This window comes from Pinus tabuliformis, chromosome X (genome assembly GCF_031772625.1).
Source record: "Pinus tabuliformis cultivar Carrire ecotype Pingquan chromosome X, CPIR1, whole genome shotgun sequence".
NCBI lineage: Eukaryota > Viridiplantae > Streptophyta > Pinopsida > Pinales > Pinaceae > Pinus > Pinus tabuliformis.
In genome coordinates, this window is record NC_142308.1 from 1,348,872,185 (window position 1) to 1,348,944,273 (window position 72,089).

A 72,089-nucleotide genomic window follows, 5' to 3' on the forward strand; every position below is an offset into this window, starting at 1 on the left:
AAATCCAGTATCTATTGATAAATGTTCAGAGTAAGGTAAGAATCGTGGAGTGGACGTATTGGCATGAGATTTTTATGATGATGTCAATGAATGATTATTGCAATTGATTATGCCACGGCTTTTAAATATAGTTGTGCCTCCCCCAAACTGAAAAATGATCGTCTACAGTCACCTCAAGTCATGTCAAAATAATTATTAATAAAATCCGAAAAGTATGTTTAGGGACATACCTGGCACTTACCTGGCAGAGTGACAATGTAGATGAGTAATCACATTGATGATGTAATAGTATTCGGGGAGTAACAACATCAGGTATTTAGAAACATTTCACCACAAAGTAGCAGCACTAGAGGAGTAACAACATCGGAGGAGTAACAACACCGAAGGAGTAACAACACGAGGTACTTAGACAAAATTTCACCATGGAGTAGGAGCACCGAAGGAGTAACATCATCGAAGGAGTAACAACATCGAAGGAGTAACACCACCAGTTACTTAGAAAAAATTTCACCACAGACTAGCAGCACCAGAGGAGTAACAACATTAGAGGAGTAGTAGCACCGGAGGAGTAACAACATCAAAGGAGTAGCAGCACCGAAGGAGTAATAGCACTAGGTACTTAGAAAAATTTTCACCACTGAGCAGCGGTTTTGGAGGAGTAACAACATCGAAGGAGTAACAACACCGACGGAGTAACAACACCGGGTACTTAGAAAAAATTTCACCATGGAATAGCAGCACCGGAGGAGTAATATCATTGGAGGAGTAACAATACCAAAGGAGTAACAGCATCGGGTACTTAGAAAAATTATTCTTGCCTCCATAGGATATAAACACTAGTGGTAGTACCTGAAAAAGACAATTGAGTGATATATATATATATATATATATATATATATAGATATATATATATATATATAGATATCTGTGTGTGTGTATTTTTTTTTTTAATCAGAGGATGCAGAGGAATTCTTTGCATTGACGACCTTCAAACGAGATTTATCAGAGAGATGTTTGATGAAGGCATCTTTAGAGGCTGATCGATGATACAGTTTGAGACGATGTCCATTTGCAATGAAAGAAGCATGTGTATCATCAATCGCGACAAGTCTGACAGTTCCATTTTCAAATACCTCATCGATCTCGTAAGGCCCCACCCAACAAGAGAAAAAATTTCCCTTAAAGTCCTTAAAATGCTAATCATACAGTTTTCCCAATCCCATTTATGAAACACCTTATTCTTAATAAATTTATCATGCCATTTTGTCCTTTGCTGCTGAATCACAGTAGTTCTTTGAACAACCATTAAATGAATTTCATCTAGTTCATTTAGTTGTTTTAGTCAGTGTTTAAGGGCTTCCGAAGGGTCCAATCCTACTTTGAGAGCCGTTCTAAGCATATTGATCTCAAATTCCATTGGAAGTGACAGAGATTTACCATAGAAAAGCTCAAACGGTGAAATCCCTATTGTATCCCACGATGATGTTCTGTACGCCCAAAGAACTTCAAGAAGTTTGTCAACCCAATCTCAACGATGCTTTGCCACAGACTTTGTGAGAATGTTTTCTAATACCTTGTTTGTTCTTTTCAACTAGGAATCTTCTCAACGAGAAAATCTGAGCTGCTCCCTCTGCCTTTGGAATCACTTGCTCTAGAAGGATCAAAATTTTCCGCCCCTCTCAGAAAAATCAGTCTTCCTCAAGAAATTTGGCCTCATGGCACAATGATTGTGCCTTCCTTGGGAATTTTAGCTTTGTTTCCACGATCAGAAGCTAAATTGATTCTCTTTTCACCTCTAAGCTCTATGGATGATCAACTACGCTCTAATACCATGTGAAAATTCCAAACCAGAATCCTATTGCAGCAACTGGAAATGATTCTCCTAATTTTTAATTTAATTTAACAATTTATCATTATTTTCTAAACAAATACTCAATAAATCACATTGCAATTTACACAAATAAAAATTAAAAAGAATAAATGCTCGAAGAAGTACTAGCACACAGAAACAAAAACAACATAATTATTTTTGGATAAAAGTCCCTGGACAAAACCAACTTGGGAAAATCAGTGTAGCAGTTGAGATTTTTATTATTAGGAAGTAGTGAAATAACATGAGTACAATCTAGATGCTAAATGATGGCAATCCTGCAAAAAAAAATATTGGCAAAAATCTAGTGAGGAATTTTCGTCACCCCATAGGCAATCTCTTGGCATAACTTGCCTTCAGAATTTCGGCCCTTTGAGCCTCTGCGTCAGCCTCTAAAATGCTCTGCATAACTGGCTGGATGTCTAGCCTTGGAATGGACTTTGATGAAGTCGGTTTGTCTTTTATTGATTGGAAAGATACTTCTCCAACACTATGGGACTCGTTCCCAACCTCTGGAACTGAAAACATCAATCTCTCTCATCTAATCCACTTTGCCTCTAGAGTCTACTGTGCTTCCACAACTTCAACCTCTCTATGGCTCTTCTACCTCTTTGTAAATGCACTCACTAGATCTGGAATCCTTCCTCCGACTTCACTGTCTCTACCCCTCTCTCACTGCTTCGATCTCTAGCTCTTCCTGTGGCAACTGACTGCTGCTACTCTAGAAATCAATCTACTCAAAAATTGAACCTCACAAGTGTATTCTTCATCACCGCATCGATCTCCTCTTATAATCCTCTGTTGGATCGATCTGTGTCAATTTCCATATGATTCTCACCTTGACTTGATACTGATTAATTAGCCATATTCCCTATGTTTTAGACATGAAATATTTAATAACTAGGTAATAATCCAATTAAGTCATTTCTAGGTGGAATTTCTACAAATAATCTATGGGTTTTGGAGATCTCATGTATTCTAGCCTCTCCATAAGATTTTGTGGCTAGAACAAATCTGAGGCTACAAAAAATAGCAGGTTCTCCACTACTTGTGTCTCTTCTCTTTCTATTTACTTATGTTCTTTTCTATGTGAATGCTTGATGTCCTTACTACTGGTAACCATGCATACTTTTCCCTATATTACAACATTGGTTCCATTGTCAGTAGTTTTGGACTTGAGTCATAAAAAATATGCAAACATAAATGTTAACATTGGAAGAGATACAACCATGGTGGGAGATAAAAATCAATAACTACCTGAAGAACTATGTTAGAAGGAACAAATTTTCATTAACAGAAGATAGGGCCATTTTTTCCACAGAAGCGAACGAACAGTCTATTGAGGGCAACCCGACAGAGATAAAAACTTTTCTCAATCATTCTCTTGAAAAAACCTCAAAGTGAATTTGATGCTTGAGTTTTATTAAAGCTATGAAATGACGGTCAAACGAATCTACATGAGTGAGTCGAGTTGATTTTGGATGATTTCTATGAAGAACAAGAAATGGAAGAAAGATCCTATATTGAACATATCAAAGCTATATTCTTCAACGATTTGCATGATAGTTGTTTTTTTTTATTCCCACACTTCAACATAAGTTCCTCCTCGACAAGGAAGCTGGTCATGTCATTGAGTGCCAATCTCTATTGTAAACTCCAATGAACACTGACATATAGCAACAGAAAGCTGATTCAAAAAACTTTCTTGACACCTGCTATAAAGATACAAAATAAGTATGGTATTACATTTTAATTAAATACACATGGTTTTTTTGTACTCCCTTGCCAACAGACACTAAGTCGAGTTAGCAGGGGGAGTAACAAGTTGCGATAAATAAATAAGTAAATTTAGAGAAGTAGATAAAATTGTAAGGTAAAATTTACTCGGGGTTTGAGTGAAGGTTGACCTAGTTAAATAGTAGTGGTTTTGGGCACATGGTATAGTGCACCCATGGTATTATGGTCATGGTATTGAATGTAATGGATCCAACAAAAGGATGGGAATACTTCATTGTAATGTAGAACTGGAGGTGAGCGATGAAGGTTCACTTGGTCGGATTGGCCATGGTTTTGGCTGGATTTAGTCAAGGAACACCAAGTAAAGTTTAAGGGGGGAATTGTTAGGTAAAATTGACTTGGGGTTTGAGTCAAGGTTGACCTAGTTAAATAGTAGTGGTTTTAGGCACATGGTATAGTGTACCCATGGTATTATGGTCCGTGGTATTGCATGTAATGGAGCCTATAAAAGGCTGGGAATACTTCATTGTAATGTAGGCCTGGAGGTGAGCATTGAAGGCTCACTTGGCCGAATTGGCCAGGGTTTTGGCCAATGCTAATGGGATCTCATTGGGTTGGGGTTTTCTCCAGATTTGGGGTTTTCTTAGATATACATGTGTATTTATATTTTTATGGTTGTTTCTGGTTAGTTTTATATTCATTCCTCTCTGTAATTATTTATGTTCTGCAATAAATCCTTAACAAAAATTTATAAATATAGAAGGAGGAAGGTCGAATGCCTAAAAACAACAATAAGAAATTACCTGAGAGAATAATAATTCAAAATACATGTAGTGGACCGACATCTAGAGAATATAAAGGGACACAAGAAAAAAACAATGTGAAAAAATAAGAGAAGAATACCAGAGGATGAAGATGCAAAATTGAGAGTGCATGAGTGAATATACATGAGACTCCTTACATGGGTTGAGAGGCATGACACTACCCACTCTGAAAGAAAATAACAGTCTACAAATAAGTCTGAGAAGGCAAGTAGATGAAATGGAAATCTATGACTCTGGTCTCGTGAAACGATGAATTCCGATTGCATCAATAGCAAGTCCCACCATTAGTGAATTCCCTCAACAAACATCACAAAATTATTTAAACATACCTATTGTTCGACATAAAAAACATGAACAAAGAAATCAACCAAAAGTCACAAATCCTAACAAGAATCAACAAAACAGTGAGAATAAAGAAATTGAACAACCACTTAACCAACTCAAGTATCTCACAATTGTAGCCCCCTGCCATCATTAGTATTTTTTGAAGAAGTCGAAACTAATAATATGATTGGAGAAGAGTCATGAACCGAAGTAAGTCATTTTACTGAATATATAAATAGAGTGTGTCATACCAATGATTCATTCTCAAAAGACAACATCGACAAATGAGGAAGAACCATACCTTTGAGAATTTGACCCACTGTCGATCATACCATTAACGACTAGTCTAGTAATATTGGAAATTTTGTAACGTCAAAACCTCTCTTAAGTTAAATGGGATTGAACCACATACGCCTATATGAGGGTGATGAATATCCTAAAACTAATTGTCTAGTTTGTGAGAAATTCTATTCTACAAATGAAATTACTGATGAGGATTCAAAAAAGGCTAAATTTGCAACAACCTTGAGGAAATGTGCACGAACATGGTTCATGAATATCACTAAGAAGCAACCAAAATCAAAGGATGAAATTAAAAGAATCTTTCTTACTTTCTTCAAGGCCCGATATGTAAAACATATGGTAGCACAAAAGCTAGAGGAAATGAAATAGCGACCAAATGAAACAGTGAGATAACATGACAAAAAAAGCAAAGAGTTATTGATTCAGATTCCATATATCATTGGTGAAATATTATTAGTTCAATGGTATGTGGTTGGTCTCGTCTAAAATATCCACAACCCATTGAGAATGCATGAATTTAAATTTTTTAAAGAGGATCTCAAGTTGGCCGAGTGTATTGAAACAAATAACGAAGGAAATTTGACTATCCCGTCAACTAAAAAAAACTTAAGGAAAAAATTAAGCAACTGAAAAATTCGTTGTCGGAATTGACACTTCAAAATAATAACTTATGGTGCACTAATCATTGGACTGAAGGACACACTAAGGATACTTGTAAATTCGTTTACTAGTTTGATCAAGATGCCTGACAGATACAATCTAACATATATTGCGATATCTATCAAATTACTTCAAACCATATAGTTAAAAATTGTCAGTACAATCTTCATAACTCTAAGCCTAAATGGTGCACCATTTGTGAAGATAACACCCGTTCAATGCATGAATCTTTGCTCAATGGAAATAACAAGGAAAAATATCATCCCATTTATCATACACAAATTGCAGATCAGTTAAATGAGCCACCAACATATAGTAGAAGACGAAATGGTAGAGGATCATATGGTGGCCAATGAGGGGGATACAATGGCATAGGTTTAGGTTGTGGTCGAGGTAAAGGAAGCTTTTATTGCTTCACTTGTTGGTAGGAGGGCCATACAGCCCTGGACCTCCAATTAAAAGATAAGGCTGACTTGCACTTTTATTGGAACTCTTTGAGAACTACTAGGCGGGGGTGAATCAATAATGTGATCTATATACAATTTTTGTAAATTTAAACTTCAATTACTGAATCACAATATATCCACCAACAACACATTGTATTATCCATGCATATAAACATATAATCAGTTAAAACAAGATAACCATGAGAGGAAAAATAATCAACACATCAAAGGAACATCACATCAATCACGCATGAGACACGATATTTCTGGTGGAAACCATTCTGGGAGAAAAACCACCCTTGTTGTTGTTGCTTTGCTCTAAATTTCTATTAGTCAAGAAATTTGTCTTTTACATAGCTTGTTGACTCCCATCAGCATGGAGAGTCGACCTCATATACATAATGGCAACATCCATTGGCTAGGAGACTCGATACTACTGATAAGCTCGAATGAATTTGTTCTCTATGTACTACCATCTGCTAAAGGCCACCAAGATAAATGATCCTCTCCCAACTCCGATTGGAATATCCAACTAAAATTGGATGAGAAATTGTTCCTTTCGCTAAAGTGTCGCTATCACTACACCTCTCTCATGAAGTCACTGCTCCTCTACCACTATGCGGACCTCCTTTCACATATTTTAAAGCTGGATCCCAAGACATTATTCTCAGCAATAAATAATCTACACATACATGCTTTTAGGAACAAGATCTCATCATCAAATAAGATATGAACACCACAAGAAGTTTTCTCTCCAAAATAACAAATATGGTGGCCACAATAAATATGATACCAACAAATATCAAATCCTTAGATCAGAAAGTAATTGATGCATACTGAAATGAGAAAAATACAACATTAAGGTGTTGGTGTCCAAGTGCAAATAAAAATATTCAACCCTTTCCCTTGACCGAGAATTCATTAGCAAATAATAAATGATTGTAAAAAAAAATGTAAATGACATAAATAATCAATCTGTAATAACAATGGAAATAATAGCAATAATTAACTGTAACAATGATACAATTCACAACATTTACATCAAACCATCACAGTAAGGAAAATAAATACATACATGAAAAGGAAACTAGCACACATTATTTCAATAGCAATTGATCAAGAGAGTGGGCCCAACTCCCTAATCAGGGCTGTGATGAACTCACGAACTCAACAAAAGATCAAAAAACTATGAAATTCATTAATATACAAGTCTCTGTTACAACGCTCGATTCTCTTATCTCCAACCCCCCGTTTCAATCTCTATCCTTTCTTATACAAAAACAGTTCCTGAGATCAAGGTAATTGTTGCCTATGATTTACATGAAGGTTTTAATAAGCCTAAAACTAAATACAAAAGATAGAAAGAGGAAGTCTGACTTGGCTCTACCGTTACAGCTATAGTTTGATAATAGCTTTTCCAGCTTGATGTGTAAACTTAGCCATTTGACTTGTAAATCTGCACATAAAACAAAGTTTAGCAAACACTTTGGTCATTATCTCCCAGACTATGCTTCAATGATTCAATAATCCATAAATACATTATTAGAGGTGTACCTTCCTGATTTATGATATGAAATGACTTAGTTAGGAGTGCAAATGTGAAGGAAAATAGGATAAAAAGGTAAGTAAAAACATGCAAGTTTAGCTCCAAACATCTCCCCCCACCTAGTCTTTCTGCATGTCGTCATGCAGCCCATCGCCTTCGCAGGTCTAGGTTAAATCGATTTTGATCAACATGCAAATGTGAGAGATCATATTTTTCGATCATATCTGTCCTTGGGGGTTTGTACCCATATGTCAGTAAAATATATTTCCACTAGTCATTGTTCACATTATAGCTAAGAGTGTATTGATCTTTTGGCAATCAAAGGATGGGAAACTGAAAACTCAAGGCCATCTAATGAACCCCTCAAGTATGGATGCAGGAAATATACCATGGCAATATTTCTAGTTCTTTGGTGTAGTTAGGGGCCCCAAAAGTTTCAAGAATTCTGACAGCTGATGATGACAACATCCATCTCATCTAACAACTATCCAGAGCCTCATCTTGACAAGCAACCGCTTGTGTCGTGCATAACCTTGTGCACCATCTCTGAGTTCACAATATATTTTTTGGATGCCCCTCAATCCTCAAGAAGGTAGCATGCCTATTATAAATAATGCTAGACTGACAATACTCTCTTCGAATAAGAAGAGGCCTAGTAGATTGGTTTTCTTCAAATGTATCACTGGCCTTCTTCGACTTGACTTGATTGATGGTGTAGGACGTGAAAGATCTCAGTTGAATATCCCCTACATAGGGGACTAGGTTAAATTCATAGTCATCTCCCAAGAAATAATCGTGCATATACAGTTCACACATTAAGTGTTGGTTCAAGACATCATGAAGCCATAATATGCAGAGAAACTATATAGGGTCCTCTATTTCATGGCTGATCTTGAGACGAATACTTTCTAGGAAAAAGAGAAGCTATTTCTCATGAAGAAGCAAAGCATAACTATGAGCAGGAGGGTGAAAAACCATTACCTATTGTGTTATGGAAAACACCTCCTCTTTATCAACTTTCAACATTCGCACCTGCTCTTCTAACTATTCAATTTTCTTCTATTGTTTTTCTCGTTTCTGCCTCTCCCAATCCATCTGGTCCACATAATCAGTGATGATTTCTACAACGTGGCTGTGAACTTTGTTTACCTATGCATGATGATCTTTCACAGCAATTTTCCCCTGTTGAAGACGAACAACCACAACTTCCTATTTCTGAATCTTGACAGTCAAAACAATTTCCTAAGCCTCCCATAAATGGCCTATAGGTTTTGTTTGCACAGTAGCAGAAACACTGGGGTTATCTCCTATTTGAGCTTATGAGGGGCTAGCTCCAGTCTCAAGTATAGCATTTTTTCTCATGTACCTTCTTGCCCTATTTTGCAAGAACAATACCCTTTTCCTTAATATCAGATTATCTATTTTTAATTGCATAAGTTCATTAAACTAAGATTGATACCTTTCCTTAAGGGGAGGTCTCCTTCATGCACATTGTTCAATGAATTCTTCCTTGACAGTGACCTCCTCCACTGGTCTCATAGCTGGTGTGGGGTCTGGTCGGTCATCGACATAGGTGTCGACCAACTCCATCTTCACCATCACTTCTTCTATTTGCTTATCACCTTGAGTGGTGTCCCATTTATTTCCTTCTGAAATTACCATGGTTAGGGATTCAACATTCTCCACTTCTTTTTCTCCCACATGTTCTCCCATGCATTCCAGAAATGCCTCTAGCTCTAATGGGCTAGTTTCAGCAGGTGTTGCATCTTTTTGCAATTCTTGAACTATCTCGGCATCCTGCGGAATACCATCCTCATCATTTTCTCCTATTCTTGCTCTTCCACCCAGTCATCCATTGTCTGTACAAAAGTTGACTCAAACCCTTGTGGGGTAGCATTAACATGAATTTCTTCTCTTGGTGATTCCACAGGGTTAGCATCCATCACCACTTCTTCAGTTCAATCCTTGGTTAGTACTAGTTCTTATGTAGCAGCGTTGACTCCCATGTTTTCAATTTGTCTCTTTTTTGCAATGACGAGCGTCGGTACTTGAGTGGCTGCCTCAACCAGTGCATCAATTCTTGTACCAACAAATTTTAAAATTGGGGGAATGAATCTATCCTCTTTCGAGCGCCAAGGAGTCCGAGATTTCCTTGGCCCTCTTGGTAGAGTTGCAGGAAGGGAGGAATGAAGAACATCTTCTCCCATTTCCATCTGGGTTGTACTCCCTAAATCATGCCCCTCAACTTCTGCATTTTTTGTTTGGGACGAGTCTCCCTGTGGTTCTTGAAGAAGCATGTCAGGTGTAGGTTCTTTTTCTTTTATCACTTCTAGAGTTTCTTCTATCAGTGGTGATGGTTCTTATGTAACAACGCCACTTACAGTTTCTACTTCAGACCCCAAGTTTTCTTGGATGGATGGTGTCGGTTCTTGTGTAACAACATCATCTATATTCTCCTCTTCAGACCTCAAATTCACTTCTTCAAGTGGTGGTGGTGGTAGTTCTCCCTGCGACTTATCAACTGATGTTGAGGAAGTATCAACCATGTCCTCAATTTGCATCCTTTCCACTTCAATCGAGACAACAAGAGATGTTGGTTCTTGTGGAGCAGCATCGGTTGTAACATCTTCCATCTCAACTGAGTCAACATGCGATGCTGTTTCTTATGGGACAACTTCGGATGTGGCATCTTGAATCTCAACTGATCCAACAGGTGATGCTAGTTCTTGTGGAACAGCATCAACTGTGGCATTTTCCATTTCAACCAAGCCAACAGGCAATGCTGGCTCTTGTGGAAAAACATCAGCTGTGACGCCTTTCATTTCAGTTGAATCTTCACGATCCTGCTCCTCTTTAGGTATAGTGCCCTCTAGTTCTTCTTCTGGCAATTTAATGAATTGTGGCCAATATACAAGAGTTCGAGCCAGCACTTGAATTATCAATAGCCGGACCAACCCATGATTGGTGAGGACTACTAATACTTGCCGAGAGCAACAGGTGGATTGCACCATCAATTGAAGAATTTTCTAGAGGAAGAAAGGCATATTCAATGAATGAATTTGTGCATGCTAGAACTGAAGGGACGCTAAAATTTTAAAATTATACTTGAACAACACTGTAAAGCGCCCTTTTCAAGTAATGTATCTCAACACGAAGTATGCAACTTCACCCCAGGGATAAGGTAGTGACTTACGATCATACCCCCTTCCTTTCTGAATTATTGTTTCTTCAGATTGTAAAAATATTTTTGGGAACTCTTGTAAGGGATCCTTCCACGAAAACCACCTTTGCCCTTCCTGTGGCAATCCACTGACGGTCGAAATGGCTTCCTCTATGATAGGGATATTGAGACCCCAAACTCTCGAATGATATTCTTCCAAGTTCAATGCAAATTCAGTTGTAACAGTCTCGTCAAACCCCCACAATTTTTCAAAATATCTATCCAACCTGCATTTACAAAGACATGCCAAACATCTGCATTACTACAGACAAAAATTGTGCTCTCTAGTTCATGTCTCACAGTTGCTCCACACATTTTGTTATAGTTCAGTAGCAACACTTCAGAGTAGTAGAAAAACCATTAGGAGAGAGTATTGGTAGGTAATTTTTCTGCAAAAAGACATACGAAATAATGATAATAGGTTGTACGAATGGATATTTATAGAAATATGGGAAAACTCCACAGTGTGTTATGGAAATAATGGCAAGACATTATGGTAATTACTCCACAAACTCTAAAGGACGGGTTCATTAAATCCAGTATCTATTGATAAATGTGTAGAGTAAGGTAAGAATCGTGGAATGGACGTATTGGCATGAGATTGTTATGATGATGTCAATGAATGATTATTGCAATTGATTATGCCACTGCTTTTAAATATAGTTGTGCCTCCCCCAAACTGAAAAATGATCGTCTACAGTCACCTCAAGTCATGTCAAAATAATTATTAATAAAATCCGAAAAGTATGTTTAGGGACATACCTGGCACTTACCTGGCAGAGTGACAATGTAGATGAGTAATCACATTGATGATGTAATAGTATTCGGGGAGTAACAACATCAGGTATTTAGAAACATTTCACCACAAAGTAGCAGCACTAGAGGAGTAACAACATCAGAGGAGTAACAACACCGAAGGAGTAACAACACGAGGTACTTAGACAAAATTTCACCATGGAGTAGGAGCACCGAAGGAGTAACATCATCGAAGGAGTAACAACATCGAAGGAGTAACACCACCAGTTACTTAGAAAAAATTTCACCACAGACTAGCAGCACCAGAGGAGTAACAACATTAGAGGAGTAGTAGCACCGGAGGAGTAACAACATCAAAGGAGTAGCAGCACCGAAGGAGTAATAGCACTAGGTACTTAGAAAAATTTTCACCACCGAGCAGCGGTTTTGGAGGAGTAACAACATCGAAGGAGTAACAACACCGACGGAGTAACAACACCGGGTACTTAGAAAAAATTTCACCATGGAATAGCAGCACCGGAGGAGTAATATCATTGGAGGAGTAACAATACCAAAGGAGTAACAACATCGGGTACTTAGAAAATTTATTCTTGCCTCCATAGGATATAAACACTAGTGGTAGTACCTGAAAAAGACAATTGAGTGATATATATATATATATATATATATATATATATATATATATATATATATGTATATATATAGATATCTGTGTGTGTGTATTTTTTTTTTTAATAAGAGGATGCAGAGGAATTCTTTGCATTGACGACCTTCAAACGAGATTTATCAGAGAGATGTTTGATGAAGGCATCTTTAGAGGCTGATCGATGATACAGTTTGAGACGATGTCCATTTGCAATGAAAGAAGCATGTGTATCATCAATCGCGACAAGTCTGACAGTTCCATTTTCAAATACCTCATCGATCTCGTAAGGCCCCACCCAACAAGAGAAAAAATTTCCCTTAAAGTCCTTAAAATGCTAATCATACAGTTTTCCCAATCCCATTTATGAAACACCTTATTCTTAATAAATTTATCATGCCATTTTGTCCTTTGCTGCTGAATCACAGTAGTTCTTTGAAAAACCATTAAATGAATTTCATCTAGTTCATTTAGTTGTTTTAGTCAGTGTTTAAGGGCTTCCGAAGGGTCCAATCCTACTTTGAGAGCCGTTCTAAGCATATTGATCTCAAATTCCATTGGAAGTGACAGAGATTTACCATAGAAAAGCTCAAACGGTGAAATCCCTATTGTATCCCACGATGATGTTCTGTACGCCCAAAGAACTTCAAGAAGTTTGTCAACCCAATCTCAACGATGCTTTGCCACAGACTTTGTGAGAATGTTTTCTAATACCTTGTTTGTTCTTTTCAACTAGGAATCTTCTCAACGAGAAAATCTGAGCTGATCCCTCTGCCTTTGGAATCACTTGCTCTAGAAGGATCAAAATTTTCCGCCCCTCTCAGAAAAATCAGTCTTCCTCAAGAAATTTGGCCTCATGGCACAATGATTGTGCCTTCCTTGGGAATTTTAGCTTTGTTTCCACGATCAGAAGCTAAATTGATTCTCTTTTCACCTCTAAGCTCTATGGATGATCAACTACGCTCTAATACCATGTGAAAATTCCAAACCAGAATCCTATTGCAGCAACTGGAAATGATTCTCCTAATTTTTAATTTAATTTAACAATTTATCATTATTTTCTAAACAAATACTCAATAAATCACATTGCAATTTACACAAATAAAAATTAAAAAGAATAAATGCTCGAAGAAGTACTAGCACACAGAAACAAAAACAACATAATTATTTTTGGATAAAAGTCCCTGGACAAAACCAACTTGGGAAAATCAGTGTAGCAGTTGAGATTTTTATTATTAGGAAGTAGTGAAATAACATGAGTACAATCTAGATGCTAAATGATGGCAATCCTGCAAAAAAAAATATTGGCAAAAATCTAGTGAGGAATTTTCATCACCCCATAGGCAATCTCTTGGCATAACTTGCCTTCAGAATTTCGGCCCTTTGAGCCTCTGCGTCAGCCTCTAAAATGCTCTGCATAACTGGCTGGATGTCTAGCCTTGGAATGGACTTTGATGAAGTCGGTTTGTCTTTTATTGATTGGAAAGATACTTCTCCAACACTATGGGACTCGTTCCCAACCTCTGGAACTGAAAACATCAATCTCTCTCATCTAATCCACTTTGCCTCTAGAGTCTACTGTGCTTCCACAACTTCAACCTCTCTATGGCTCTTCTACCTCTTTGTAAATGCACTCACTAGATCTGGAATCCTTCCTCCGACTTCACTGTCTCTACCCCTCTCTCACTGCTTCGATCTCTAGCTCTTCCTATGGCAACTGACTGCTGCTACTCTGGAAATCAATCTACTCAAAAATTGAACCTCACAAGTGTATTCTTCATCACCGCATCGATCTCCTCTTATAATCCTCTGTTGGATCGATCTGTGTCAGTTTCCATATGATTCTCACCTTGACTTGATACTGATTAATTAGCCATATTCCCTATGTTTTAGACATGAAATATTTAATAACTAGGTAATAATCCAATTAAGTCATTTCTAGGTGGAATTTCTACAAATAATCTATGGGTTTTGGAGATCTCATGTATTCTAGCCTCTCCATAAGATTTTGTGGCTAGAACAAATCTGAGGCTACAAAAAATAGCAGGTTCTCCACTACTTGTGTCTCTTCTCTTTCTATTTACTTATGTTCTTTTCTATGTGAATGCTTAATGTCCTTACTAATGGTAACCATGCATATTTTTCCCTATATTCCAACATTGGTTCCATAGTCAGTAGTTTTGGACTTGAGTCATAAAAAATATGCAAACATAAATGTTAACATTGGAAGAGATACAACCATGGTGGGAGATAAAAATCAATAACTACCTGCAGAACTATGTTAGAAGGAACAAATTTTCATTAACAGAAGATAGGGCCATTTTTTCCACAGAAGCGAACGAACAGTCTATTGAGGGCAACCCGACAGAGATAAAAACTTTTCTCAATCATTCTCTTGAAAAAACCTCAAAGTGAATTTGATGCTTGAGTTTTATTAAAGCTATGAAATGACGGTCAAACGAATCTACATGAGTGAGTCGAGTTGATTTTGGATGATTTCTATGAAGAACAAGAAATGGAAGAAAGATCCTATATTGAACATATCAAAGCTATATTCTTCAACGATTTGCATGATAGTTGTTTTTTTTTATTCCCACACTTCAACATAAGTTCCTCCTCGACAAGGAAGCTGGTCATGTCATTGAGTACCAATCTCTATTGTAAACTCCAATGAACACTGACATATAGCAACAGAAAGCTGATTCAAAAAACTTTCTTGACACCTGCTATAAAGATACAAAATAAGTATGGTATTACATTTTAATTAAATACACATGGTTTTTTTGTACTCCCTTGCCAACAGACACTAAGTCGAGTTAGCAGGGGGAGTAACAAGTTGCGATAAATAAATAAGTAAATTTAGAGAAGTAGATAAAATTGTAAGGTAAAATTTACTCGGGGTTTGAGTGAAGGTTGACCTGGTTAAATAGTAGTGGTTTTGGGCACATGGTATAGTGCACCCATGGTATTATGGTCATGGTATTGAATGTAATGGATCCAACAAAAGGATGGGAATACTTCATTGTAATGTAGACCTGGAGGTGAGCGATGAAGGTTCACTTGGTCGGATTGGCCATGGTTTTGGCTGGATTTAGTCAAGGAACACCAAGTAAAGTTTAAGGGGGGAATTGTTAGGTAAAATTGACTTGGGGTTTGAGTCAAGGTTGACCTAGTTAAATAGTAGTGGTTTTAGGCACATGGTATAGTGTACCCATGGTATTATGGTCCGTGGTATTGCATGTAATGGAGCCTATAAAAGGCTGGGAATACTTCATTGTAATGTAGGCCTGGAGGTGAGCATTGAAGGCTCACTTGGCCGGATTGGCCAGGGTTTTGGCCAATGCTAATGGGATCTCATTGGGTTGGGGTTTTCTCCAGATTTGGGGTTTTCTTAGATATACATGTGTATTTATATTTTTATGGTTGTTTCTGGTTAGTTTTATATTCATTCCTCTCTGTAATTATTTATGTTCTGCAATAAATCCTGAACAAAAATTTATAAATATAGAAGGAGGAAGGTCGAATGCCTAAAAACAACAATAAGAAATTACCTGAGAGAATAATAATTCAAAATATATGTAGTGGACCGACATCTAGAGAATATAAAGGGACACAAGAAAAAAACAATGTGAAAAAATAAGAGAAGAATACCAGAGGATGAAGATGCAAAATTGAGAGTGCATGAGTGAATATACATGAGACTCCTTAGATGGGTTGAGAGGCATGACACTACCCACTCTTAAAGAAAATAACAGTCTACAAATAAGTCTGAGAAGGCAAGTAGATGAAATGGAAATCTATGACTCTGGTCTCGTGAAACGATGAATTCCGATTGCATCAATAGCAAGTCCCACCATTAGTGAATTCCCTCAACAAACATCACAAAATTATTTAAACATACCTATTGTTCGACATAAAAAACATGAACAAAGAAATCAACCAAAAGTCACAAATCCTAACAAGAATCAACAAAACAGTGAGAATAAAGAAATTGAACAACCACTTAACCAACTCAAGTATCTCACAATTGTAGCCCCCTGCCATCATTAGTATTTTTTGAAGAAGTCGAAACTAATAATATGATTGGAGAAGAGTCATGAACCGAAGTAAGTCATTTTACTGAATATATAAATAGAGTGTGTCATACCAATGATTCATTCTCAAAAGACAACATCGACAAATGAGGAAGAACCATACCTTTGAGAATTTGACCCACTGTCGATCATACCATTAACGACTAGTCTAGTAATATTGGAAATTTTGTAACGTCAAAACCTCTCTTAAGTTAAATGGGATTGAACCACATACGCCTATATGAGGGTGATGAATATCCTAAAACTAATTGTCTAGTTTGTGAGAAATTCTATTCTACAAATGAAATTACTGATGAGGATTCAAAAAAGGCTAAATTTGCAACAACCTTGAGGAAATGTGCACGAACATGGTTCATGAATATCACTAAGAAGCAACCAAAATCAAAGGATGAAATTAAAAGAATCTTTCTTACTTTCTTCAAGGCCTGATATGTAAAACATATGGTAGCACAAAAGCTAGAGGAAATGAAATAGCGACCAAATGAAACAGTGAGATAACATGACAAAAAAAGCAAAGAGTTATTGATTCAGATTCCATATATCATTGGTGAAATATTATTAGTTCAATGGTATGTGGTTGGTCTCGTCTAAAATATCCACAACCCATTGAGAATGCATGAATTTAAATTTTTTAAAGAGGATCTCAAGTTGGCCGAGTGTATTGAAACAAATAACGAAGGAAATTTGACTATCCCGTCAACTAAAAAAAACTTAAGGAAAAAATTAAGCAACTGAAAAATTCGTTGTCGGAATTGACACTTCAAAATAATAACTTATGGTGCACTAATCATTGGACTGAAGGACACACTAAGGATACTTGTAAATTCGTTTACTAGTTTGATCAAGATGCCTGACAGATACAATCTAACATATATTGCGATATCTATCAAATTACTTCAAACCATATAGTTAAAAATTGTCAGTACAATCTTCATAACTCTAAGCCTAAATGGTGCACCATTTGTGAAGATAACACCCGTTCAATGCATGAATCTTTGCTCAATGGAAATAACAAGGAAAAATATCATCCCATTTATCATACACAAATTGCAGATCAGTTAAATGAGCCACCAACATATAGTAGAAGACGAAATGGTAGAGGATCATATGGTGGCCAATGAGGGGGATACAATGGCATAGGTTTAGGTTGTGGTCGAGGTAAAGGAAGCTTTTATTGCTTCACTTGTTGGTAGGAGGGCCATACAGCCCTGGACCTCCAGTTAAAAGATAAGGCTGACTTGCACTTTTATTGGAACTCTTTGAGAACTACTAGGCGGGGGTGAATCAATAATGTGATCTATATACAATTTTTGTAAATTTAAACTTCAATTACTGAATCACAATATATCCACCAACAACACATTGTATTATCCATGCATATAAACATATAATCAGTTAAAACAAGATAACCATGAGAGGAAAAATAATCAACACATCAAAGGAACATCACATCAATCACGCATGAGACACGATATTTCTGGTGGAAACCATTCTGGGAGAAAAACCACCCTTGTTGTTGTTGCTTTGCTCTAAATTTCTATTAGTCAAGAAATTTGTCTTTTACATAGCTTGTTGACTCCCATCAGCATGGAGAGTCGACCTCATATACATAATGGCAACATCCATTGGCTAGGAGACTCGATACTACTGATAAGCTCGAATGAATTTGTTCTCTATGTACTACCATCTGCTAAAGGCCACCAAGATAAATGATCCTCTCCCAACTCCGATTGGAATATCCAACTAAAATTGGATGAGAAATTGTTCCTTTCGCTAAAGTGTCGCTATCACTACACCTCTCTCATGAAGTCACTGCTCCTCTACCACTATGCGGACCTCCTTTCACATATTTTAAAGCTGGATCCCAAGACATTATTCTCAGCAATAAATAATCTACACATACATGCTTTTAGGAACAAGATCTCATCATCAAATAAGATATGAACACCACAAGAAGTTTTCTCTCCAAAATAACAAATATGGTGGCCACAATAAATATGATACCAACAAATATCAAATCCTTAGATCAGAAAGTAATTGATGCATACTGAAATGAGAAAAATACAACATTAAGGTGTTGGTGTCCAAGTGCAAATAAAAATATTCAACCCTTTCCCTTGACCGAGAATTCATTAGCAAATAATAAATGATTGTAAAAAAAAATGTAAATGACATAAATAATCAATCTGTAATAACAATGGAAATAATAGCAATAATTAACTGTAACAATGATACAATTCACAACATTTACATCAAACCATCACAGTAAGGAAAATAAATACATACATGAAAAGGAAACTAGCACACATTATTTCAATAGCAATTGATCAAGAGAGTGGGCCCAACTCCCTAATCAGGGCTGTGATGAACTCACGAACTCAACAAAAGATCAAAAAACTATGAAATTCATTAATATACAAGTCTCTGTTACAACGCTCGATTCTCTTATCTCCAACCCCCCGTTTCAATCTCTATCCTTTCTTATACAAAAACAGTTCCTGAGATCAAGGTAATTGTTGCCTATGATTTACATGAAGGTTTTAATAAGCCTAAAACTAAATACAAAAGATAGAAAGAGGAAGTCTGACTTGGCTCTACCGTTACAGCTGTAGTTTGATAATAGCTTTTCCAACTTGATGTGTAAACTTAGCCATTTGACTTGTAAATCTGCACATAAAACAAAGTTTAGCAAACACTTTGGTCATTATCTCCCAGACTATGCTTCAATGATTCAATAATCCATAAATACATTATTAGAGGTGTACCTTCCTGATTTATGATATGAAATGACTTAGTTAGGAGTGCAAATGTGAAGGAAAATAGGATAAAAAGGTAAGTAAAAACATGCAAGTTTAGCTCCAAACATCTCCCCCCACCTAGTCTTTCTGCATGTCGTCATGCAGCCCATCGCCTTCGCAGGTCTAGGTTAAATCGATTTTGATCAACATGCAAATGTGAGAGATCATATTTTTCGATCATATCTGTCCTTGGGGGTTTGTACCCATATGTCAGTAAAATATATTTCCACTAGTCATTGTTCACATTATAGCTAAGAGTGTATTGATCTTTTGGCAATCAAAGGATGGGAAACTGAAAACTCAAGGCCATCTAATGAACCCCTCAAGTATGGATGCAGGAAATATACCATGGCAATATTTCTAGTTCTTTGGTGTAGTTAGGGGCCCCAAAAGTTTCAAGAATTCTGACAGCTGATGATGACAACATCCATCTCATCTAACAACTATCCAGAGCCTCATCTTGACAAGCAACCGCTTGTGTCGTGCATAACCTTGTGCACCATCTCTGAGTTCACAATATATTTTTTGGATGCCCCTCAATCCTCAAGAAGGTAGCATGCCTATTATAAATAATGCTAGACTGACAATACTCTCTTCGAATAAGAAGAGGCCTAGTAGATTGGTTTTCTTCAAATGTATCACTGGCCTTCTTCGACTTGACTTGATTGATGGTGTAGGACGTGAAAGATCTCAGTTGAATATCCCCTACATAGGGGACTAGGTTAAATTCATAGTCATCTCCCAAGAAATAATCGTGCATATACAGTTCACACATTAAGTGTTGGTTCAAGACATCATGAAGCCATAATATGCAGAGAAACTATATAGGGTCCTCTATTTCATGGCTGATCTTGAGACGAATACTTTCTAGGAAAAAGAGAAGCTATTTCTCATGAAGAAGCAAAGCATAACTATGAGCAGGAGGGTGAAAAACCATTACCTATTGTGTTATGGAAAACACCTCCTCTTTATCAACTTTCAACATTCGCACCTGCTCTTCTAACTATTCAATTTTCTTCTATTGTTTTTCTCGTTTCTGCCTCTCCCAATCCATCTGGTCCACATAATCAGTGATGATTTCTACAACGTGGCTGTGAACTTTGTTTACCTATGCATGATGATCTTTCACAGCAATTTTCCCCTGTTGAAGACGAACAACCACAACTTCCTATTTCTGAATCTTGACAGTCAAAACAATTTCCTAAGCCTCCCATAAATGGCCTATAGGTTTTGTTTGCACAGTAGCAGAAACACTGGGGTTATCTCCTATTTGAGCTTATGAGGGGCTAGCTCCAGTCTCAAGTATAGCATTTTTTCTCATGTACCTTCTTGCCCTATTTTGCAAGAACAATACCCTTTTCCTTAATATCAGATTATCTATTTTTAATTGCATAAGTTCATTAAACTAAGATTGATACCTTTCCTTAAGGGGAGGTCTCCTTCATGCACATTGTTCAATGAATTCTTCCTTGACAGTGACCTCCTCCACTGGTCTCATAGCTGGTGTGGGGTCTGGTCGGTCATCGACATAGGTGTCGACCAACTCCATCTTCACCATCACTTCTTCTATTTGCTTATCACCTTGAGTGGTGTCCCATTTATTTCCTTCTGAAATTACCATGGTTAGGGATTCAACATTCTCCACTTCTTTTTCTCCCACATGTTCTCCCATGCATTCCAGAAATGCCTCTAGCTCTAATGGGCTAGTTTCAGCAGGTGTTGCATCTTTTTGCAATTCTTGAACTATCTCGGCATCCTGCGGAATACCATCCTCATCATTTTCTCCTATTCATGCTCTTCCACCCAGTCATCCATTGTCTGTACAAAAGTTGACTCAAACCCTTGTGGGGTAGCATTAACATGAATTTCTTCTCTTGGTGATTCCACAGGGTTAGCATCCATCACCACTTCTTCAGTTCAATCCTTGATTAGTACTAGTTCTTATGTAGCAGCGTTGACTCCCATGTTTTCAAATTGTCTCTTTTTTGCAATGACGAGCGTCAGTAATTGAGTGGTTGCCTCAACCAGTGCATCAATTCTTGTACCAACAAATTTTAAAATTGGGGGAATGAATCTATCCTCTTTCGAGCGCCAAGGAGTCCGAGATTTCCTTGGCCCTCTTGGTAGAGTTGCAGGAAGGGTGGAATGAAGAACATCTTCTCCCATTTCCATCTGGGTTGTACTCCCTAAATCATGCCCCTCAACTTCTGCATTTTTTGTTTGGGACGAGTCTCCCTGTGGTTCTTGAAGAAGCATGTTAGGTGTAGGTTCTTTTTCTTTTATCACTTCTAGAGTTTCTTCTATCAGTGGTGATGGTTCTTATGTAACAACGCCACTTACAATTTCTACTTCAGACCCCAAGTTTTCTTGGATGGATGGTGTCGGTTCTTGTGTAACAACATCATCTATATTCTCCTCTTCAGACCTCAAATTCACTTCTTCAAGTGGTGGTGGTGGTAGTTCTCCCTGCGACTTATCAACTGATGTTGAGGAAGTATCAACCATGTCCTCAATTTGCATCCTTTCCACTTCAATCGAGACAACAAGAGATGTTGGTTCTTGTGGAGCAGCATCGGTTGTAACATCTTCCATCTCAACTGAGTCAACATGCGATGCTGTTTCTTATGGGACAACTTCGGATGTGGTGTCTTGCATCTCAACTAATCCAACAGGCGATGCTAGTTCTTGTGGAACAGCATCAACTGTGGCATTTTCCACTTCAATTGAGCCAACAGGAAATGCTGGTTCTTGTGGAAAAACATCAGCTGTGGCATCTTTCATTTCAGTTGAATCTTCGCGATCCTCCTCCTATTTAGGTATAATGCCCTCTAGTTCTTCTTCTGACAATTTAATGAATTGTGGCCAATATACAAGAGTTTGAGCCAGCAGTTGAATTATCAATAGCCAGACCAACCCATGATTGGTGAGGACTACTAATACTTGCCGAGAGCAACAGGTGGATTGCACCATCAATTGAAGAATTTTCTAGAGGAAGAAAGGCTTATTCAAGAAATGAATGTGTGCATGCTAGAACTTAAGGGACACTAAAGTTTTAAAATTATACTTGAAAAACACTATAAAGCACCCTTTGCAGGTAATTTATCTCAACACGAAGTATGAAACTTCACCCCAGGGATAAGGTAGTGACTTACAATCATACCCCCTTCCTTTTTGAATTGTTGATTCTCCAGATTAATATTTATGGGAACTCCTGTAAGGGTGCCTTCCACGAAGACCACCTCTTCCCTTCCTGTGGAAATCCACTGACGACCGAGATGGCTTCCTCTATGATAGGGATATTGAGACCCCAAACTCTGGAATGATATTCTTCCAAGTTTAACGCAAATTCAGTTGTAATAGTCTCGTCAAACCCCCACAATTTGTCAAAATATCTATCCAACCCGCATTTACAAAAACATGCCAAACATCTGCGTTACTGCAGACCAAAATTGTTCTCTCTGGTTCATGTCTTATAGTCACTCCACAAATTTTGTTATAGTTCAGTAGCAACACTTCAGAGTAGTAGAAAAATCCTTAGGAGAGAGTATAGGTAGGTAATTTTTCTGCAGAAAGACATAGGAAATAATGATAACAGGTTGTACAAATGGCTATTTTTAGAAATATGGGAAAAATCCACAGTGTGTTATCGAAATAATGGCAAGACATTATGGTAATTATTCCACAAACTCCAAAGGATAGGTTCATTAAATTCAGTATCTATTGATAAATGTGCAGATTAAGGTAAGAATCGTGGAGTGGATGTATTGGCACGAGATTTTTATGATGATGTCAATGAATGATTATTGCAATTGATTATGCCATGACTTTTAAATATAGTTGTGCCTCCCCCAAACTGAAAAATGATCGTCTACAGTCACCTCAAGTCATGTCAAAAGAATTACTAATAAAATTTGCAAAGTCTGTTCAGGGACATACCTGGCACTTACCTGGCAGAGTGAAAATGTAGATGAGTAATCACATTGATGGTGTAACGGTATTTGGGGAGTAACAACATCAAGTACTTAGAAACATTTCACCACAAAGTAGCAGCACTAGAGGAGTAACAACACCAGAGGAGTAACAACACTGAAGGAGTAACAACACTAGGTACTTAGAAAAAATTTCACCACAGAGTAGGAGCAACGAAGGAGTAATATCATCGAAGGAGTAACATCATCGAAGGAGTAACACCACCAGTTACTTACAAAAAAATTCACCATAGACTAGTAGCACCAAAGGAGTAGTAGTACCAGAGGAGCAACAACATCAAAGGACCAGTAACACCGAAGGAGTAATAACACTGGGTACTTAGAAAAATTTTCACCACCGAGTAGCGTTATTGGAGGAGTAACAACATCGAAGGAGTAACAACACTAAAGGAGTAACAACACCGGGTACTTAGAAAAAAATTCACCATGGAATAGCAGCACTGGAGGAGTAATATCATCAGATGAGTAACAATATCAAAGGAGTAACAACATCGGGTACTTAGAAAATTTATTCTTGCCTCCATAGGATATAAACACCAGTGGTAGTACCTGAAAAAAAAACAATTGAGTGATATATATATATATATACCTGTGTGTGTGTATTTTTTTTTTTAATCAAAGGATGCAGAGGAGGAATTCTCTGCATTGACAACCTTCAAACCAGATTTATCAGAGAGATGTTTGATGAATTCATCTTTAGAGGCTGACCGATGATACAGTCTAAGACGATGTCCATTTGCAATAAAAGAAGCATGTGTATCATCAATGGCGACAAGTTTGACAGTTCCATTTTCAAATACCTCATCGATCTCGTAAGGCCCCATCCAATGAGAGAAAACATTTCCCTTAAATTCCTTAAAATGATAATCATATAGTAATTCCCAATCCCATTTATGAAACACCTTATTCTTAATAAATTTATCATGCCATTTTTTCCTCTGCTGCTGAATCACAGTAGTTCTTTGAACAACCATTAAACTAATTTCATCTAGTTCATTTAGTTGTTTCATTTGGTGTTTATGGGCTTCCGAAGGGTCCAATTCTACTTTGAGAGCCGTTCTAAGTGAATTGATCTCAAATTCCATTGGAAGCAACAGAGATTTACCATAGACAAGCTCAAACAGTGAAAACCCTACTGTATCCCGCAATGATGTTCTATACGCCCAAAGAGCTTCAGGAAGTTTTTCAACCCAATCTTAGCGATGCTTTGCCACAGACTTTGTGAGAATGTTTTCTAATACCTTGTTCATGCTTTTCACCTAACCATTCGCCTGAGGGTGATATGGAGATGTTATTCTATGCTTGATCCCATACTTGTTCATAAGCCTTGCTACCATATGTGATGTAAATTACGTTCCCCCATATGAAACTATCTCTCTCTTTGTAATTCCTCCATTGGATGTATTGGAAGTTTGAATCCGTTGCTTATTCATTGCAGCCCCTCTTGAACACTGAATGCATAACTCGCAAATAGAGTCAAAGTCCTCCTTAGATATATCTCCTTTTCCTACTATGTTCAACAGATCCAAAGAGTCCTCCCTTAGGGCTCGGAGAAAAATAATTTTCAGGATATCATTATCAAGGTCGCTATGGCAGGATCTCTGTAGGGTATATTTGAAATGTTCCACAAAATCCTCCATATTCTCATCCTCCTTCTACATAAATTTAAAAATGTATTCCTTTATATCCTGGGATTTACAATAATCCTGGTACCTCTCCAGAAAAGCTTTCTTCATTTCCTCCCAAGAGGAGATAAATTTTCCACCCAGACCCATAAACCATAGTAGAGTTGTACCTTTCAGAGTAGCAGGGAATATTTTCAATTTCTGAGCATCGGCCACGTAGTCATACCCCCTACAAACAATATCAAATTCGAACATAAATGTATCTAGATCTTTTGAGGAAAGCCCATGGAAGTAAGGCAAAGCAATCAGTGGAATGGGCTTCATCGACGCATCACCTCTAATGTCTCCAATTGGAAATTCAATCGAGGAGGTTGGACATGCCATGAATACCCTCCAATAATCACTCGAGATTTCAATAGGTTCCTGTTGCGTCACAATCAATGATTGAGGTCGCTTAACATCACTTCCCTGATTATGCAGTGAAGCAAATTCCCCCAAATTTCCTTCTGTAGGTGTAATCATATTGATTTATTTTTCTGACCCTCTGCTTGCTAGTTCCTCTTCTTCTATTGTTCAAAGGGGTACTTCTATTTTATCTGATGATTTTGTCTATACTTCTCCTTCTTCCATTGAAAGGGGTATCCTCACTCCTGAGGGTAATATTGGTTGTTCAACAGACTTCCCCTCAGACTGCATGTGAGTCCTTACCCTAACCATAGCTCGTGAAGATTCTTCATTTTTAGCTTTCACAATTATTTCCTAGATGTAGGTGTTCCTACCTAAATCCTTCCTTCCTTTCGTTGGGGGTCCTCCTCTACCCCTTTTATTCAAACCTTTATTCATGCAATTGGAGCATTAAAAATTCTCACAGCTCAGGGCTTGGAGTAGGGTAAGAAACCTTCCCTCCCCATAGCAAGAGAATGATTTGGAATAAAAAAGAAAAGAAAAGAAAAAGTAAAACAAACTATAATATCGGTGCCTAGAGCAAGGTAAGAAAAATTCCTTCCCCAGGGCGAGAGAGTGATTTTAAGAGGAAAAAAACGGAAAAACAAGAAAACCCGGGAAATCTAAGCTTACGGCCTAGAGTAAGGTAAGAGAACTTCCTTCCCCAGGGCAAGAGAGCGGTTTTAAGAATCGAAAGGAAAAACAAAATGAAAAAGAAATTCTTAAGCTCCAGGCCTGGAGTAAGGTAAGAAAACTTCCTTCCCTAGGGAAAGAGAGCAGCCCCTATGCAACCAATCGAAGTAAAGATAGAAAAACCAAAAATAATAAAGCTCAGAACCTGGAGCAGAGTAAGAAAACTTCTCTCCCTAGGACAGGAGATTGATCCAATGACCAACGTCAGTTGTGCTCTTGCACCTTGATAACCTCCCTGAAAATGATGCCAAAATGTTGGTGTCCAAGTGTGAATAAAACTATTCAACCCTTTCCCAAATTAATTATCAATCCGGGATCTACTGGTTATTTCAAGGCTAACATGTAAAGTATATTCAGGTAACAATTGTACAGTCCAGAATTGATTGAGAATTCATCAACAAATAATAAATGATTGTAACAGAAAATGGAAATGACGGAAATAATCAATCTGTAACAGCAATGAAAATAATATAAATAATTAACTGTAATAGCGATACGATCCACATCATTTACATCAAACCATCACAACAAGGAAAATAAATACATACATGAAAAGGAAACTAGCACACACTATTTCATTAGCACCTAATCAGGAGAGTGGGCCCAAATCCCTAATCACGGTTGTGATGAACTCACAAAATCAGCGAAAGATCAAAACACTGTAAATTTCATTAATGTAAAAGTCTATGTTACAAAGCTCAATTTTCTTGTCTCCAACCCCTTGTTTCAATCTCTCTATCCTTTCTTATACAAAAACAGTGCCTGAGATCAAGGTAACTATTGCCTACGATTTACATGAAGGCTGTAATAAGCCTAAAATTAAATAGAAAATATAGAAAGAGGAAGTCTGGATTGGCTCTACCGTTACAGTTGCAGTTCGATAATAGCTTTGCCAGCTTGATGTGTAAACTTAAACATTTTGACTTGGAAATCTGCATGTAAAACAAATTTTAGCAAGCGCTTTGGTCATAATCCCCTAGGCTATGCTTTAATGATTAAATAATGCATAAAGACATGATTAGAGGTGTACCTGTGAGATTTAGGATATCAAATGACTTAGTTAGGAGTGCAAATGTGAAGGAAAATAGGATAAAAAGGTAAGTAAAAACATGCAAGTTTAGCCCCTAGCATAAGGCTATGAACCAAAAGTAATAGAAACTCCTGTAAAAACATATGTCAGTGTATCACCAACATGTCATCCAACAACATACAAAAATATTCAAATGATATCTACTCTAGCGACTTCAATTCTGATCCATTTTGCATCGTGCTTCAAATTTGGTCACTATTTAGTCAATAACATTCATAGAGTGAAGCATCTAGGCTCTACTCAAGGCCTAAAGCATAATATCTCCATTCATCCTTCTCTCCACACATACACTCAACATCTAACTCAATCAACCATCACATAGCTCCAAGATCAAGGATATAAAACATGTAGGGCGAAATTGAGCTTGGGGCTTGGATCAAAGGTGAAACAACTAGACCAAATGAATCCATTAAGGTCACTACTAATGCACTAAATGCATTCACATCATGAGAGGAAATTTTTAGACCATTTCTGACCTTTTTCCAATTTTTCTAAAAGCCTCTAGGAATTTTCAATTTAATTTCCTTCCGAACAACGTGAGGAATGCAGAGAAAATCTCATGAAATTCCTTGGTCACACACTTGACACTAGATGAAATCAACCATAAGCTTTAGTCACTCTCATAGGCCTACCTCAGTGTGACTAGTACTTTTTAGTTTCTCTCATGAGCTTGTAAGGGAGCGACTAAGGCAGAGCATAGGGGAAAACAAAAAGCCTTCAATACATAACCTCTAACACCTATTGGGTCATCTTCTTGATGTTATAGACATATTTGGGCACTGCAACCCCAATTACATATGTCCATAAAAAAGGGATGAGTAAGAGATCATCAATCTCCAAATGGAATCAAGAACTATCAGAGAGAAGACACTAATCAAAATCCCAGAATCTGACTCACCCCCCTACAATCATCTATATATGGATCCCTCATCCCAGAGATCCAAAGGTTGGAATTTTGCATCTTGTAAGGAAGTGTTGTTAGTTTCCTAGTGGAACATCATAGTTTTGGGTGATCTAAGCTTTTCATGAGGTGAAGAAGGGCTTTCATGCTGGGAGGATGACGCTGGGTCAGATCAATGGGTTGTAATCCTCTCTTCTAATCTTTATATCAATAAAGCTATTCGAGTTTTCCTCCGCATTCTTGCATGTTTGATGATATATATGTATTTGTGTGGTCAATATATACCTAGTCCTATATTGTTTATGATTATAGTTCTCTGCACTTTGAAGGTATTATGCTGCTTTGACTTTACAGGTACTTTTTGAAGCGGAGTGATCAAGGAAAGAGAGGCAAAGATCTGTCAAAGAAGAGGAGGAACAAGCAAGGAACCAAAGCGAAAGATCGAGGTTGGTATTCTTTGCTCCCCTCCTATCTATTTCATGTAAAGGAAAACGAAAGTAACTTTAATCTGTTTGTTTCTAAGATAGCTACCCATCTTAGTGGGACTAGCAGCTCTGCATAGACACTACATTTCCCGATAACAAAATGGCGACTCCGCTAGGTAGCGAATAGCTTGTTTTCTTATCTATATTTTTTTGCTTTATAAACTTACAGTCGGAGCCTAAAGTCGATCCAGCTAGCCTTCGAATGCATTTGCTATGCAGGTCCAAAGTAGATCAATGCTACTTTAGTCTATCTCCGAGTTTTGTTTATAAACTGAACAATCGATTTGCAAACATCCTAATTGCCCTGGTGGTGGCTCGAGTAGCCTCATTAGATTAGCCCCTGTGATTTATATCTACTGACTATCATTAGCTTGGCCTAAATCCATGAACTAAGCTGTAAATTGTGACCCAGAGCCAAGTTGAAGTCTCGTCCCTGGACCATCGCACCTTCTCGTCTTGGGAATCTAGATGCATCACACCTCCCATGTACAGTAGGTGAGATGCATCGCTCTTTCTCTGTGTCACAGGTGTGATGATCAGATAAGACCTCTTTTGCTTCCATATTTTGGTTTTTTGTTCACTCTCTTCAGCTTTATTAAGGGGTTTTGATGTTTGTGATCAGTATACCACTGTGGAAACTCCCTTCCTTTGCATGATTGAACCTCCATAGTACAAAGAACTATAAATGTTTCTATGTATTGTTCGCCATTTAGGGTTCTCATTTACAAAGAAGTGGCGTAATCCAACTGTCATATTTTGATTTGGAAGTGTCGCAAGTGTCATTTTCAGTCAAAGAAAAGAATCCTATTGTTCTTGATGGTCGATTACATTGTTACTCTTGTATTTGATTTGAATTAATAGATTTTCAAGTGTTGAAATAAATTTTCAATTCAAAAACACAAACTGTCGTCATTATCTTCCTGTCATCTTTTGAAAAGAAAATCATTAGTATTGTCGCTTGAAACGATTTAGATTTGTTCTTAGCATTCTTTTTGTCATTCACACATTAAGAAAGTGAAAAACAAATACATGCATGTGCATTTGCATTTAGACTGCTTGTTGATTTTGATTTAGGACAATTCATCTAGTGTGTGCTCTCTGCTCTATGTTGAAAGAATTCCGCTTCTCTTTCTTTAGTAGCTAGGATTTTCATTGCAAAAAGAAGATTAAATGATTGTTTATCATCTTAGATTGCATTTTAGGAATTGTATATCTACATCACGTAGTGAACTTAAAAGGAAAATTTCTTAAGAAAGATCAACTGTAAAATAAATTCAATGAACATAAAAATGCTTTGGAACCTAACACACAACATTTAGAAGTCTAGGCTAGAGACGTATTCTGGCATCGTAAAGCCTGGTAACTATCGCCTTCATCGTAGGTTGGGTGATTCCTCCTCTTTGAGATGACAAGTGCTAGTACGGACTTGTGCTCCCATGTACCATCGAGTGTATATTGGGAGACCACAATAGGCTATATCCTTTATCCTTAGGAAGCTGTGTCTTCCGCCCTATCGATCGCAATGCACTGGACACAGCATTATGGAAGATTGACTGTCGTACTGTAAAAAGTATTCTACAGTTTTGCGATTGGTTTGGTAATCCCTATGTCTAGATTTCTAGAGTAGTCTCTTTTGTTCCTTTTCAAAATCCTTAAAGGAAAAGGTCCATCTGAAGACTTGTCACTTAAGGCTCATTAAAAATCGAAGGCGACTAGAGTCATCTTTAGCTTTTTATCGACTCTTAAAAACTGAAAAAGCAAGTTGTGTCAAAGCTTCTAAAATTCATTTAATTTGGAATCACTTTTTCCCTTTATTTTGAGTTGATCAAGTAATCTGCAATCGTGGAATAAAGTCCATCGAAACCCCGTCATTCGTGGAGATTAACGAGTCAACCGTCTTTGACTCTGGAAACAAAACCGTTCCGGACAAAGCGAACTTGTTTAACCGGATTAAAGTCCCGTGGTTTATTTGGAACTTGTGTTCCAACATCCTTAGAGACTCTGGTTACTCCAACCATTTCTGGTATCCCTACCTCTACAGAAGAAGTTCCGCAGCCACAAGAGGACATTAGAACTGATCCTAGTGTAACAATAAATGCTTCTATTCCTGAATCCGCTCCATCTATAGCTGATTCGGAAGGTGTTACCCCTCCAACGACTATCATTGTAGAGTATATACCTTCTTCGGCACCAGAAATATTTTACGCACTTGACGGTATACCTCTCCCACCTGGTTTGATTTCTATAGAAGAGATTGTGGAGGATCCTTCGTCCAGTACTCCATTACATTTTGGAGTCGAGATCAACCTGTAGCCTTCTTCATCAGAAGTTAGTCTTCCTTCATCGCAAGTTCCTGTAGAATCACTAGGGAATCTCTTGGATAGACTAGATATGTCTGAACAACCGTCGACATCTAGGACTGTGTCACCTGACGAAGCAGCAGTAGAACCACCTGATGCTACTTCAACAATATTCGCTGGTGTACCATCTATCCCAACTAGCTCTCAACCGCTAGATGGAGTCCATCCAGGGACTGTTTCGACAGTATTTTCTGTTCCCGTTTGTTCGTCTGGAATAATGTCTGGAATCTCTTATGTTGAGTCTCAACAAATTGATTCTTCGCAATAGAATCAATTTGGGAAGTCCTGTCCCCAAAGGCCAATCGTTCCTTTGAACACTGAATTACCACCATATGGGTGGCAATATACCCTTTCATTGTTTCCTTCGGGAGAACAACCATATGGGAGTTCGCAACAAAATTCAGTTCATGCTAGAATTACGTCCAGTGGTTGGGTGCCAATACTGCCTCAACAACCAAGAGTTGTATACTCAATGCAACAAAGCCTGCCTGTGTCAAATATCCCCACTACACCAACCATTGTGATAGTGTCGCAAGTAAAAGTGTTGCCTGTTGTATGCCAACCTCAAGTTTCTCAGGTCGTAATGCAACAGCCTCCTGTCTCCACGACACAGCTGCAATCACTGGTTAGTGGCTCCTTAACCAGGGCGACCAAGGTTCAAATGGGTACTATTACCCCTCATCTTGGTCAAATAGATAGTATTTGACAACAGCAAATGGTTTCACAACCATGGCTAGTGCAATATCAACAACCGTAATTCCAACAAGTTTAACAAGGATCTAAGCAACAAATCTTTGCAAGTAATGGGCAGTCGTATCTTCAAAACGGTCAACATCAATGACTTCAGAGTGGTTATGCCCATCAACCTTACCAAAGTTATCAGCATCAAATGCATTATGCTAGTATGCAAAGACTCATTGCTGAAGCAATTCCATCTTATCCTGGGTATGCTTCGCCGAGCCTGAATCAACAGTTTCCCTTCGTGGCAACTTTAGAGTTACTGGATCTAAATCAGCTAACAAACGATCCAATTGCTTATGCCCCTTGGTGGCCAACGATTCCTCATAAACTTCCGTAAGATATCCTAAATTTAATGGAAATCTGGATGAAGACCCATCGAATCATGTGATGACCTTTCATCTGTGGTGTTCATCCAACACTCTAAATGATGATTCGATTAGGCTTCACCTATTTCAGATAACGTTAACTGGTCCGGCAGCAAAATGGTACATCGAACTGCCTAGAGCTTCATTCGATAATTTTAGCACCCTCACCACAACCTTTTTAACCCATTTTCAGTTACCAATAAGGTACGAAATAGGAACAGAGCTTCTTACCAATTTCAAACAGATGACGGCCACTCACATATTTGATCATATTCATGAGTGGCAATGTCATCATAGAATGGTAAAAACGTATGTTCCTGATCAGCTTCTAGCTGAATGGTTTATTAAGTCATTATTACCTTCTATCACAAAAGATGTGGCAAAGGGAGGGGTCATCATTGAAGAGCAAGTCATTGCTCGTGCACAATATCTAGACTTGATATATACTCAGTCTGGCAAGCTCTATGACAAAATCCCTAATGCTCCTAGACTGGAATTTTCCATTTCTCCTCCTCCTAAATCAAACAAAGACTCTCATGCCGGTGATGGCGTGATAGGCACGACTAGCACGAAAACCGTAAAGGCTACATCAAAGAAAGTGTTAGGTAAACTTGACTCAGGATAGAGTCAAAGTTGACCAGGTTAAACAATGATGGTTTTGGGGCACATGGTAATGTGCACCCATAGTATTCTGCCCATGGTATTATATGTAATGGAGCTTATAAAAGATGGGAATGACTTCATTGTAATGCAAGACTTGGAGGTGAGCGATGAAGGCTCACTTGGTTGGATTGGCCAGGGTTTTGGCCAAGGATAATGGAATTTCATTATGGTTTGGTTTTTCCCTGGATTTGGAGTTTTCCTGGATAAACATGTGTGTTTATGTGTTTATGGTTGTTGCTGGTTATTTTATATTTATTCCTCTCAGTAATTATTTATGTTATGCAGTAAAATTTTTAACAACTGGTATCAGAGCTAGATATTGGCTTCAAAGGGATTCTTTGATGCCCGGGGTTTATATTGCCTGATTAGATCAATGCAGCCTTCTTACAAATCTGTGTCTGGAAAATAATGGTGGAAAAATTTTACGCAGAAGAACCTCGAGGAGAATGTGCGGAAGATATAGTCGTAACTGCCAGGGATGGCAGTGCATTTGCGATATTTACCGGTTTGGAACATGCTGACAAATTGTTCAGGATTCATGCAACTTCGAAAATTGTTCGTTTTCTACTATGTGAGGCCATCGATGCTGGAATCTACGAGGTTCTCATGGGGCTCTCAGTTGGAGTAGTTTGATAGAAGTTTTTTTATCAAATCAAATTGAGATTGGATGGATCAGAATGGCAGCAGCAATAAACAAAAAAAAATTAATGAAGTCAAAATTATTGCATGTAAATGGGCATACTACTGTAAGACCTGGTAAGGCATGTGTACCCTTCGGTGATCACCGGTAAAGTCTGGGTTAGACCTAGGTGATAGGGGGGATGTCGGGTTAACAATACCTCGAGTAAAAACTCTGAGAGGGGTAAGAGCTAGAGTGAGCGGGATTGTCTCACTTAGGTTTGGCTGGAGTTAGTCAAGGAACCCCAAGTCAAGTTTAAGGGGGGAATTGTTAGGTAAACTTGACTCAGGATAGAGTCAAATTTGACTAGGTTAAACAATGATGGTCTTGGGGCACATGGTATTGTGCACCCATAGTATTCTGCCCGTGGTATTATATGTAATGGAGCTTAGAAATGATGGGAATGACTTCATTGCAATGCAAGACCTGGAGGTGAGCGGTGAAGGCTCACTTGGTTGGATTGGACAGGGTTTTAGCCAAGGATAATGGAATTTCATTATGGTTGGGTTTTTCCCCGGATTTGGTGTTTTCCTGGATAAACATGTGTGTTTATGTGTTTATGGTTGTTGCTGGTTATTTTATATTTATTCCTCTTAGTAATTATTTATGTTATGCAGTAAATTTTTTAACAGAAAGCTTGTACAGTTTCTAGTCAAAATGCAAATGAGGAGCTTCTCGCCTCGGAGGTAAATGTCGTGTCGACAGACAAAGTCAAAGAACCAAAGAAACCAAGAGGCAAGAAGAAAAGGAAAGGGAAAAAGAAGAAGCAGGATGAATCATCTCCTAAAAAATCTTCTACAAACCCTTCTGGGCAAAGGAAACCCCCTGCAGGGTGACAAATATGCGACGAGGATCATTGGACGAGAGAGTGTCCACATAAAGCTTAAGTTAATAAACTCTTTAGGAGTTCAAAAACCTCAGTGGTATTGACTGATCCGTTTCCAAACCTGGGAACCAATCTGGTTGCTAGGGACAATGCTTCCCCATCCCAAGTGCTTATGTTGTCCATTTCAAAACAAAATGATGCTTTGATATTGACAAGGAATAAAGATTACGGGAATCCACAACTGTCAAAAAACAAGGCTAATGATCAACCTAGTAGTTCGACAACAACTTCGACCGAAGTTGTGCCACCCATCATTCCTGAGCTAATGATAAAGCTGCCAAAGGGAGTAGTACACAAATTGACATTTAATCCTCATGCTAGAGCAGCACAAAATTATAATATAGTAGAGGACCTAGCCCAATCGTTGTCCGTTATGTTCACACTTGAGGTACTACAAAATTACCCCTCCCAAAAGCAGGATCTATTATCAGCAATAGGTGGGATTGACCCAACGGATTCCAATCTTGTGACCTTTAATCATTAAGGATATGACCCTCAGTTACTAGCTCAACTTGCTTTCCTCATTCAAGTGAAATCCCTCAACAAAATTGTTCATCGAACAATTATTGATGAGGGAGCATCTACATGTATTATGTCGATGAGCTGCTGGAAAAATTTGGGCTCCACACCCTTGTCGTGATCGTCAACAATGTTGATAGCATTTGATGGACGAACATACACTCCATATGGGATTTTGAGTAACTTGCAAGTCAAACTGGGGGGCAAGATAGTAGAAGTTGATGTTGAAGTTATCGACAGAAACCTCGATTACAACATCCTACTAGGAAGGCCCTGGATATATGCTATGGCCACTGTTGTGTCGAAATACTTCAGAAAGATTGCATTTCCTTTCCAAGGAGGAATTACAATCGTCAACCAACAAATGTTTCTCCCCAAGAGTTCACAAGTTACGCGAAGCATCTCGATGATCCACGGGAGCTCTCAGTCGCTTCAAAATATCGGAGTAGGCCTACTAAGAGACCTGACAATGATGGGTACTTTTTCCCTACTGCCTCCAAACAATCTGGTGGAATTGGCCACAGTAGGAACCAACAATATGGTGTCTTCCATTCAGAAGATGTCCAATCCCGATGTTAACACGGATCGTCACAAGGTTTTGCCTCCAAGCCCAATAGAAATATTGTAGCAATCAATGTTTTCAACCTGGGAGGCGAACCCGAATCAATGCTCATCAAGCATTTGGATAGATAGGTATAAAGAATATGGTACCCCTTCAGATCCTTGGTCGCATGTACATTTTACAGACGAAGTAATTTTTCAGTCAATGATGATTGACAGGGCACCATGGGAAGATTACCACCATCGTTCCCATCTTCCGGATTATAAAGAATATTGTTCCAGTGACCTTGATCATCCTTCAGTATTTGATTTCCTACCGAATATTGTAAATATGGTGGATTCCGAGTGAAACCTGTCCAATATTGAAGAGACTATCGCCATCAATATCTGGACCAAACCAATGTTGTAGAGAATATTCATGTCGGCAAATCTTGTTCTCCTTCAGAACTGGAAATATATTACGCTCTCTTTCATGAGTTCAGAGATGTCTTTGCATGGTCATGGGCAATGAATTATGCCTTCCATGACATCAAGGAAATCATTCAACCATATCTCGACGATGTTCCGGCTCATTCACGAAAGCGGACCGATCATCCGCAGCATTTGAGAGCGATATTTCTACGTTGTCGACACTACAAGATACGACTCAATCCACACAAATGTGTGTTTTGTGTCAATTCTAGTCATTTACTTGGCTTTGTAGTTTTGAAGGATTGGATTCGTCTCGACCCCTGTAAGGTTCAGGCAATCATTGATTTGCCTCCACCTTCAAATTTACTTCAGATTTAGAAACTCCAAGGGAAAGAAAACTTTCTGAGGAGGTTCATTCCAAATTACGCCAAACTTGCTAAAGGTTATACTCGTCTATTGAAAAAATAAGTACCCTTCACCTGGGATCAAGTCATGAAAGCTTCCTTTGATGCTTTAAAGGAATCCCTAATAAAAGCATCATTAATGTATGCTCCTGATTATCAAAAAGACTTTAACCTGTATCTGGCTGCAACAGATACGACCATAGAAATGGTTTTAGTTCAAGAAGACGATGGAATTGAACATCCTATCTATTATTTAAGTCAAAACTTAAATGATACAGAAATCAAGTACTCCTATGTTGAAAATCTAGCTCTCACAGATGTTCAAGCGATACAGAGATTTCGACACTATGTCCTCTTTCAAAAAACTACCATTTTGTCAGATTGCAACCCCATGACTTATATCTTGTCGCGACAGTTACTGGGGCAAAATATTCCAAATGGATAGCAATTTTGCAAGAGTTTGATCTAGAATTCATAAAATCCAAATCAAAGAAAGCTCTAGTTTTCGAGGAATTACTATGCAATCTCCCATCGTCATCCAACGATCCAACATCCAATACAACAATCGTGGATGAGTCTTTGTTTTTGATATCTTCAAGTGATCCGTGGTATGGAGATATAATAATCTATCTCCAGACCCAAACATATAGGTCAAATACCTCCCATTCAAAACAACGATGTACTTGATACCAAGCAAAATACTACATAATCGTCGATGATACACTTTACCGTTGTGGTATCGATACAGTTCTGCGGAGGTGCCTCACCTATGAGGAGGCCGAAAAAGTCCTGAATGAATGTCATTTAGGCACGTGTGGGGGGCATCAATCTGGCTATGCTATAGCACAAAAGATTTTATGAGTAGGGTACTTCTGGCCAACAACATTCAAGGATTGCATAACCACAGTCAGAAGTTGCCATGCTTTTCAAATCCTCGATCACAAAACCAGGATCCCACCTGCACCTCTGCAGCCAGTAGTCATTGTTGGGCCATTCTCCAAATGGGGCATAGATTTCATGACTTGTAACTCCACCTCAGCCGGGGGGCATGGGTATATTATAGTCGCAGTTGACTATTTTACGAAATGGGCCGAGGCGATGCCTACATTAAACAACAGTGGTGAAACGACTGCTCTTTTCTTTTTCAATCATGTAGTCTCCAGATTCGGTGTTCCACAAGCTATAGTCACAGATCATGGATCGCATTTTTGCAATCACATGATGGTTGAGTTGGCTGCCAAATTAGGACTATCCCACGACAGCTCTACTCCGTATTATCCACAAGCTAACAGACAAGTTGAGGCAATCAACAAAGTCCTGAAGCGCATGTTGCAAAGGATGATTGGAGTCCATAAACGGAGTTGGAACCTGATCCTGTACTCAGCCTTATGGGCATACCGGACATCGGTGAGGAATGCGACTAGGTTTACACCTTTTCAGCTGGTGTACAACCTAGAAGCAATCTTACCAATTTAGTGCAAAATCTCATCCCTCAAGCTCGCAGTCGACCTTCTCCCCGGAACTTCAGAAGAGAAGGCTCATTTCTTGGAATTAATCCAACTGGATGAAACCGGTCGTGATGCCACCTTGGCTAATGAAGCCCATAAGAAATGAGTCAAGGCACAATTTGACAAGAATGTCAAACCCCATGTCTTCTTAGAAGGTGACCTGGCCTTACTTTACAACCAGGAGTCCGATAAGTTAGGAGCAGGTAAGTTCAAGTCTTTATGGATGGGCCCCTATATTTTTAAGCATGTATTAGCAAAAGGAGCCTACGAGTTAGTGGATTTTGATGGGATTCCATTGGCGCAACCCCGCAACAGGTTGTACCTTAAGCGTTACTATGCTTAACTCAGTATAGTAACCCCTATGCTTTTGTTCCATTTTTTTTTTCGCTAAGAGAAATCGTTTTTGGTTAGGTAATCCACTTTTGAATTTGTTACAAATGTCGAACCCATTGAAATCATTTGTTGGATATGCTGATAGAGTGAGCCATAGTTCGCGGAACATATTTTCTGTGGCCTGGGCCATCTTTGATCCAAGCAGCGAGTTAGTAAGTTTCAGAGGGGTATGTATTGGCCGATCAACGAACAACATCGCTGAATACAACGCATTGATAGAGCTCCTCTCTGATGCCATCGCACATGGCATACGTCGATTGGTTTTCAAGCTAGACTCACAGCTCATCATTCTACAACTCACCGGTATCTATTCTGTACAGAATCCAGCTGTCTATCGCATGTTCCTAAGGGTCAAGATTTTGAAAAGACAGTTCAATTCTATCATATATCAACATATTTCAAGAAATTTAAACACATTAACAGATTCATTGGAAAATTATGTGTTAGATAGACATTTGCGACATTTATAAAAGAGAAGCATTTCATCAATATTTGCATCAGGATTATATAACTTAACCAAAATAAAGCTCCGAAAATCGAAAATATATATAACTTTTTATCATTTACACATAGTGTTCTGTGTCCAAGACAAAATCGGTCAAATGACCCAAAAACTAAAAATGCTAGGGGACACCCTAGTCTAATGGTGTTGGTGATAGCAAGTCACCACCTGTGCTATCATGCGTAGAAGCCTAGTCCATCGACGTGGCACGCCAGTAGTATGTCGCTGTAATCTTAGAGGCAGCTCATCAGTCCTCACATCCGGGATACCGAGAGTGAGGCCTTCAATTTGATCCTGCAATGCTGCAAGAGTCTCGGCCACGTAAAGGTCACGAAGGACAGCCCTCCCTATAGCCTCTCCCGCTGGAACGGCATCTGGTGCTCTCAGGCGCACTGCTAGTCGCACCAGTCCGATATCTGTATGAGCACATGAGTTTTGATTAGTCTTGGTAAAAGAAAGCAAAGGAACATTATAAAAGAAATAAATAGGGATATGGTCAGAAATTTTACCTATAACACTCCACTGCTCACCAATCGGCAGCACCAAATCTGGGTCACCCCGGAAATCCTTCCCAACATACGGACACTCAGCATAAACCATCTCCTGGCGGTTGAACCACTCAAAGAAGGCATCAGAAAAAGAAACCTGTGGCTGACCAGCATGTTGGGCCATAAGGTCAACCCATCTCTGCATCCGTGGTTCGGTGTATGGCGGCAAACCAAGTGAAATGTACTGTGGCTGCATCAGTGGGATCTTCTCCAAGGCGAAAGCGGTCAAAATGGAACCATAGCCAAAGTTCTTAGATCATCCGTTTTTCACCTTGGTGAGTTGTTCTTTTATCACCAGAAGTACTGCATCACACCAGTTGAATACCTTCGTTTCAAGGCATTCTAGGGCATATTGCATATAGGACCTGTTGGCCAAGTGAAGAGCCGCACTACCAGCTAGTCTAGCAAAAGTGAACAAGATGGTCCTCAAGGACTAGTCAGTGACATCTCGGATGTTGATCTTTTCGTCCATGCTCAGCTAAGATCCTTCTCTATAGTATCAGTGAATATAATCCCTCACAGATTCGCCCCCACGGGCGGAACCTCATAGTGGGAGAGGGGCACCACGCCTCGATAAACCGGTCAAAAAATAGATTTTCACAATGGTCAAGGGGATGGATTTGCCTCTGATTTAGAACACCTAGTTGGTAGGATCCCATGCATCGAGGAAATATTGCAACAAGTTGATTTGTTGCCTCATACTAGAGATGCAGAAGAACTTGAGCAAACCACAGTTCTACAATGCAGTTACCATGCTCGGATCATGTAAAGCAACCATGTCTTCTTCTTCATGCTCACGTTCTCGCCATGTAACAACCATTTTGCTCCGATGAATCTCTGAAAACAAACAAGAGAAGAGTCAGGATCCTGATTTGGAAAAAAACAAGCAAAATTTCTGTGAAAAAATAGTGCACAAGTTTCCCTCCTTGCGCCCATCGCACCCCAGCTATGTACTGGGAGCAATGCATACTAACTAGTCAATGGCCAGCCCAGTATGCATCGCGCCTTTCAATGTACACAGGGTGCGATGGGGGCAGAGTGAATGGTTCAAACCCTAGAGGCTCAGAAAAGTAGGGAAACATGCTCAGAATTCAAAAAGGAAAGAATGCAACTAAAGAGCACAGGTTTAGCTCTTACCTAGTCTAAACAGCGCCAAGAATCATCCATAGAATCTCCCGGAATCAGCTAGTGAAAAATGAGGGGGAAAACACCTCCAAAGCTCCAACAATCTCAAGTTCAAATGAAATGGTAAAATGAGGGGTAAAAGGTATTAAGTTACTTTTCACGTATTCGAGTAAGGTATTAGTGTTTTAACTCATTTTTCAAGTATGTATTCTCATTTCTAATTAGTTGGATGTAGCAATTGAACAGGTAGTACAACCGTCAAAAGAACATAGTGTTAACGGTGGATCGAATGTCAATGACCATTATCACAAGCAGTTTTTATGCAAAGTTCAAGCTCGTTAAAAATTAAACCTAAGCAATGAGCAAATGTTCCCCCTAGAGTTTAAGCTCATTAAAAAATGAACCAACCTCTGGTAAATAACCATTATGAATGCATTATTATCAGCTTTTTGAGCCTTGGTCATGTTCTTTCCATCACCTCCACTCTGTTTAAGCCGATCATACGCCTCCATTTGATTGTTTACCCTTTTGAGGAACAGCTACAAAGAGTGATTTTGTTAGCCATCCTTGTGACACTGCCATGATTGTAAAGTTCCAAACCTTACCTGGAATCAACTGCTACCCGAAAATATCACTCGTTCTTCAAAAACAAGTCTCCTTTAAGCTCTTCTTTTGACTCGTAAAATATGAAAAGATTACCGAGAAGTTAGCCTCTCCAGCTCATTAAAGCTACTAGGAGTGCTATCCCTCCTCTATATTTTAATCCTTTTGGACGTGAGGGATTATTACACAAAAAGATCGAGCGCTTGTCTTGTTCGGCTCATTAAAACTATCGAAAATTAATCCCTTTCGTATTATTTTATACTTTTTCAGACTTAAGGGATTATATAACGAAAAAGGATTACTGGAGTTTTCTTTTTGTCCCTTTTAAAACTCTCTAAATTTGAAAAAGGACCGAGTTGTCTTTGTCGTTAAACTCATTAAAATCCAATAGCGACAAACTTGTCCATAGAGACAAGAACGAGTTTCACTGTCGCTAGGCTCGTTGAAACATAGCAATGGGTTTTCCCGAAGGGAAAATTATAGAACAAGCATATGTTATCCTCCTCAAGCTTGATAAAAATAAAGAGGTATTGGTCAGCAATGACTGGGGAAAAATTGGGAAGAAAACTTGAAGAAACTTTATTGGTAGCGAGTCGCTCTTGAATATGACACTTTCACTCCATCACCATGATTGAGTCGGGTTGGGTTATTCTGTTCACCGGTCATACTACCATTGGTCCACTGTATCATCCATCTTTGGGGTTAACGCTACCAATCCATTTCAGTGTCGGAAATATGTTCAAGAGAAGTTGATCAGAGAATTCACCAACCCAGCTTGTGTCTCACCTGCTGCAATACCTTCACGCTTCATTCCTTCATGACTGCCACCCTGAACCCTGTATCATCAGATCATTTTCACCTCCACAAAATCATTTGCTCCATTCCATGTCGTAGATGTGGGATTCATTAAGGCCCTCCTACAATGGGTTACTTCTTGTCGATGATAGCTCATTATCCAAGAAGTCAACTTAGGAACAACCCTTTTAGTACTTTGAAGCTTGCATGCCTCAATGGCAAGTTTCTCACTTCCAGCGATAGGTTTACATCAATGGCCTTCGACCGAAATATTTTGCGTGGTGTTCGATGCCAAGTCCCATTTTCACACCACGTGAATCGTACTATAGTACCTTGAGGGTCATCATCATTATCGGTGATTCCTCTTGCACCTGTTAATAGCTTACATCATTGGCTAGTAATCAGGCGATGTCTTTCCATGTTCGACTCCAGAACATTTTCAAATGGACCGACTTGTACTTCAGGTGAAGATTGGACGAGTTTGAATACCCTAGATCTATTTTCATCCATATGGGCTGCGATATATTCAGGAAATTAAATACATCAAATGTACATCGTTGTTGCACAGATGATCATCCGAATCAAAGGATGATGGCTCTATCAGAATCATCAGTCTGCCATATAGTTGTCTGTCCTATGTACATGAAAATGAATTTATAAAGCTGAGCATGGGAATTCCTGCCTCAGCTAGATCATGAAAATGTTGAAGATAATGTATTGTATTATATCTTGTTACAGGTCTCCTTCCAGTTCGAAAAACCTCGGATCCTCATGATAAAGCATTTCATCCAACATCAAAATATTTTCGACCTCATGTTTTAGGGGGAAACTATTATAGACATATTTGGGAACTGCAACCCCAATCACATATGTCCATAAACCAAGGGCTTCTGAGTCCCTAAAAGTGTTGCTTCATATCCTAAAGAAACAAGGTCAGCTGATTACATCATCTCCCAGAAGTTCTCCACAGAAAACTACTCAAAACTGGTCAAAATTGGACCATACAGATTACTCAGTGCTAAGGGTGCGATGCATCTCACTTGCTCAGTGAAAAAAGTGTGATGCATACTAAAAATCCCTTCTATAGGGTGTGATGGGCAAGAGTAGACAAATGGAAGAGACAGTTTGCAAGGTGGATGATCATGGAATCTTCCAGAAACTTCTCATGTGACACTTTCCTCTTTGAATTCGCCCAGGGATGAGTAAGAGATGATCAATCTCCAAGTGGAATCAAGAACTATCAGAGAGACGACACTAATCAAAATCCCAAAAGCTGACTCACCCCCCTGCAATCATCTATATATGGATCCCTCATCTCAAAGATCCAAAGGCTGGAATTTTGCATCTTGTAAGGAAGTGATGTTGGTTTCCTGCTGGAACATCATAGTGTTGGGTGATCTAAGCTTTTCATGAGGTGAAGAAGGGCTTTCATGCTGGGAGGATGACGCTGGGTCAGATCAATGGGTTATAATCCTCTCTTCTAATCTTTATATCAATAAAGCTATTCGAGTTTCCTCCACATTCTTGCATGTTTGATGATATATATGTATTTGTGTGGTCAATATATATCTGGTCCTATATTGTTTATGATTATAGTTCTCTGCACTTTGAAGGTATTATGCTGCTTTGACTTTACAGGTACTCTTTGAAGCAGAGTGATCAAGGAAAGAGTGGCAAAGATCTGTCAGAGAAGAGGAGGAACAAGCGAGGAACCAAAGTGAAAGATCGAGGTTGGTATTCTTTGCTGCCCTCCTATCTATTTCTCGTTAAGGAAAACGAAAGTAACTTTAATCTGTTTGTTTCTAAGATAGCTACCATCTTAGTGGGACTATGTTGGGTCCCTATAATACTAGTGATTACCCCATTACTATTATAGTTATACCCCTTATTTATATTGTTGTGCCCCTATTACCCCCATATTGTTATTTCTGTGCCCCATAGAATCCCTCTATTGTTATTTTTGTGGCTTTATATTATTGTTGTTAGGTCGGCTGGATTATATTGTGACTCCTTAGACTCCTATATATAGAAAGGAGGTTTTGTCATTTGAATCATCAAAGAATTGTTCATTTATGTAATGTAAAGGAGGTTTCCCCCTCGAAGAGGCTGAATTCTAAGGCGTTGATCTATCTTTTCTATCTTTTCTTGAGCTGGTTTCATAACATTTGGTATCAGAGCTTTGATTCTAGGGTTTCGCTGCTCCAAACAGGTCATCGTGGCATTTTCGCTATAACTTTTTTTCTGTGACGTTTCAGAAGTCTCAAAAAAACCCATTTGAGAAGAAATCGCGCTGAACCTTGGGTCCGAATTTCAGAGCTTTCGCGCGACATTTTTGTAGATATGATCTAAGGAAGTTGGTCTTTTTGCAGACTCCTGAATTTCATTCAAAACAGGTGACCTGGGGAAAATTGTCATAACCTTCTCTCTGGGAATCAGATTGAAATTTCGTAAGAAAGTACAGAAAGAGGACGGACTATAGTTTCTTGTATATCTTTTTCAGAACCAAATATCGAAAATTGTACACGTGGCACTTCATACAACTTCGCTCTTCTGGAAAGGTCTATAATCAGGTCATCTTGGGAGATTGTGCATAACTCTTTCTTGGAGAATCCAATTTGGATCAGACTGGTGGCATTGGAAAGAGGACACAGAGAGCTACTACAAGTCACAAATTCAGAACTATATGATTGGAAAGTACAGAGATACATCAGAGGCAATATCGAGCTCCTACAAAGTGAAAAAAGGTGTGTAGAGTTTTTTAAATTTTTGCTTAAGCTTGGTTTGAAAATTTATTTTGAAGGAATTCAAAGGGCATAGTAGAGCATTATTATCGGTAACTGATGCCCCGAGGAAAGAAAATGCAAACACCTAGTAAGGAACCTGAAAGCTCTAGCATGACTCATGAAGAAGAGGAAAAAATGCTACATGATATATCAAAATTACAAGAACAAGTGCAACAAATGTCACGCTCACAAAAGTTAACAGATGCTAAGATAAATGGCATGGAAGCAAAGATAAATGGCGTGGAAGCTAAGATGAATGGCATGGAAGCTAAGATGGACAATTTGAAGATAGATTTGAACACAAATTTGAAGACAGGCATGGTAGATTTGAAGACAGATTTGACAAATTTTCTACAAGAAATACTTACTAATGGTGAAAAGGTAGTAAAGGAAACTCATGATGAGAACAAAAGAAATGTTAATCATGATTCCATAGACGCTAATGTTGGATCGAAGAATCACCATATTCCAAAAATCGATATGAGGAAGTTTGATGGCAAGGATCCCGCCACATGGATATTACAGATGGAGCAATTCTTCGATCTCAATAATGTGCAAAACGCACAAAAGGTACGTATGGCAACTGTATATTTGGAACCAAATCAGTTTGTATGGTATCAATGGCTTTTTTCTCGTAAACAATTTATCACTTGGGCAATTTTTACGGAAGAATTGATAGCACATTATGAGGATACAAAAAGCAACACTTTTTTTAGCCAATTGATAAGTCTCAAACAAAAGGGTTCAATAATGGAGCACATTGAGGAGTTCCAAAAATTGAACATAAGGGTAAAAGATATTCCAGAGGAGCATAGGATTGATGTGTTCATAGGGTCTTTAAAGGATAATATCCAACATGATGTTCGCCTTTGGGAACCTGATTCATTAGAGAAGGCATTCAGGTTAGCAAGAAAAATGGAAAGCAAAATTATGGCAACTAGGAAGCATACCACTCACAACTATAAAGACGGAAGTGTTGTTGCCCCTAGTCTTCCACAACCTACAAGGTTGACACCACAACAATTGGAAGAAAAAAGAGCAAAAGGGCTTTGTTACAATTGTGATAGCAAATACACAAAAGGTCATAAGTGTGCTGAGAAGAAATTATTCTACATAGATTGTGAAGAGGAAGAAGAAAAGGAGCAAGAAAGGTCAAAAGAAGAGGATATATTCCAGGAACAAAGCCTAGATGAAGAACAAATAAATCCGACCATATCTTGTAATGCATTGGCGGGAATTACCACTCCTCAAACCATCAAGATAGAAGGACAAATCAAGAAGAAAAAGGTAATAGTGTTGATTGATTCAGGAAGCACCCACAATTTTATTCATTGTAGGGTAGCAAAAGAATTGAATTGCTTCCTATATCCAGCACCAGAGTGTCAAGTGATGATTGCAAATGGAGGAACAATAAATTGCTCTGGAAAGTGCCATAATATCAAGCTATCCATGGGAGAATATGTATTGACTAGCCCAATGCTTTCCATTCCAATGGGAGGTGTCGATGTTGTACTAGGAGTCCAATGGCTACAATCCTTGGGTACAATAGCTTTTAATTTTCAAGAACTTTTCATCAAATTTTCTACGGAAGGAAAGGAAGTTGAATTAAGGGGTATTGCAGGGAAACCAGGAAAGATAATCAGCTCTAATGGCATGACAAAGCTTCTAAAAAAGGAGCAAAGAGGTGTAATTGCACAATTATGTTCGCTAGATGTTTCCACATTGGAATCATCTATTTCTCCAGATCTCCAAAAAGTCCTGGACAATCATTCCAAGGTATTTGAGACTCCCAAAGGTCTCCCACCTATGCGTGATCATGATCATGCTATTCATCTGATTCCAGGAAGTGTTCCTCCAAACATCAGGCCGTACAGATATCCCTATGTCCAAAAAAGTGAAATTGAACGTATGGTTGCAGAAATGCTAGAGGCTGGTATAATTCAACCGAGTCAAAGTTCTTTCTCAGCTCCAGTAGTATTGGTGCACAAGAAGGATGGATCATGGCGCATGTGTCCGGATTATAGGGAGCTCAACAAGCTCACTATTAAAGATAAGTTCCCCATTCCTGTCATTGATGAATTACTGGATGAATTGCATGGATCAATTTACTTCACCAAGTTGGATCTTCGTTCGGGATATCATCAAATCAGAATGAAGATTGAAGACATTCCGAAAACGGCATTTAGAACTCATGAGGGTCATTATGAATTTTTGGTCATGCCTTTTGGCCTTACCAATGCACCTTCAACATTTCAAGGTTTGATGAATTCAATTTTCAAACCATTCCTTAGAAAATTTGTGTTAGTATTTTTTGATGATATACTAATCTACAACAAGTCTTGGAAGGATCATGTTGAACATGTTGACAGGGTGCTACAACTATTGGAGGAGAAACAATTATATGCAAAAAGATCCAAATGTTTCTTTGGAGTCCAGGAGGTGGAATATTTGGGTCATATTGTATCTCATGAAGGAGTTAAGGTAGACCCTAGCAAAATTAAAGCCATTAAGGAATGGAAAATCCCCACATCCATAAAGCATCTGCGAGGATTTCTTGGGTTGACAGGGTATTATCGCAAGTTTGTTAAGAATTATGGGAGAATAGCAGCACCTCTAACAACATTATTGAAGAAAGATTCATTTTCATGGACTCCGGAAGCAACAAAGGCCTTTGAACATCTTAAAGAGGCAATGTGCCAAGCACCGGTCTTAGCTACACCGGACTTCACAAAAACCTTTATTGTGGAATGTGATGCTTCAGGAAATGGAATTGGTGTTGTTCTAATGCAAGATGAAAGACCCATTGCTTTTGAAAGTCGTCCAATCAAGGGAAAGTTTTTAAGCAAAGCTATTTATGAGAAGGAAATGTTGGCAATACTCCATGCACTTAAGAAATGGCGACCCTACCTAATGGGAAGACACTTCAAGGTAAAAACGGATCATGATAGCCTTAAATACTTTTTAGAACAAAGATTATCCTCTGAAGAGCAACAAAAGTGGGTCACAAAGATGTTGGGTTATGACTTTGAAATCATCTACAAAAAAGGGAAGCAAAATGTGGTGGCAGATGCACTCTCAAGAAAGGATGAGGATGTGGAAGCATTGTTGTGTGCCATTTCTATTATCCAACCAGATTGGATAAACGAAGCAAGGGAGGAATGGAAGAATGACGAAGAAGTGTGGGCACTTATTCGAAAGCTACAACAAGATTCCAGTACTTCTGATACATTTAGCTGGCAAAATGATTCGTTATGGTACAAAGATCGCTTATACCTCTGTAAGAATTCCCAGCTAAAACAAAAGATTCTTATGGAATTGCACACTTCTCCCTTAGGAGGGCACTCAGGATTTTTAAAAACTTACCACAGGGTTAAGAAGGAATTTTTTTGGGATGGCCTTAAATCAGATATTCAAAAGTTTGTGGCGGAATGTTTGGTTTGCCAAAAAATAAAGTTGAAACAATTAAGACACCGGGTCTATTACAACCTTTATCCATTCCAAGCCAACGTTGGGAGGAGGTTTCAATGGATTTTATCACAGGTTTACCCAAGTCTGAGGGAAAGAGTGTCATCATGGTGGTAGTTGACAGACTTACCAAGTATGCACACTTTTGTGCATTATCACATCCATTTAAAGCCAGTACAGTTTCTACTGCATTTATGGAAACAGTTCAAAAGCTACATGGAAACCCAAAGATTATTGTAAGTGACAGAGATCCCATTTTCACTGGAAATTTTTGGACAGAATTATTTTCTTGTCTTGGTACTCAGTTAGCTCATAGCTCATCTTATCATCCTCAATCTGATGGGCAAACTGAGATAGTAAACAAATGTTTGGAAGGATATCTTCGTTGCTTTGTATCTGATAAACAGACACAATGGGTCAAATGGTTGCCTCTGGCTGAATGGTGGTATAACACTTCCTTCCATACAGCAACAAAAATGACCCCATTTATGGCACTTTATGGGTATCAACCACCATCCATCACATCATATTTAAGAGAAAATTCTAAGGTTCAGGCAGTGGAACATCACATCGAACATCAACAACAAGTCCTCCAACTCTTAAAGGATAACCTCGTGTTGGCACAAATAGAATGAAACAACAGGCAGATCAACATCGCAGTGAAAGAAGTTTTGATGTAGGTGATTGGGTATTCCTACGGCTACAACCATATAAGCAAATGTCCCTAAAGCAAGCTAAGAAGGATAATAAATTATCACCAAAGTATTATGGTCCGTACAAGGTGTTGCAAAAGATTGGTACTATGGCATACAAATTGGAGCTTCCTGCAGCTTCTCGATTGCACCCAGTTTTCCATGTTTCATGTTTAAAGAAGGTTATAGGCGACAAGCTCCCAATTCAAACAATATTGCTAGAACTTGACGAGGAAGGAAAAATCATATTGGAATCGGAAGATTCCACATGGGAGGATGAGAATTTTATGCAGAAGTATCCAGAATTACTCAAGCGTTGAGGACAACACTTTTTTGAAGGAGAGGGGCATGTTGGGTCCCTATAATACTAGTGATTACCCCATTACTATTGTAGTTATACCCCTTATTTATATTGTTGTGCCCCTATTACCCCCATATTGTTATTTCTGTGCCCCATAGAATCCCTCTATTGTTATTTTTGTGGCTTTATATTATTATTGTTAGGTCGGCTGGATTATATTGTGACTCCTTAGACTCCTATATATAGAAAGGAGGTTTTGTCATTTGAATCATCAAAGAATTGTTCATTTATGTAATGTAAAGGAGGTTGCCCCCTCGAAGAGGCTAAATTCTAAGGCGTTGATCTATCTTTTCTATCTGTTAGCGCTTGAAATTTCACCTCAGGCTGAGAAAGGTAAACCTCAAGGCAACATCAAACCATTTAGCCTCGTAGCTAGCCCTACGGGGCAGGAGAAGGCTCTCTCCGGTATATCTCGGTAAAATCTTCAATAGATGAGATGACCAATAAGGTAACACTGATATTAGGCTAGTAAACTGATCAAAGAGTTTGATTTGGGGTTTTTTGAGTTTTTGGTGGCAAATTGAGGAGAGGGCAATTTTGGGTGCGGGGATTGGACACAGTTTCTGCAGGGGGTTCCTTGGGGCGAGGTAGGAGACAGTATTGATGCCTTTAATTGAGGTGGATGGTCAGGAATGAAAGATGAAGAGCTAAAGAGAGCAAACAATAACTTTGAATTCTCTTTAGACAGAAGAAAACATTGAAATTAAACAAACTTAAAAGCAGAGCATGGCAGGCATGAATTCTTACTTTAACACTTCATTTGTTTAATGTGCAGAAGTAAAAGAAAGGAAATGAATCACATAACAAGTTTACAAGTACATTGAGAAACACACCATCAACACATGAGTCCACAAGAATCCCAAAGAGGACTGCAAAACCCTGGTCTTCCTTAGCCAAAAATTGCAGAGATACAGTGAATAATACAATGATAGCTTCTCCCTCAAGAGTCCAACCATGAAAATGAGCAAGAAAGTACATAATATAGATGATCTAGCCTCTTTCCCTACCTCCATGGGTCGAGCTCACTATCCTAGGAGCTGTTTCAACCACTTCTAAACTAAGCACTACAAATTAGGCAGTCAAAACAACTTGCCTCTATAAACTTGGAAACCAATTCATTCACTTAATATTTACCCTTTTCATGAATGAATGTTCTAGAAGTGTTACATAAGAGTAAAAGTGTCTAAAAAGTACAATAATTACATCAAATAGAATCACATTTCATCCCAAAAAGTCAAACTGAGTCAAATCTGCGTTTTCTGGGTTGTACAGTGCATTTCTGGACAAAACTGCCTGACAGGTCGCGCGCCCCTGCCTGACGGGTCGCGCGCCTTTGGAGCCATGTTTGGGGCACTTGCAGGTGGCCAAATTGAGCAAAAGTGGGCTTGTTGGAAAGGTCTGTGAGTCTACTTTCCAACCCAACTAGAATTTCTGAATTTGGAGTTCATTTGCCCTGTCAAAACTCAAATCTCCCAAGACTGCTTTCTGCAATTCAAAAATGTGGCAGAAAGTCAATTTTTGCTAGTTTTTTTACTTTCTGGAGGCCCAAAACTTCACCAAATCTCAAGTCCATCCATGAGCATATGTAACTTTGCATGAAAAATCTGGAAATGCTGAGTTTTGGTCAAAAGGAGTTGCCCTGATGAAGGGTCGCGCGGGGGGTGAGACCCGTTAATGGGAAAAACCTGCAAATTGCCAAAAAATGCCAAAATTCACCCAAAATTCTCAAAATTTCTTGGGATTTGTGCTGTGGCTAGGCTATTTAGTGCCTTGATCCTTAAGTGAAGCCTCAGCCAAGATACGGAGGGGATTTGGCCTCTTTCTCCGTTTTAATGCCTCGGTCAACCGCCTTTGAAACATTTTCATCTTTGCCTTGCACACATGCATCCTTGCCCAGTAGTGGTTCTTCATGTTCCTCAGTAGTTTCTTCTCTTGGTTGGCCTTAGCCAACAGCCTCTCCAAGTGTGTATTTGCCTGGATGAGCATGGACTCTCGGTCAGCGGGCAATGGGTCACCGGGTCTTCTTCGGTTCAAGATTTGGTCACTACGAATCCTCCACAGCTCATCAAGTGCTTTCTCCTCCTCTAACTATTTGTTACGCTGCTCCAGGTATGTGATGGTCCATTGTGAACCCTCTAATCTCCTTTGCAAGGCATCATTTTCAGCTCTGAGATGCTGAATGACCTCCTTTGCCTCTTGGCTCGGAGAAATGGCCTCAAGATCAACAAGCTCAATATCTGGAACTCCTGATGGTCCCTCATCAATCTTGGGCTACTTGCCCCTCTGTGCTGCCTGTGCTGCTGAAGAGAGCAAGGCCCCTTCCACCTGATGTGGAGATAACACTCGCTGAGCTGATGATGAAGGCGAGACCCCTTCCACCTACTGTGGAGATAGTACTCGCCTAGCTGCTTCAAATAAGGCCCTCGGGCCTTTCTGATAGGTAACCAGAGGTGAGGAGCTGACATGTCTAGTGACAGGGATGTCATGCTGCTGTGATGGTCCTCCCTCCTCGTGAACAACCGCATGATGTGGTGAAGGTGGTGCTGTGAAAAACTCGCGAGAGATGAACTCCTCCCATGAGATGCCCTGTTGAGCCAACTCATGTAATACCACTAGCTGAATCAAACCATAATGGTAAAGGCTCCTGTACTGCTGTGCCGGGCTCTTCCTCTGTAACATGGGCACCATCCTCTGAATGTTTTGATAAAAGAAAACAGGGATGTTCATCATCCTCACTCGGGTGAAATGCATCAAGAGGCGAATATGATATGAATATACCTGTGAAAATCTGCCCTCACAGGTAAAATAGTGCATGATAAGCCTCATCATGGGAGCATACTCGCTCCTGAGAAACCTGAATGGAAACACACTTGCCAAATGTCTCATGAATGGTGGCCGGACAAAAGGCTCAAAGTGAACATTATCCAGCACCTTGTGTTTATTCCACACCTCCCCAACATTAGGTATCCCAGTGGCATGTGAGATCACCTCGGGTGTCAATGTAAAATCCACCTTTGCAAGGTTGACATGTCCGTCATGCAAGTGTAAAACAAAAAGGCGAGCCAACTCTCTGTGGTGCTGAATCCGAGAGATCCTCTCACAAAACTCATAGCAAGACATATACTGAAAACATGTGACTGCCATAGGACATGCCTGTAACTCTGCTAAAGAGGTGGGCTCCTCTCGCTTATGATGTCCACCCTTTCCACCTTTATGAGGCCTCCTCTGTACCTCAATCTCTAAAGCTGATGACTGGTCATCACTTTGCTCATAGGTTTCGGTTTCTGACATTGTTTAAGGAGCAAAGTGGACAAAATGTACTGCTCTTTCTGCCTGTAAAAAGCTGATTTTATATGTTGTTTCAAGGGGACAAGGAACATGAGGTAAAAGTTAGGGGAGGGACATTTTTACAAGGAAAATGGGAAAACAATGTATACGGCAAGGAATTTAGGGACATACACTGTAAACATCATTGCATATACATCATCAAATTCATATGCTTACATGGGCATAAGGAGAAGTAGGGTTAGAACTTCACTTTTATTTTTAAAGGGAAAAGGGATAGGGTTCATTTGCTTTACAAATTTAAAAGGGAAATGGACATGGAAACATAGGGAAAATGAAATGGGAATAAGGAAAATAATTACAAGGGGAAAAAACCATGAAACAACAATAAACCCTAGCACACTTTTTACAAATTTACATACAGCCATATGGAGAGATTTCTCTTGCACATTTTGATTATTAAAAACACATCCATCATATCCATCAACCATAACCAGCAATCATTCCAAGCTTAGAGAACCTACCTCAAGCGATTTGATGGCTTGGAGGGCTTTTGAGCAAATTTGTACTAAGTTTGTGGGGAGACAGCTTGACGGGTCGCGCACCACGCCCAACGGGTCGCGCACGCCTGACGGGTCGCGCCCGTTGTAAATTTACACTGTGGGAAACCCTCTGACGGGTCGCGCGCCTCTGACGGGTCGCGCGCCTGGCCTGACGGGTCGCGCCCCTGTCCAACGCCCGAACTTGCTCTGCTTTCGCTCCTTTCACTCAATCACTCACTCAAACTTCTCTTGCAAGTGTCTTGGATGCACAATGAGAGTGAAAGGAGGGAGATTGGGTTTTTATAAGTTTCATTTGAAAAAATTTCATGTTCAAACCCACTTTCTAATGTTTCTCTTTGACACTTTATAAAACTGACTTTTTTGGTTTCCTTTGTCCTGAAATTGACTCATTTAGTGCTTTTGCTTGATTCTTTTTGCAGGTAGATCATCTGAGGGATCTTGGCAAGGGGACCAGGGTTGCATACTGTCCACTGAAGTCTTTTGAAATTTCATCACTTTTTACAAACATTTGAAAAATGACCTTGGCTTTAAAAACAGAGTTTTTAAATCCAAGGTGAAAATTAACTGTACAAGACTAAAAATCTCGAATAAACATCTTTACAATCATCCCTCTGGCTTGCTGAACATTTATTGACCTTCAGAAACATGACCTTGTAAACATTTTTAACCAAAACCCTAGACCTATGAGATTGACCTCAAGACAAGACAAGACAAGCTTAAAAGAGCTTAATGACTGAAATGAACTGAACCAGCAATGCCAAGAGGGGTATAAACACACCAGCTCCTCCATCAGGTTTTGGGCATGCCTAATGGGATGCAAAAATTGACACTGATGAGACACCTACATATGCAAATGCAAAGAGTTTTGATCGCTGATGGAGGGCTCAAGACCGACTCTAACACTATCTTTTCTTGAACTGGTTTCATAATAGACTAGTAGCTCTGCATAGACACTAGATTTCCCGATAACACTCGAGCTCTTGTACAAGCCTCCAAACCTCTATCGTAGCCTTTAACACATCTGCAAGTGGATGACACACGCCTCTCAAGTGTCACTCTTGATGGACAACAAACAAGGTCGGTAAGAGTGCCAACAAGTCCTCCACTCTCCATCAATCATCACTATCAACTGCAAAAAAAATGAATAGACCTGCAATAACCTCTATAGAATCATCATCAAGTCATCACATCCTACAAAAAGTCATCCTCATAAGCATATACATGAAGACCTAATGAATACCTAGTTGACAACTTAGCTAGTGTGTCGTGAACCATCACCATCACATGTAGAGTTGTATAATCAACTTGTAGCAGCATCCTCTACTATAGTAGCACCATACAACTATCCTGCAACATCAAAAGACCATCATGACATATCACTCCTCAAAGGCCGTCATGCTACCATCAAGCTCCATCAATGGAATCATTTGATCAACATCAACGCCAACACATGCCAATACAAACTAACATGAGTGACATCATATTGTTGACATCAATGCCAACACAATCAACCCAATGTCACTCAACTATCAGCATCATGACCATGTTGACATCAATTCCAATACTACAATGCCAACAAACTCCCCCTTTGGCATTGATGTAAACCTCAAAAAAGTGTGAGGTTGATCTCCATACATTCTCCAAAACTGAAGTTGCACTCAATCCATCCTAATTCTCTCCCCCTTTGACATCAATGCCAAAGGGTCAACTCCATATGAATAGGCAAAAATAATTGAGGTATAAGCACTAGAGTAATACATCTCTACATGGCTGAAGTATAATGCAACAAAAATCATCCATGCCTCCATATAAGCAACAAGCAACATATATATCCAATCAACATCTAGATAGAATACCATCCAATAACTACTAGAATAAAGAAACATCAGGCCAACATAAGGCAACCATAATCAACATATGAATCATCATAATAATATGTGACAATATCTACTTGAGACAACCACACACAATCTCCCCCATGCCTACATAGCAAAAACCACCAAATATCTCAACACATGAGGCCAGGAACCCCACTGCCATAGCATAGTACGAGGCATAAAATTAACACCTCCAAGTAGATCATAATGCCAAAAATGTATGGTTGAAGTAAATAGGAACAAATAATGCTCCCCCTGAACACATGCCATCTCCAAGTTGTAGAGATACCAATTGTTGGGCTAAAATGATCACTTCCACTAAAAGCAATGCTTCCTTTGTCAAATAAAAGCACCATATTGATCAAGACTCCACATGACCATAACCATATGACATATACAATGATAAATACATGGTTGTATCAATGACATAATACCTCATACATAACTCACATATGACCTTAACATGACCTCATGACTTATGGCTATAAGACCCAAAAGATAATACAATACAAGTACATGTCTCCAAGTATTTTACATATATTTTCAATGATTTACATAGTTTTTATGATCATATCCTATGGACCAATGACTCAAATACATAATATAACATGACCGTTACTTCATAATTATCCCATACATTTGGCTACAAAAATATACTCATGACACTCCTCCAAAAATGCCTATCACCATGATGACTCAACAACTATTGACGGACTCTCAACCAATACATAACGATGATACAATAGAAAATACATGGTTGTCGTAATAATCATATAACAACCTATACATGTTTATTCCATGTCACAATTCATCTTCATACATCCTGAAATCATGATCACAATCTATGCATGGATGCACATCTTTTCAACCAGCTGTTAGTGGAAACCAAAAACATATACATGGCTAAAAAATGTTCTATTATTTCTACTCACAAAAGACATATAAAGCTACTACAAACACATGATCCAAAATGAATGAAAGAGACAAGATAAATCATGAATCCCAATACCATGCATAGCTCCCCCTGAGCTCAATACACCTCTAAAAGACAAGTTGATCCTATGGACCTGAAAGTTCATGAGGCTGAAAAGAACTCACCAATTGTTGCTGCAAACTCCATCATATTCCCCCCCTGAGGTTATGCACCTCTCATGAATTATGTAGTCCTCTATAAGTATGAAAGAATAATCATGGACTGCAGGAGGGAATGTTGTTGATTAGTTGAAGAATTGCTACTCCTTTTTCTTCCACATGGTCTTGGGATACTTCTTCTCCTCTTATATTTGGTTCTCTTGCTTCATCTGCTTCTTCTCTTGATTCATTGGTTTTGACCTAGATCCTCTTTGTTTTTGTTTCTTTTGATGGTTTTTCGTGAGTAATGGGGAAGCAAAAATTCATTGCCATATGGCCAAATCTATGGCATATAAATCACTCCACATAGCCGAGATGATCAACTGTTCTTATTTTCATGCCAGATCTAAACCTTGCATGAATTGTGTCTCTCCTCCATCGGTAAAACCTGCAATCTATTGCCTTATGGCCAAACAGGTGACATGAGTAACAATAACCATAAAAATCATTATTATACTTAAAGCCTAATCTCGTTGGAGGCTGAAATTGTTGGAATCTTTGTTGATATGGTCTATATATTCTAGTCCAACAATTTGTTGCAACATGTCCAACTTGTGATAATTGTAACATTCTATATTATGCACAAAAGGAAGAAAATGAATTTTATTCCTTTTGAAATTTTACAAAACTATCACAATCATCTTTAGGAGCAAAATATCGTCTGAATGTAGGTGCTCCTTGAGATTTTACTTTCTCCTGCTGGTTCTTTTGTTTGGTACTTGGCTGTTGGATCTGCTTCTTATTTCCTTGGATCTCACTGTTGTTGTTGGTATTGTTTGCTATAGGTTTCTTGGGTTCTTCTTTGTTATTTTTTCTTGCATGCAAACTAGACTCACCCTTTTGAAATCCAAGACCAGATTTATCCAACGGTGGTTTTTTTATCTCAAGAAAATTGTCCCATGGCTATGATACTCTTCTCCATAATCTACTCCTTTCTCAAGGAAACCACTTCAACTTCTAATCTCTCAATCTATTCAATCTTCAATTGATACTTCTTCCTCATACCTTCTTCAACTTTTTCTTCTTCTTCCAATTTAACTTTTAAGCTTGCAATCTCTACCTTGAGCTTGGTCTCCTTATCATCTAATATTTGCAATATTTTTTCTTGATCCTTGCATGCATTTGTTAGTCTAGAAATCTCATCTCTAAGATCCTTAACAACATTCCCATCTTCATTATGTGTTTAAATGTGATCTAAATTTGAATCATCAAAATTATAAATTAGTAGAAAATAATTAAGATGTATGCCTTTGGGTTCAATATTTTATGATCTCTTCTCATCATCAGTTCAATCATGTGCACTAGAAGAATGAGGTACTTGCAATTGAGATTCCTGATCTTAAAGGCCCTTCTTCTTGTTCTTCTTCTTATTCTTCTTCGTGTTTCTCTTCTTTTCATTTCCAATTTTGTTGTTGGTTCCATCTCCAAAAATGGATTCCAACTTTTCCCACATATATTTGACATATTTGAAATCCACTAGTTTCTTCATATCACCATCATGAAGATTCTTGTAAATTATGCATCTCTCTTGTGCATCCTACTGCAAAACTTTATCTGCAATTGGATCCTTGCCACAATCTTCACATACTACTCTCCAAATGTTATATCCACAAGATAATAATTGAGATTTTCCTTTTTTGTGCCATACATTGTAATTTATAGTCGTGAAGACAAACATTCTGAAAAGAAAAAAGAAAAAAATCCCTCCAACAAACCCTAGATCTAATCTCCGGTGATCAAGTTGCAACCAAGAGCCTCGCTCTAATACCAATTATTGGAAATGTTTGATCACTACTGAGATAGGGGGGAGGGCGTGAATCGGTAGTGTGCTCTATATACAATCTTTGCCAATTTAAACTTAAATTACTGAATCACAATATATGCACCATCAACACATTAGATTATCCATGCATATAAACATATAAGCAACTAAAACAAGATAACCATGAGAGAAAAAATAATCAACACATCAAAGATGATATTTATGATTGGGAATTACTCACGCGGGGGGTGAATCATTAATTCAAATTATTTATTTTTGCTCAACATAATTTTCTTCTTATGCAACTAATGGTTTATGTTTGTGCTCAATCATTATTGAATTCCTTTTGTAGGTGTCAAAGAGAGAAATTTGCAGATTTACTTATCAAGATTTCAAAACATTCACACAACATTCAAGAATAAACAGATGAAGACACCATATATAAGTGGAAACCTCGAAGGGAGAAAACCATGAATTTTAGGCTGAAAGTGATGTGAAGGCAAGTTGCTACTCTTTATTACATCATATTTGTAGACTCCAACCTACAAGAGGCTCCTACCTCAAAGGAAGCTCCAACATCCACAAGTTTTCTATAGGCTACAACCCACAATAGGCTCCTACCTCAATAGGCTACAACATATTCTTTTTCAAGTTGTAACATTGAAAAGAACAAAAATTTCTCAATCACAATATCAAGTCACAAATGTTGGCTACCTGATATACAATTATGCTGTCAAGTTTACTGTTGAACTGTGTCTTCTTTTCACTCTATTTCTCTTCTGCCACTACTCATCAACTCTCTGATGCAGACTTCTTCCACTAAAAAGTAAGATCCTTTTTCCATTCTACATTGTATATTTTATAAGCAAGTCATATTGGCTTTTTTTATTCTTTCCAGGAATATGAGATGAAGCATAGTCTCTTGGACTTCCAAAAACTTCTCACAAGCTTGTCTTTTCACTTTTAGTTCTAAAAATTATTTGTAATATAAAATAGAGCTGAACTAACAACTCATTCAGTAATAATTACAAGAGAAAAATCAAATTTGTATTATCTACATTTTTTGTTCAAAGAAATCTATGTATTTCAGATTTTGTCTCAATTTTTAGCCTTCATATTGCTTAGCATAGCCTTTGCACTTCACATCACTTTCATCCTTTTATATTCTACATTCAACATTTATGTACGCTTTCCATTCAACATACAATATCATCAATGTTCTCAATGACATCAATAAATTTCATCGACATTAATCAATCAACTTAATTTGACCTCAATGCCAATATTGCCAACATTCCCCCCTTTGGCATGGATGGCAACATGAATATTTCTCCTCTTCGGAAAAAATAATATCTCTTCTTCTACCTCCATCTATCTCATGCCTCCCCTTTGACATCAATGGCAAGAAGTGGTTGTGACGAATTAGTCTCTGAGTTTCATGCCATCAAAGAAATTCCATAATTATGCATGTAATAAGTAGCAAATATGGAAGGGTAAATGTTGCTCCAATGTATATATGATGAATTTTATTATTTGCAGTGTTTCCACTTGTAAGAAAGATATAAATATGAATAAATATCGGAGTATTAATAATTAAGGAATGTTGACATGAAGGTCAATAGAGCCAAATAATGTTGCATATGAATATGTTGAAGCATACGAATGTTGGGGCATGTGAATATTAAGACATCATTTGAATATGAATATGAATACACCTTGGAATATTAATGAGTAAGGAAAGTTGCTATGAAAGTCAATAAATCCAAATAATGTTGCATATAATAATTAAGGCAAATAACATTGCATATACAAAAGTTCTAATGTTTCTCCAATGTAATGCTCCTTCAATGTAAAGTTGTTCCCATGTTGCGTAACTCTTTTTATTGAGCACTATGGAATTGAGATAGTTGGACCATCAAAGGCTCTGCATACTGTAATATTTTGTCTTGAACACATTGTTGGAAACACTGAGGGGGAGGGTTAATCAGTATTCCTTAGAAATTAGCACTTTTATATATTTCCAAAGCATTAATTAATACTAAATTATTATCAATATTTATCAATAACAACAAGAAACAATAAAACACAATAGGCACAATAATTTTAGGTGGATAACCCCCTCTAGGTCAAAAACCACTAAACACTTTTCTAATAAATTCTTTAATCTTCAGCCCCAATTGAAATGAAAGTTACAACTTCTTAGAATTCTATAAAATCATTTTTCTCCAGCTCCCACTGGAAGGATGCCCCTATTCCCTAGTTTCTTCAGTAGTCAACTAAAAGGATACCCAAACGCCCTAGACAAACCTACGATCCTAAAGTGTTCACAAGCTCCAACCTATGGCGACTACATGAATTAGCCTAGCACCTCCCTACCACCCTATAATGACTAGAAATGAGACAAGAGTTGGAATCTCGTACTAGGGACAATGATCCACGATACAATATGATCTACAATTATTTTCGTGTACTTTACTGAACACCTAATCACACTACGACCTGTAAACCCAACCATGACTATTGGAAATACTAGGGGGGGTGAATCAATATTCCTTTCAATTAGTATTGTTATTTTACTATTAATCTTTCAGAGCATTAGTTAATATTCAATTATTATCAGTGTTTGTACAATGATAGCAGTAAACAAAAGGAACACAAATGCACACAGTTTTTAAGGTGGAAATCCCCTCTGGGACAAAAACCACCTGAACACTTTTCTAATAATTCTTTAATCTTCAACTCCAATTGAAAAGAAAGCTCCAACTTCCTAGAATCTAGAAAAGAATTCTTCTCTAGCTCCCATTGGTTGGATGCTCCAACGCCCAAGATTCTTCAATATTCAACTGAATGGATGCCCCAACACCTAATGAGCTACAATTCAACCTAGCACCATCTTACCACCGTGAAGTTTTCACATGCTTGAGCTTTTTCATCACTTCATTCACCAGCCTAGCACCACCCTAACGCCCTATAGAAGAATAAAATAAGAATGGACTCCTGTACCAGGGAAAATGATCCACTTTACAATGATATAGAATGATGTCTAAGAATAAGACACACTAGACCGTAACCCCAACCATGACATAACTACCTAATGATTATCCTAGAACTCCTAAAAATGCCTCTTCAACTCTTGGTAGATAGACACTTGTACAAATTTTACAATGATGCTTTTATAATGACTCTGTACAATGATACTTTTATAATGACTGTATGCAGTTTTTCCCACTTGAAGACTTCATGTGGTGAATTTCTTTTTGATGTTATGCACCTTGATTGTTGCCCTTGTCATGCTACCCTTCCTCACTCTTCAAAACATTAGATTATGCATTGACTCTTCTATTGATGAATATATAATACCTGCAAAAAGTCTTCAAGGAAATACTCATGACATGATAATAGAAAAATTTACCTCATCCTGCAGAGCATATGTCAGTGCTAAACAAAAACAACAAATTAGAATAAAAAGAACCTAATGAAATTAAGATATGAACATGCATATATAGAGGATACCTACCTAGAGCTTACCTCTGCTACATCATATTGTTGCACCTTGCTCTTTACTACCCTAGAAAGTTTGGTCCTTTGCACCCCTTGACAACACTTGATCTAGTTTTTTTCTTGCCTTCTAGGAGCATGATATTGAATATGATGTATCTCTATGAATTCAAATCCCCAATATGTGATATTTGGTCCTGTATTATCCCTCTGAGACTTCTTTCCAATGCCATAGGTCTGACCTGATTTGGATTCTTCAAGGCAAAGTTATGCCCAATCTCTCACAATGACCTAATTATGGACTAGTTCAGTAGAGCTAACTTGTATTGCGTGCCCCATGTCACTGCTTCCTCCTTCAACTCTGAAATAGAGATATAGAAAACTATAGTTCGTGCACTATCCACTACTCTTTACAAAATTCCAACCTCTTCTTAGAGAGAGAGAGGTATGCCAATTTTTCCAAGGTTGCCTCTTTGAGATGAAATTTGGGTTCCTTCAAAAACCCTAACTTCCACAAATCATATATCAAAAAATATAGTGAACCAAGATCTGAAATTTGCTCAAGACATGTATCTGGATTGCAACTCAAATGGGTTTTAATTTTAGCATCTAAGACTTCGTAGAAATAAAGTAATAGCTAAAATTCCACGATCACTATTTTTGGAGGATATATGAGATTTCTTTTTACAGAGTTGAGAGGGGTTTCTATAGAGAATGTTGGAGGGATTTTAGGAGCTTAAAAAATTATTAATTATTGAATATTCAATGACCAAAATCAATGATAAATGCCATGCCACAACCCCATGGGGTTTTAGCCCACTAATTAGGGTTACTAACTTCAATCTTGAATAACTTACAAACATTAAGGAATTACGAGGAGAGCTATATACCGATAGAAAGGTATTTTTGAGTAGAGTATTCCTATTATGGTTATAAGACGAGAAACCATGAATTATGATGCCCAATATGGCATGTAAGTTCAGGGTCGTCCTTGGTGCTTCTTGGGTTGACATCTGTTAGGCCCCTATACTACTAGTGTAACCCCTTATTGTTATTAGTATAACCCACTTATTATATTGTTGTACCCATGTAGTGCCCATATTGTTACTATTGTGCCCCATAGAAGCCCACTATTGTTATTATTGTGCCCTTACATTATTATTGTTATGTGGGCTTTGATTATGTTATGACCCCTTAGACTCCTATATATAGAAAGGAGGTCTTTTCATTTGTATCATCAAAGAATTATTCATTTATGTAATGTAAAGGAGGTTGCTCCCTCGAAGAGGCTGAATTCTAAGGCATTGATCTATCTTTTCTATCTTTTCTTGAGCTAATTTCATAACATTTGGTATCAGAGCTTTGGATTCTAGGGTTTCGCTACTCCAGATAGATCATGGAATGTTCGCTATAATTTTTTTTCTGTGACGTTTCAGAAGTCGCAAAAAAAACCCATTTGAGGAGAAATTGCACTGAACCTTGGGTCCGAATTTTAGAGCTTTTCGCGATATATTTTCGGAGATATGATCTGAGGAAGTTGGTCTTTTTGCAGACTCCTGAATTACATTCAAAACAAGTGACCTAGGGAAATCTTCATAACTTTCTTTCTGAGCATCGGATTGAAATTTCGTAAGAAGGTACAAAAAGAGGACAGACCGTAGTTTTCTTGTATATATTTTTCAGAGTCAAAGGTCGAAACAGTGACACGTGGAACTTCATGCAAGTTTTCTCTATTGAACTAGTCTATAATCAGGTCATCTTGGGAGATTGTGCATAACTCTTTCTTGGAGAATCCAATTTGGATCAGACTGGTGGCATTGGAAATAGGACAAAGTGGACTACTACAGGTAGCAATTTCAGAACTTAAATATCTGAAAGTACATAGTTACAGCCCTTTCAAGATCGAGGTCCTAGAATCAAGAAAAATAAAGTTGAGGAAGTTTGATGGCAAGGATCCAGTAAATTGGATACTTTAGATGGAGCAATATTTTGATCTACATGGTGTACAACTGTTATAAAAGGTATGTATTGCATCTTCATATTTAGAACCAGATCAATTTTTATGGTACGAAGGGCTTTGTTCTTGTAAAAAACCTGTTACGTGGTCAATTTTCACGGAGGAAATGATAGCACATTATGAGGATACAAAGAGCAACACCTTCTTTAGAGAAACACCACAACAATTGGAAAGCGTAAAAGGGCTTTGTGACATAGTGGAAAGAAAAATTATGGAAACTAGGAAGCATACCCCTCACAACTATAAAGATGTAAGTGTTGTTTCTCCTAGCCTTCCACAACCTACAAGGGTTACACCACAACAATTGGAAGAAAAAGGAGAAAAAGGGCTTTGTTACAATTGTGATAACAAATGCACTAAAGGTAATAAGTGTGCTGAGAAGAAATTATTTTACATAGAATATGAGGAGGAGGAAGAAAAGGATCAAGAAACATCAAAAGAAGAAGATATATGCCAGGACCCCACCCCAGAGAAAGAAGAAATGAATCAGACCATATCTTGTAAAGCATTGGAAAGAATTACCATAGAAGGACATATCAAGAAGAAAAATGTGCAAGAAGTGAAAGATCACATCGATAAAGAACAAATGAATCCAACCATATCTTGTAATTCATTGTTCGAAATTACCACTCCTCAAACTATCAAGATAGAAGGACATATCAAGAAGAAAAATGTTCAAGAAGTGAAAGATCACATTGAGCATCAAGAAATGAATCCGACCATATCTTGTAAAGGATTGGAAGAAATTACCACTCCTCAAAATTTAGAGATAGAAGGACATATCAACAAGAAAAAGGTTCAAGCAATGAAATATCACATCGAGCATCAACAACAATTTCTCCAACTTTTAAAGGATAACACCACTTCAGTGCAAAATCAAACGAAACAACAGGTAGATAAACATTGTAGTGAAAAATGTTTTGATGTAGGTGATTGGGTATTTTCACTGCTACATCTCAAGCAAGCTATTTATGAGAAGGAAATGTTGGCAATACTACGTGAACTTAAAAAATGGCGACCTTACCGAATGGGAAGACTCTTCAAGGATGAGGATGTGGAAGCATTGTTTTGTGCTATTTATATTATCCAACTAGATTGGATAAATGAAGCAAGGGATGAATGGAAGAAGGACGAAGAAGTATGGCCACTTATTCAAAAGTTGCAGAAGATCCCAATTCAAACAATATTGCCAGAAATTGAAGAGGAAGGAAAAGTCATATTGGAACCTGGAGCAATCATAGAAACAAGAACCCGACAGCTACGAAATCGATCAATTTTAGAATATCTCATCAAGCAGAAGAACTTACCCGCTGAAGATTCCACATGGGAGGACAAGAATTTTATACAGAAGCATTAACAACTACTCAAGCGTTGAGGACAACGCTTTTTGAAGGAGAGGGGCATGTTAGGCCCCTATACTACTAGTGTAACCCCTTATTGTTATTAGTATAACCCACGTATTATATTGTTGTACCCATGTAGTTCCCATATTGTTACTATTGTGCCCCATAGAAGCCCACTATTGTTATTATTGTGCCCTTACATTATTATTGTTATGTGGGCTCTGATTATGTTATGACCCCTTAGACTCCTATATATAGAAAGGAGGTCTTTTCATTTGTATCATCAAAGAATTATTCATTTATGTAATGTAAAGGAGGTTGCCCCCTCGAAGAGGCTGAATTCTAAGGCGTTGATCTATCTTTTCTATCTTTTCTTGAGCTAATTTCATAACAACATCAATGACAACCTCAAATCATCTTTAGATAAAAAATATCCCCCTTTGGCATTGATGGCAGTACAAGTACTCCCCCAAGCTTCTAGAGAAGATATTCAAATGCTTCACAAGGTAAAGGTTTAGTGAAGATATCAATGATTTGTTATTTTGTACCAACGTATTCAAGTTTTATATTCTTTTCAGTGAATTTTTCTTTGACAAAATGATATTTGATCAGAATGTGTTTTGTTTTTTGAATGCATGACAAGATTCTTGGAAATGCTGATGGCACTCATGTTATCACAGAAGATGGGAATAGGCTCAATGGATTGTACTTGAAGATCTTGCAAAGTTTGTTTCATCCAAAGGACTTGAGTACAACAAGTTTCTGCTGCAATGTATTCTTCTTCCATTGTAGATAATGAGATTGAGGTTTGCTTTGTTCTCAACCATGATACGAGACAACCACCAAGATAGAATGCTGCTCCACTGGTACTCTTACGATCATGAATGCTTCCTGCCCAATCTGCATCTGTAAAGGCTTGAATAATGAGATTGTTTCCCTTGGGATACCATAAGCCATATTCTATTCTACCTTTTAGATAACTAAGAATTCTTTTGATGACAATAATATGTGATTCTTTTGGTGCTTCTTGGAATCTTGCTACTTGTCTAACTGCTTGCATAACATCTGGTCAAGAGGTTGTTACATATAGAAGACTACCAATCATAGATCTGTACAACCTCTAATCCACATCCTTAGATGAGTCATCTATTCTCAATTTGTAGCCTATTACCATTCGAGAAAGGACGGGTTTGCAATCTTCCATTTTGAATTTCTTGAGCATTTCCTTGATGTACTTGGCTTGACATATAAATATTCCTTTCTCTTGCTGAGATATTTGAAGCCCTAAGAAGTATGTCAACTCACCAAGTAGAGACATCTTGAACTCACTTTGCATCTTTGTAGAAAAGTTCTTACTTAGTCAATCATCATTTCTACCAAATATTATATCATCCACATATACCTCAACAATTGTTAAATTATCTTTATCTATTTGTATGTAAAGATTGTTGTCAATAGCACCTTTCTTGAACCCTTGTTGATGTAGATATCTATCAAGATGAACATACTATGCTCTGGGAGCCTACTTGAGACCATACAGAGCCTTCTTTAACCTGCAAACATAGTCTTCTTTTTCTAATTGTATAAAACCTTCAGGTTGTTCGATGTAAACTTCTTCTTTTTCGCCATTCAGAAATGCTGACTTAATATCCATTTGGTAGACTTTTATTTTTCTTGAACATACATAGGTAAGAAACATCTGGATGTCTTCCATTCCAGCAATTGGTGCAAATGTTTCATCAAAATAAATTCCTTCCACTTATACATAGCCTTTGCAAACGAATCTTGCTTTGCTTTTGGTAACCTATCCATATTCATTCAATTTGTTCCTGAACACCCATTTAGTCCCAATGACATTTTTATCTTTTCGTCATGGAACTAATTCCCAGGTGTTATTCTTCTCAATTTGATCCAATTCTTCCTTCATAGTTGCTACCCAATGTTCATTTTGTTTGGCTTCCTCAAAACTATGAGGCTCAAAGGTTGCTAGAAAAGCAATGTGAGCTTGTTGTGATGAACGAATTTGTCAACCTTTTCTTGTTCCAATTCCTTCATTTATGTCAGGATGTTCTTTTGATTCCATTATTTTTTTCTCTTTGGAGGATATTGTTGTCGTTTTTCCTATATATCTTGTTGATCATTATTTACTTCTTCCTGGTTGACAGTTGCTTCTTGTTCTATATTTTTCTCTGTACCTTTTTCAATCTTTGTCTCAAGTTTCAAAGATTCTATATCCTCATCATTATTTGTTAGAACACCATCTTCATAAAATATAACATTTATGCTCTCCACTATCTTTTTTTTGTCTTAGATTATAGAATTTATAGGCCTTTATTTTTCGTGAGTAACCAACAAAGATACCTTCATCAACACATGATTCAAACTTACCCAAGTTTTGATATTATCTTCCCTATAACACTTCCTTTTGAAGATTCTGAAATATTTTACATTAGTCAGTTTTCATTTCCATAATTCATATGGGGTCTTGTTGCAATTATTTATGAGAAGACTTCTATTGATAATGAAGAATGCCATATAAATTGCTTGAACCCAGAATTTTTTATCCAATTTTGAGTCCTTTAGCATTGTTCCACCCATTTCCTGTATGGTTCTATTCTTTCTTTTGGAAACTCCATTTTTCGGAGGTGTTCGTGCTGTTGAAAATTGTCTTTTTATTCCTTCTTTGTCACAGTATTTCTAAAATAATTTGGAAGTGAATTCTCCGCCATCATCTGATCTTAGACACTTTATTTTCAAATTAGTTTCATTTTCAACCAACACCTTGTAGATCTTAAAGCACTCAAATGCTTCAGATTTTTTCTTTAGGAAACTAACGGTTGTCATCCTAGTATATTCATCTATCACTAACATGAAATATAATCCTCCATCTAAGCCTTTTTTTCTCATAGGACCATATAGATCAGTATGTATCAATTCCAATGGATGTGATGCAAAGTGTTGTTTTGTTTTAAATCCAAATTTTGTCTACTTGCCATGCCGACAGGCCTCACATAGTTTGTCGGAAGGTTTTGTGGTTTTTGACATTTCTCGTACTGATTCCTTTTTTCTTATCTTGAAAATATTGTCAAAGTTTATGTGACCTATTTGTGTTTTCCATAACTAGCTTTCATCTTCTTTAGCTAGTAGACATGCTTTAGTTGCTTCATCCAAAACATATATGTCGTTTGGAACTCGACTTGCTATAGCCACAATTTTAACATACTTACCTTTCCTGATTTCACATTTTGTGGAGTTGAATAGCATTGTGTGTCCTTGATCACAAATTTGTCCAACACTGAGCAAATTGTGATTCATGTTTTCAACCAATAGAACATTCTTGGCTAGAGAATCTTTTCTTCTTAGACTAATGGTACTTCATCCTATGACATTTGAAGATCCATCATTTCAAAGGACACAGTTCCATCCTTCTTCTCTTTCAGAGATACAAATTTCTTTCTATCTCCAGTCATATGCATTGAGCAACTACTATCAACATACCACACATCTTTGTTGTTTTGAGCCTTGAGAGCGAGAGCACGATTATCAGTCTTCTTCTTCTTACATGTTCATTCGTTCTATGGCTTCGAAGATTCTTCTAGAGGATTTTCAAGTCTGCAGTCTTTGGTTATGTGTCCAAGGGTTCGACATTTGTGACATTCAATATTATTTCCTAAATGTTCAAATTGATTGATGTTTCGTTGAGCCCTGTGAGGTTCATATTTGACAGATCTCCTAGAATTGTATTGGCTCCTAGGATATGTGCGATATTCTACATCTTTATGACCAAATTTTCCACATGAATAACAATAGCCATGAAAAATATGTTGTTACCTGCATTGAAATCTTCGTCGGGGAATTGTCTTCCAAGGTTGTTCTTACGAATCTTGTCCAATGAAGTCTACATGCCTGTTAGATCTCATAGGTTCATTATTTTGTTGTAGAAGGTACTGCTTCTTCTTCTTTGTAACCAAGGCCAGTTCTGTCATTGTAAGATCGTTGATTGTTGATGAGTTCTTCCAATGCCCTTGAGCTATTGGCATAGTTTTGGATAGTGTTTCCCTTCTTACTTCCTTACGTAGCGATACTACTTCGGCTTCTAATGCTTCTCTTTCTCGGTTGCTTTCTTCTAACTTCTTTTGAAGTAACTCTTTAATACATTTGTGTTCTTCAACTTCAATTTTGAGACCTTCAACTTGTTCTTAAAGAGTATTGGAATGGATCTTCTCAACCTTGAGCTCTTTTATAAGCTTGATTCCCTCCTTAGAAAATTCTTCTATGGTCAACCCTTCTTCTTTGTTGTTTGATACATCTTGTTTATTGTGCTTAGCCATAAACAATACTCTATCATAGGCTTCTTCTTCACTGTCACTGTCTTCATCGAATGATGAGCTATCTTTTTTAGAGAGAAAGTTCCTTTCGAATCCTTTCTTCTTCCCTTTCTTGTTGAATTTATTAAAGCCTTTCTTTCCTTTTGAGTTTCCATCACTTATGTTCGAACATTTTGCTGCGAAATTCCAAACCTCACCACAACTAAAACATATCAATGGAAGTTTACCTTTGAATTTTCCCTTACCAATTTTTAGTTTTCTCGTAAGTAAGCATATTCTCCATCTAAAAAATCTTCTTTATCATATTCCTTTTATTCACACTTGCAGGTGTAGGTCTTTGCCTTTGAAGGTTGTTTGTCCTGATTGGTTTTCTTATATGCAACAAACGCAGTTTCTAGATGCGAAGTACCCTCTTCTTCATCAAGTCTCATTTCATATGCTATGAGAAGTCCATGTAATTCCTCTTTGTTGAGTTTGGCCGTATTTTTATTGTATTCTAAGACCAATATCTTGCAGTTGAATCTTCCTGGTAACATTCTAAGAATCTTTCGTATAATATTCTTCTCATCAACAAACTCTCCCAATTCTTCCAGAGTGTTGGTTATTTCATCAACGTGTTGGAAGTATGCAACAATGTTGTCATCTTCTTTCATTTTGAGTTGCTCAAATTTTTCTCTGTAGATTTGAAGCTTTGCTTATTTGACATTTGAGTCACCTGAATATATATTTCTCAAGCTTATCCCATACATTTTTGGCAGTTTTGCAACCCAACACCTTATGATAATCAGATTCAATAAGTCCACTAATAATAATATTCTTTCTTTTGCATCATTTACCAAATTCTTTTTAACTTTTTCATCTGCGATTGGTGTAAATCCATTTTGAACAGTGTCCCATACTTCGTAACCTTGCGCCAAGAGATAAACCTCCATTTTCCCTTTCCAAAGTGCATAATTATTTTCATTGAACGGAGGTAAGCCATACTTGGTATGCTCCATGATCTCCTTCCAATTGTTAAATTGCTATTGAAGGAACCAAGCTTCAATACCAATTGTTGAAAATACTGAGAGGGGGGTGAATCAGTATTCCTTTCAATTAGTATTATTATTAATCTTTTAGATCATTATTTAATCTTCAATTATTATTAGTGTTTGTACAATGATAGCAGTAAACAAAAGGAACACAAATGCACATAATATTTAATGTGGAAACCCCCTTCGGGACAAAAACCACATGATCGCTTTTCTAATAATTCTTTAATCTTCAATTCCAATTGAAAAGAAATCTCCAACTTCCTAGAATCTAGAAAAGCATTCTTCTCTAGCCCCCACTGGATGGACACTCCAACACCCGAGATTCTTCAGTAGTCAAATGAATGGATGCCCCAACACCCAATGAGTTACAATTCACCCTAGCACAACCCTACCACCCTGAATTTTTCACAGGCTTGAACCTGTTGGTGACTTCATGCACTGACCTAGCACCACCCTACCACCCTATAGAAGAATAAAAGAAGAATGGACTCTCGTACTAGGGAAAATGATATGCTTTACAATGATATAGAATGATGTAGAAGATGAAGACACACTAGACCATAACCCCAACTATGACACAACCACCTAGTGATGATCCTAGACCTCCTGACACTGCCTCTTCAACTCTTATCAGATAAACAATTGTACAACTTTTACAATTATGCTTTTACAATGGCTCTGTACAATGATACTTTTACAGTGACTGTATGCAGTGTTTCCCACTTGAAGACTTCATGTGGTGAACTTCTTGCTGCTATTTTGCACCTTTATTACTGCTCTTGTAATGCTACCCTTCCTCAATCTTCAAAACATTAGATTATGCATTGAGTCTTCTCTTGATGAATATATAATACCTGCAAAAAGTCTTCAAGGAAATACCCATGACATGATAATAGCAAAACTTACCTCATCTTGTAGAGCATATGTCAGTGCTAAACAAAAACAACAAATTAGAATATAAAGAACCTAATGTAATCAAAAGATGAACATGCATATACGGAAGATAATTACCTAGAGCTTACCTCTGTTGCATCATTTTTCTGCACCTTGCTCTTTGCTGCCCTAGAAAGTCTGGTCCTTTGCACCCCTTGACAGCACTTGATCTAGTTTGTTTCTTGCCTTCTAGGAGCACGATATTGAATCTAATGTATCTCTATTTGTTTCTTGCCTTATAGGTTCTTTGGTCCTCTAGTAGCCCTCTGAGTCTTCTTTCCAATGCCTTTGGATTCTTCAAGTCAAAGTTATGCCCAATCTCTCACAATGACCTAATTATGGACTAGTTCAGTAGAGCGAACTTGTACAGCATGCCACGTGTAATTGTTTCCTCCTTCGGATTTGAAATTGATATACAAAAAACTATAGTCTGTGCACTATCCACCACCTTTTGTAGAATTCCAATCCTCTTCTCAGAGAAAGAGTTATGGCAATTTTCCCAAGGTCACCTCTTTGAGATGACATTCGGGAGCCTACAAAAACCCTAATTAACACATATCATATATCTAAAAATATAGCCAACCAAGATCTAAAATTTGGTCACGCCGTTCATCCAAATTTTGTCTCAAATGGGTTTTAATTTCAACATCTAATACTTTGAGAAATAAAGTGATATCGAAATTCCACGATCACTACTTTTGGAGGGAATATGAGATTTCTTTTTATAGAGTTGAGAGGGGCTTCTATAGAGAATGTTGGAGGGATTTTATGAGCTTAAAAAGTGATTAATTATTGACTATTCAATGATCAAAATCAATGATAAATTCCATGCCACAACCCCATGGGGTTTTAGCTCGCTAATTGGGGTTACTAACTTCAACCTTTAATAACATACAAACGGTGGGGAATTACGAGGAGAGATATATACCAATAAAAAGATATTTTTGAGTAGAGTATTCCTATAATGGTTACAAGACAAGAAAACATGAATGAGGATGCCCAATGTGCCATGGAATTTTAGGTTCATCCTTGCTTCTTCTTGGGTTGACATCAATGACAACCTCATATCATCTTTAGATCAACACATGACATCATCCAAACAATGACTCCTATACCTCCCTACAATGCCTCTTTGACTCTAGGAAATTGACTCTTTTACAATGATGATTCTTTAAAGGATGATTCTTTTACAAATTTACAATGATGGTCCTTTACAACACTGACTTGTGACAAGACCTGACACTTGACTTAACACTACTTCTTGGATCACTTGCAGCTGCTGAGATACTGTTGTGTTTTCTTCAAGTAATGGTATTTTGGCACTGCACATCCTTCTAGTATGTGTCCAAGTTGTTCTAAAGTTTCCTCCTTCCTACACCTGCATTAACAAGGAAGACCTAAAAAAATACAAAATGATATACTTACGTTGTCCTGCAAAAACATATGTCAGAGATGATATTCAAAATTCAAATACAAACATTATTTATACATACCTTGTTGCAAACT